Genomic DNA, 72,089 nt, shown 5'->3' with positions numbered 1-72,089 from the left:
CGAATGAGACCACGTCTCATGTATAAGTGAGGAGATGAATACACTTTTAATGGATGCATTAGCACGCTAAGGGATTCTTTGTGAAAACTTTCTTCGCACTATCACTGTGAGTTTGAAGAAAGCGGCAAACATGGAGGTGTCAGGACTCACTAAGTGAACTGACTTGACACTGTGCAGTATTGCAGTAGTTCCACTGCGGGAGTAGCTAATTGGATGGTAATTAATGGAATGGAGGCCGATAAATACCTTTGTGAGCAGGCTTGTCAAGGACGTGGAGGTGATGGGAGGGAGTTTGAGAGCCGGAGAGAGAGAGAGAGAGAAAGATAGAGAGAAAGCTACAGGACAGACATCTTTTCTTCATCGTGACAGCTAATCCTCATCCCTTCATCCCTCCCCTCAATTCCTAAATGAAACTACCCCTCCCTCATCACTCCTCCCCTTCCACTGCTCTTCCTCCCCTTATCAGGCCCCCTGCTTATTCTCCCCTGCCCCAACTTCACTTGTTTCCATGGAAACACAGGATAAAAAGAGTTACTTCTAGATTAAATCAAAGATTTTGAAGTGCCGAAAATATTACAAGCGCTTTTGAATCGTGTTCCTCGAGTTCAGGATGATACTCTATTTTCTCCTTCCAGATAGCGCATGTGTGTCCCTTTCTTCACTGTAAGAAAAAAGACAGAGCAGCACAGCTTATTCACTCACTGAAGCAAACTATAAGACCTGTCTGTCTCTATGGGACCAATGAATGGCTCGTGAGTTGACAGTTTTTCTTTCTTCCTGCTTTTTTCTTATTTTTTCAGGCTTTGTTGGTGTCCCACAAATCTGCTTAACCAATCTGTCAGCCGGCACCTTGGAGGTCCAGACGAGAATTTAGTGCAGAATTGAATATCTAGGGTAGAAAAGGAACAAAAACCTGAAAAGGATTTAGTCAGGAATCAAGGATTCGTGGATGCAGTCACCAGTCTGATAAGGTTACTGGTCTTCAAATATACTGCAGGTTACTGTAAACAGTGTTGTCTTTAGCCGCTGTCTCTTTGATCCTGATTACCACTTCAGCACACTACAATGCGTAGCTGGAAGCATCAGCTCACTTATCTTAAATAAACAGTGGCTTTCTGCTTTGGTGCTGAGCTTATAGGCAAGAGAGAAAAGCAAGTGACTTAACTTGCTACTTGCCACTAACACCAATGTCTGAGATGTTGCAATGCCATGCACAAATCAGGTACAGTAACATAATCATACACTAAATGCAAAAGTTGTACACTGCAAAAAAGTTCAAGCCACTAAATCTGAGGGAAATTATCTTGCTGCACAGATAATTTCACTTGGCAAGTTAAGATTGTTAAATCTAGAAATAAGCATGTTGAACGCTTAAAATAAGAAATTAACTCTTAAAACAAGATAAATTATCTAACACTTCTAAATCTAAAGTTTTTTTTTATCTTGGTAAGAAACAAATAATTTGCAGTGCACTCTGCATCGCTGCTGGCAGCTTTAATTCATCCGAAAATTCCAGCAGGGGGCACTAAGTTTGGCTGCAAGAAAAATCTGTCCATTCATTTCAGTGCAAAATGAGAAAACTTCTCACTTGATTTATTACCTCAGAATGTTTTTTAGGACAACACTATAGTCTCAATCGCACGTAAAAAATCTTGTTAATAGTTGAAATAATGGCCCCATTTAGAAGAAAATAGAAGATAAAGAATCGTATTATTTGGGGTGTGGCTACCTTTGATTGACAGGTCACTAACAAGGCGAGCCATCATCAGGAGAGAAGCAGAGCAATGCGTATCCGTGGCAACGTGTCAATAAAGGTATATATAATGTTATATAGATATAAAAAAAGGACGTTTAGCGGTGTGTTTCACAGTATTTTCACTTAATGACCTTAAAAATGTAAAAATGTCTTGTTCAGCGTTTGGTTGGACTAACAGACACTCCAAGGAGTCGCTGCTCAGTTTTCTGAGGTCGGTAACAAACAGTTTTTGTTTTTTGCCAAAACTAACATCCCAGTTAATGCTAACATGAGTCAGTCAGGTTGAGGTGTAGAGAGGCTGTAGTCAGTGATCAGATCCCTCTCACTCCTCCACAGTCCAGATATGGTCTGCTCCCTGTATCGGAAACAAGATGGCGACACAAGATGGCGACGAGTGTAAAGATTAACTCGATGCTTCCAACGGGCCACAAACCAATTGGTGACATCACGGACACTACGTCTATAATTTATATCCAGTCTATGGTTTCCACAAAGCTTGAAGATTTGCCATCAAGCTCTGGTTAGTGGACATATAATGCTGGTATAATGGAGGTATGATAAGAACTGGATACCGGACCCAAAGATGGGGTCTATCCAATCCAATGCAAAAAGCTTGCCTGGTGCATACACTTTGAAGTTTCTAGCTTCTAGCTTTCCTTCTGACACATAAATAATGATTTATAAGAAAAAGACTTCAACAGTCAGAAACTTTATTTCAATTAATTGTATATTCCTTGATGTAGAGATGAACACACAACCAGCTGTTGTTTCCAGGACCTGGCCTCCATTATAGCTGTGACAGAGCGCTTTAGAACGTCACCTCAAACCGTCTCCATGGAAACGGTGGTCAGTTGTCTCTTTTGCTCAGTGCATATGAGTGACAAGAGATCCATAGTGACACTGGTAGCACGTAAAGCTTTTACCAGCAGCAGACTGAGTGTATCCCTCCTTCACACATGGCCGGGTCCTGAAGGAGATGACAGTGCGAGTTATACCTGACTGCGGGCAGGCATGTACACATGTACAAGGGCACACGTGTGCACACATACACTCACAAACACACAAGAAAGTGGTGGCTTAATCCCGGGAGAGAAGTTGGAGTATGGACGTCAGTCTTTACAACAGGAGGCACGCTCCATCAGTCCACAAGGGGACCATATGAGTCGGAGCAGTCTACCTTACTCTCCATCAAACTTGTCAGACTGCTCTGCTGGAATTTTTCTTCCTTGAACTATAAGTTTAATGGATGTTCAATTTTTTTCTCCGGACTATATCCCCTCCAAGTGCAGAAATCAAAGCTGTGTGAAAAATCTTCAATAAGGGCGCGATTAAATGCTGCAGGACTTATACATTTTTTAATGCATACATTTTTTATGCATGTTAACAGGGTTGTATAAGTTACGTCCTCCTTCTTTGTGGCTCTATTGTACTCCGGTTGCTGAGAGCAATAGCACGCTTCAGGGAGAACGAATTCTGCAGATTGGGTTACATTATTCTGCCGATGCCACCCCATACTGTACAGTGGTGCAGTGCGACCACCCAACAGAGTATGATTTATGAGGTACACACTCACCAAATTGCACCTAATGAATTGTATTGCTACTGACTGAATTTAACACCCCCTTCATTTTACTGCCTTTGTTAAACATGGGTTAACTGCCACAGGAATACCAATCAATGCTGAAATGGTTAATGAGTAAACGGTGTGAAATGGAGAATATGAAGGATTGATTTGCTCTTGCCCTAACAGGGATTTATAGTGTGTGTTCTCACGCTGGGGCTAAAGATTAACCCCATATTCTGTACACTGCAAAAAACATGAAGCTGACCAAGTATTTTCTTCTTCTATCTAGCAATAGTATCTTAATTATCTTGTTTTGAGGATAATTTACCTTCTGACCATAGCTTTATGTGCTTATTTTAAGGACATGTGTCTTTTTGTAACAGAATGAGTGAATAACCTCTTCACAGGGATTTCAGTCTTGTGTAAAGACTTCTTTTTAGGATTGACATTGTGAGCTTTTTCATGCTTTTCAATCTATTCAACTGTTGAATATAATGAGTTGTTTCCTAAAATATTGGTTCCAGTTGAGAGTTTTAGTTGCATGTAGTTTAAATGTTATTTCAAAAGCATTTTATACCACCAGTATCTACCCACAGATACTGAAATGAGGGAAAAATGTGCTAGTTTCAAGTATTTCTGGCTTATTTTAATGTTACTACAGTACAATTGCTCGAAATAAGTATTTTTGACTTCTTTTAAGACATTGTTTTTCCAGTGCCTAGATATTTTTACTTACTAAAATAATTCTTACAAAGAAACATTTACTTTCTGCACTGGCAGATAATTTGACTTGTTTCGAGCATGTTTTTGCTTACTTCTAGTTATTTATTTCTTTTTTTTTGTCAGTTGGTTTTTGCAGTGTACTAGCATGTTTGTGGAGGTCTTCATGTTACTGTATCCATATGTTCAGTCTGTGACCCAGGAGGACGGCATATAAACAGAGCCCACACATCTGTCTGCATGTCTCAGATCTGCCTCAACCTCCTCCCCGTGACTGATTGAGGGGAATAAATTTTAGTTTAGCACACACCTGCATCAAACCGACGAATTCGGAGGTCAGCGTTCCATAAATACCCTCTCGCTCTTGTTAACGTGTCACGGCTTTTAAATGGATCGACAAACAGCCCACCTGGGACTCATGGGAAAGAGAAAGGGAGTGGGTGGAAGCGGGTGGGAGGGGAGTAAAAAACGGAACACGGCCCATCCGCGCCCGTCGTTATTTTTACAAGTCTTTACGACTCAATTTAGCGGATGGGAAATAAAACAAGCAGGGTGTCGGAGCTCCAGGGGCTGAGATGAGTTAGTGGGGCTCCCTGAGCTGTCAGAGAGATCGGCGTGGCGGCATGGGGGTTGGGATCAGAAGGAGGAAAGATAGGGATGAGGGGGGAGGCAGAGCAGCCCTAATCAAGCAAGTTTATTCAGATCAACGTCAGTCTTTAACTTCACATCTCAGCAACACCAACAAGTCTGAGCGGTTCGCTGAGGAAATGAGGGACTTCTCTGGCTTTTTCAGTCTAATTTAGCATTGGTTCTGCATGTAAATCTCACATATTTAATGTTTTCCATCATATTCTCAATGCTTCAAATTCTCCTGTAGTACGACAGGCCTTTAAAGGAGGCCTAATATACTTTTCCTTTTTATCTGTCAATTATATAAAGTTACAACATGAAATAAACATGGCCAGTTTCTATATGAAGTAATCACTGTGAGATACAGGTTTCCTGCTGTTTTAAACATTTCTTTATACGTTCACGACAAGATAATGTAAGCTTGGGAGAGAATTGTTAATATAGTCACCTGCAGGTGTTTACAATACATACACTGCTACATGTAGCTACATGCTAACATCAAGGAAACCTTGCTCTTGGTTGGAGCCGTTCATTTCTCCCTGATTTTGGGTAGTGTAGAATGTAGAAAGTGTAGAAAGTACAATGATGATTCAGAGATGCCAAGAGGCATGAAAACAACAATCAAAGCAGATTAAGCTTTTTGTGGAGGGGAGTTTTAAGAGACAGAAACTACTAGGGGCCCGAGAGGATCCTTACCAGATGCCCAAACCACTTCTGCTGGTTCCTTTCGACGTGAAGGAGCAGCGGCTCTACTCCGAGCTCCCTCCGGATGTGACATGCTGGTAAACTCCAATATCAACACACAATATTAGCAACATGGGGAGGAATTCAGTCAGCAGAATGCAATAACAAAATATAGTTTATCTTAAAGGCCCATTATGCTAATTTTCAGGTTTGTCTGGATTTTAGCCTTAGAGGTCTCTAACCTGACCTCAGCCTTAGAGGTCTCTAAGGCTGAGCCCAGCCACCCTACGGAGGAGACTCATTTCAGCCGCTTGTATCCCGGATCTCGTTCTTTCGGTCACTACCCAAAGCTCATGACCATCGGTGAGGGTTGGAACATAGAGACAGAAACTATAACAGACAAATAAAATCCAGACAAACCTGAAAATTAGCATAATGGGCCTTTAAGATAAACTCTATTTTCTTATTGCATTCTGCTGACTGAATTCCTCCCCATGTTGCTAATATTGTGTGTTGATATTGGAGTTTACCAGCATGCTCTGATAGTACCAAGTTAATAGCACCGTCTAGTCCTCAGAAAGGCCTCCTCTTTTTTCATTTGCTTCTTCTTTTTTTTCACTGTTATTTCAGACCAATTGGGAGAGCACACGCGTAGCAGGGAGGAGTGAGTCGGTAATTAAAATTCTGTTCAGCATGACAACGCTGTTTCATGCCTCATTTTTTGTCACACGTGGGATGAATACGGGATAAGCGCAGAGACTTTAATAGGTAAGTAGACACTGCTGGTGTTTAAAGTGCTCTACCTCGAGCACACAGGTAGCAAACGCAAACACACCCTGTAAAGCTTATCAGCAACACCAGTGCATATGTTATGTTCTGTAATAGCAGAGGCTTTAATGTTTAATGTGCGCTTAAAAAAGGCAGGAGCTTTGTGTCCCTCACTGACAACTGAAAACTTTGTGTGTGAGAAGATTTTTTTCAGGATTTGTGTGCATGCTTGAAGTGCACACTTGCACAGCATGCTCGCACACTGCAAAAAACTGAAATCTAAGTAAGATGAAATATCTTAGATCAAGGGGCTATGCTTATTTTTTTGTCTGATAAGATTGTTCTTCTTAGTAAGCAGTTTTTATTTTAGACTGTTTCACTTGTTTGATATAAAGATTCCACGGCTTTTGCCTTATTTCAAGAATTTTAAGAAAAATATTCTACATACAGATAAAAAATCTTTGTAGCTGTCTCAAGAAAAGTACACTAGTTTTTAGTCTGACTTTGATGGTTTCAAGAAATAAATAAAAAATCAAGATATGCGTATGCATATCATGTCAAGATGATGGCTCAAGCATTTACTTATTATTAATTCAAGAATATTTTTTAACATATTGAGAAAAATAGGTCACGTGTATTTCATTAAAATCAAGAAAAATGCACTTGTTATTAGTTAGAATACACTAATTCTAAGGTATTTGTGGGTTAATTGAGATGAGATATTTTTACTTGTTTTGGAAAGTCTTGACAAGCCAAATTTTCTTGTTCCATTGGCAGATAATTTTGCTATTTTTAAGCAAAATACACCTCATTTTTGTACTTTTTTTCTTGTTTTTAAGAGCTGGCTTTTTGCATTGCATGTGCTGATTTTGTGATGTGTTTACTCATTGAAGGAAGGGTGGAGAGGGGGGCAACACAGAGCCTCCTGGGATGGCGTCCACGGGGCTTGTCAACTACTGTCACTCAGTCATCAACCGCCCCCTCACCATCCCCGTATCCCATACTCCCCTGCTCCGATCCCCCTGCAAAACAAAGACAGCGGCAGCCACAGCAGCTGCATCCGAAGGGACCATCATTCCACCAGTATTTAACCTCTGCTACAGCTTCTTTCTGTCTCACTCGCTTTCCTTTGCTCTGCTATGTCTCTCTCTCTCTCCATCGTCCCTCCCTCCTGCTCCTCTCCTGCTCTCCTTCATCAAAGCATTTCTGGCTATTTTGTTTCCCAGCTCTACAGAGAGTTATTGCTCATGACAACGATCACGGTCGTTTATTTTCTCTCCGCAGCCCGGCCTCTGTATGCATGCCGGGCTAGTATTACCCTATGATATTCAAGCGCTCTCTATTAAATATGCATGAACCCTGGAGATGAAAATTAATTTTGGGAATGTTCTCTCCCTCTTTCTCCCCTCGCTCCCTCTTTGAATGTTCAAATATGCCTTCATCTGCCTTTGTGTCAAGCCATGAATTCATTATTTCATTTACCGGTTGATGGTGTAACACAACACAATATGCGGGGTACGCCGATGTTGCGATATAGATCTTGTTAAAGCAAAAGGGCAATGAAAACAACTCCGGCCAAAACACACGTCGCAGGAAGCAAGTTTCCACACATTCGCCAAGTTTTGAACAAGTTTGCCCTGAGCTCTTATCATTCATGAATATTTAGGCCCATAAAATGGGAAAATATTAAATTGAATTATGCATGTATGAAGCGATGGAATCTGCAGTAGGACACTGCAGTGTTTCTTCTGTCTTTTTCTGCAACATGATCTTCTTCCATGTTTCTTCTCAAGATACAAGCCCCGGCGACCCAGACTTGAGCGTGTATGTGGGTGCGGTTGCACTGCTGTCCGTCCCGCTGCGCAGTAAATTGCAGAATTCCTCGGTAAAGAGTTTGTAGAAGAGTGAAAACATCAAACACATGGCAGACACAAACGGGCTGGTTGAGCAGGTTGTGTAGGAGGTGAATCCAACACGAGTTGAAGGATAAAACAAGAACTGCTTTAAGAAATAAAACACAGCAGAGAAAAGATATTCTCCAAGTTTCCTTTCCAAGATCATTTACAGATGTACTGCCATAGTGACACCAGCCAACAAGATGTAATAGCACACTGTTAGTTCTAATTTTGCCAGTTTTAGATTCAGTGCGAATCAACTTTAATTTCATTTTTATGAAGAAACACATGTTTTAGTCTTGTTTTAGTATCAATAGATAAGCTGACAAAAACCTTTTGAACATTTTAACACAAGTGTTTAAGCCATCATCAAGAAAAAGCATTTTAGTCAAACTCCACTGGACTGAGGCTAAAATGTGGCCACAAAATGACTGTTGATGAAAGAATGCAGCTTTGCAAAGAGGGTGCCTCATCTGATGTTAAAGGAAATGTTCAAGAGTAAGATGAAGAGAAGATTAATTCCAATCAAAGGTTACAACATGAGCCGTGTTTCGACTAGGGGGAAAGTGGCCACCAGGAAAGTCTAAGACCACACCCTCTCAAAAGTCTGCTCATGTCTGCGTGTCTCCACTACAAGTTAAACCCCAGAGGGATTTAGAGACTCTGGAGGTGACGTATGGTTTTCACCGTCGCTGAAAGCAGCATGGCTAATTATGCACAGAGTCTCTGCTGATCATAAACATAGTGATTGTGAATTAATGACATCTCTAGATATCTAGCGACGAGTGTCTGCGGTGCTTGTTGTTAACAAACAGAGATCGCTAAGTGAACACCTCCTGTAGCACCAGCACATACACACTGTACTGCTACAGAGCTAACTGTAGCTAACTGCCGTTATAAGTGTAAGAAGGAGTCGCTGGATTTGTCTCCAGTTGCAGCTGGGAGAGACTGCTGCAGGAGGACTGGGCCGCTTCGACTCAATCTTAATCTCTCGTTAAGAAGAGTAAGAAGGAGTCTCCAAAAACACCAGAAAACGTCGATGGATTTGTCGCAAGTCGCTTTAAAAAAAAAAATAGTCGCACAGGGGGTCTGAAAAGTCGCTAAATTTAGCAACAAAGTTGCTAAGTTGGGAACATTGCCTCACCGGCTTTTACAAATGGTGTGTGTTGTTGTCGTGTAGAGTACTATGTCACATCCTGCTTAGCAATCTATCCAATCAGTAACCAGGCTGTTTTCAGGGGAGAAAAAAGACCCTGCTCTTCGACAGGGCTTTAAAGCTGGCTCCGGACGGCTCGTATTCAAATTAGGGGCGTTTCGGCGAGTGAGACCCGCCTCATTCCGGGTATTGTCCAGCTATTAGTGGAAACAGCCCTATACCAGCAGCTCTAAAGATCGCTAATTAGCACATTTAATCTGGTTATTTTAATCTATATTAAAACTGAGGCAAGAAAACATAGTACACTGTAGGCAGTTGGTAGCGCTCACGCCTCACAGCTAGAAGCTCCTGTGTTCGATCCCCGCCAGGGATGCTGTCGGCTTTGGAGGAGTGTCCCCACCTTCATGTCTCCAGCGCCTGCGGGGCTGGTTGGGGTCGGCAAAAGGGCCTTTCTGTGTGGAGTTTGCATGTTCTCCCCTTGTCCCCCGAGGTTCCCCTTACCGGGACCTCTCACAAAAACATGCAGTGATCCCTATAGTGCCTCCCTCTGGTTGGTCGGGGCACCTGATGGGAGGGAGAGGAACCGGTGGGAATAACGTGATCCTCCCACGGGCTACGTCCTACTGGGGAAACTCCCCCTGTCAGGTGAAGCAGTCTGCTAACTGTCATGTCTCAGAGGAAGCAGTCTAGTTCCGGGCTCTCCCCAGGCTGACAGAGACAAGGTAGCGCCCAGGATCATGATATAGGCAATTGGGTGAAAAATAAATGGGCTACAAAAATCGTGGGATAAAAATAAAATAAAATAACAATTCTTAGTTTCCGATATGTATACACGACTGAAGCTCTAAATGCTACACACTGGACCTTTAATTTGTATTTTCAACTCATTTTTTGTTCACAAAATAAAATGATCTATTGGTAAATAAGTGATTAAAGTGGTAAGTGATTGAATCAGTTTCATCTTCTGCTCATGGAGGGAAAAAAAGGCTGTTTCTGAAAACTTGTTGCTTACAAAATGAACACTATGCTTACATAATGAACACTATGCACTATTGTACTATTGTATTGTAGTGATTCAGTGTGACACCAGAAGGTTTCTGTCGCCTATAAGAGCTGACCATTCAGCAGAGGGGGAAGCTCTGGGCTGCTCCGCACCAGCCCCCTATGGCCTGCATTCAGTCACGCTGACTCAATCTGCATAACTGCATCTTTCATGAGGTCTGGTCAATGCCCAATCCATACTGTATAGGCCTGTGTGTGTGTGTGTGTGTGTGTGTGCGCGCGCACTGCAAAAAGAGTTGTCTAAAAACCAGATAAAAACACTAAATCTGAGGGAAATTATTTTGCTGCATGGACAGATAATTTCACGTGACAAGATTTCTTAAATTAAGATTGTTAAATCTAGAAATAAGCATGTTGAATGCTTAAAATAGGAAATTAACTCTTAAAACAAGATCAATTATTGAACACTTCTAAATCTAAAGTTTTTTTTATCTTGGTAAGAAACAAATAATTGTCAGTGCACTCTGCTCTGGCCAGTTCATCGCTGCTTACTGCTTTAATTTTTCTTGTTTTAAGAGTTCATTTCTTATTTTAAGCGTTCAACATGCTTATTTCTAGATTTAATAATCTTAATTCAAGAAGTCTTGTCAAGTGAAATTATCTGTCCATGCAGCAAGATAATTTACCTCAGATTTAGTGTTTTTATCTTGTTTTTAGACACACCTTTTTTGCAGTGTGTGTATAACCCTGCATGTTTTTTCCTGTTCTGTCCCGGTTTCTGTCTCCCTGTGTCAACCCATGTGGGTGCATGTTTTATATATGTGTGTTGTAATTGCGTTCTTTCCTGTTTTAGACACAGTCTGTCACCGACTAAAATCCGGGTCAGCAATTGAGTGGCTCTCTACGAATTAGCACTCTCACCCGAATCTCTTCATCACCTTCATGGTCCCTACCAGTGGCACCTTGTTTAAGCCCGGTCAATATTAGCAAAGAGGGATGTGGGTGACTGTAGCTGGTAGACGGCCACTGCAGTTCTTATCAGGTAAAGTGGTTTTTGATTAGTGTTAATGGCTGCGACTAAATAGCCTTCAGCTTTTCCACTGGCTACACCAGTTATATGTGTGTGTGTGTGTGTGTGTGTGTGTGTGCTCAAGGGCATGCAAGCAATTCATCAAGTTGAAAAAGCTATGTCTGCTGTGCAGTGCACTGCAAAAACTGAAATCTAAGTAAGATGAAATATCTTAGATCAAGGGGATATATGCTTATTTTTTTTCTGATAAGATAGTTCTTCTTAGTAAGCAGTTTTATTTTAGACTGTTTTACTTGTTTGATATAAAGAGCCCACAGCTTTTTTCAAGAATTTGAAGAAAAATATTCTACATCCAGATGAAAATCTTTGTAGCTGTATCAAGAAAAGTACACTAGTTTCTAGTCTGACTTTGCTGGTTTCAAGAAATATAATGCCTATGTCATTATGTCAAGATGATGGCTGCAGCATTTACTTAATTCAAGGATATTTTTCAACATATTGAGAAAATAGGTCACGTGTATTTCATTAGAATCAAGAAAAATGCACTTGTTATAAGTTAGAATACACTAATTCTAAGGTATTTGTGGGTTCATTAAGATTAGATATTTTTACTTGTTTTGGAAAGTCTTGACAAGCCAAATTTACTTGTTCCATTGGCAGATAATTTTGCTATTTGCAAAAAAAACCTAAATTTTTGTACTTTTCTTTCTTGTTTTTGAGAGCTGGCTTTTTGCACTGTGACAAACTGGTTTTATGTCTAAACCACCTCCTTAAACTATATCTTTACCACGTCTGGTTGCCTTTAGCTATTTCCAGAATGCTGCTATGTGTCCCTGCAGAGGAGTTTCAGCACCACTACGACGTACAGACAGTAAGAATGAGGCTTTTCTTGTTGTGCATACTAGAGCCACGATCCACACTCGTGGCCCAGAAAGACAGGCTGCAGCACCCGCTCTGAGGAAACGCTCGGCATCTGGTGCAACAGACAGCCTTGCATGTTAATGCCGAGTTAATATTATTATTATGAACTGCGAGTGACTTCGCATGTTAGTGAGCGCTCTGTCAAATTAATGTCAGCTCCATTAATGCCGCCGTCTATTTCGTGTCACAAGTACGCTCGCTTCAGACTCCCGCTTGCTCAGGCACACTGAGGCTGAATCTGGAGACACACAAAGGAATGCACGCACACACACACACACACACACACACACACACACACACAACCCACCTCATGAAAAGATTCACACCCCTGCATCTCAACAGTAGATACATATTTACACATGCACACACGCACACACATCTTTTCTCTGCAGAAGCGAGAGACGAGGGGAGGAAAATGAATGTCCTGACTCATTTATCACACAGCCCCAAAAGTACAGATGAATCCAGTGATGAAAATCTGTCCTGAGAAATGTCAGGAAGATATTAACTCCAATACATCAAAGTGGAGCTGCAGTCTGTGAGCTGAGTGCCAGCCGACGCTCCCAGCCTTTAGTTAAATAGGGAGAGCACACCAGCACCAATGTAATTTTAGCCAACCCTGACCATTTGTCACACATAAACGAGTAAATAAAGACACAAGTTGCTTCCGTCCGAAGAATAACATCTGAAATGATGCAGAGTGAATTTCATTAGTGCGCAAATGCCATTCTTTACATCTGTCTGATGTCAATGAAGTGTGAGAGTGAAGGGAAAGAAAAGACGAGGGAAATTGCCTTTTCATGTAGATTCCACTAATCGCTTCCCAAACAAAATACGGCAGACTTGTACTAATAAGTAAGTTAAGGCTCAGTGGACAGATAGAGTGAAACAGCACAGAGGCTAATGGAATTGAGAGCTTTCCATGCCTCCATGGGTGTCTTAATTGTCAAAGGGAGCATATGAGCATTTCGCCACTCGCCTGCTGCATTGTGGGAAATTGGAGTCACCGACTCACCGGGCTTGTTTTAAGCCAGAGCTATACTTGTGTGTGTGAGGTGGATCAAATCCCTTATTCAAAGTCTGGAAGCAGGTCATGTAGAGCAAGACCGATATATTATAATAATATAATATATATATTATATTTGCTGATATGGGTCTGTCCAACGTATTCACATCCCAGCTCAGCATGTGATACATAAGGTTTGGTTTTGGACAAGGACAATGTGTCAGTTTCCTCTAGTTACACTGTGATGACCCTAGGTCACAGGGAGACCAGTTTGGCCTGTTTCTTTTGCAGTCTTCAGCGATTGGCTGTGAGTTTGACATCACCTGCTGGTTGGATGGATGGTTGGTTCTCTATTTCCTTTCAGACACCCAACTTTAGGTTGTTTTTTGCTCAGTTATTCTTTCTATTAGGGCTGCACAATTAATCAAATTTTAATCGTGATCATGATTTTGGCCGCCATGATTAAATTAACCTGATCGTCGGCAATATTTCCATTTTAAAATGCGGCTCTCCTGCATATCTAATCAAGCACTTTCTACACCAGTAGTCCACCAACCACCAGGGGGCAAACGCATAGTTAAGGTTTCATGTAGCTGCCTATATAAATAAGAAGCCAGCGCACCTTGCAGCGGAACCTTCAAGTCACTCCGTGGACTGTAGCATAAAGGCTGTTTCCACTACAGCCCAATACCCGGAATGAGGTTCTCACTCGCCGGAGTCCGGAGCCGGCTTTTGTCTGGACATTTTACATCCCTGTGGTAGAGCAGGGTCTTTTTTCTCCCCTGAAAAAAGCCTGGTTGATGATTTGATAGAACGCTAAGCAGGATGTGACGTAGTACTCGATGCCACAACAACACAATTGTAAAATCCGGCGAAGCAGTGTTGTCAACTTAGTGACTTTGCAGCTATATTTAGCGACTTTTCAGACCCCCTTAGTGACTATTTTTCAAGAAAGTGACGTGCGACAAATCCAGCAAATTTTTCTGGTGTTACTGGAGACTTTTGGAGACGAGCCAGGGCCAGGGGCTCGTTAAGAAGAGTAAGAACGAGTCGAATCGGCCCAGTCCTCCTGCAGCAGTCTCTCCCAGCTGCAGAGCCGGAGGGGATGTTAACCCCTTAGCGTCCAGTCTGCAAATTGCTAACAGGCTAACAGTTAGCTCTATAGCAGTACAGTGTGTATGTGCTGCTGCTGCAGGAGGTGTTCACTGAGCGATCTCTGTTTGTTTACAACAAACACACACACTAAAAACTGTTCCTATTGTTTGTTTGTTTTTAAGTAGTGCAATAAAAATACAGATGTTTTCCCTAACATGATGAATAATCGTGATTAATAATCGTGATTACAATATTGATCAAAATAATCGTGAATCTTAATGTTGATAATTCTGGTAAAGTAAAAGGCAAATAGGAATCTGATCTGGGTACATTAGAGTCTGGGGATGGGCTGCTCTGTGCAGCCAGCCCTCCAGGGTTTTGGTGTCTTACTCTGCATGGGAGAGGCAATTTTAAGATTTTGTATCGGCTTTTTATCACTCCTGTAGACGGACACAGATTTAATCCTAACCTGTCGGAGCTCTGTAATAAATGTCAATCTGATGTTGGTTCATTTATTCATTGTTTATGGAGCTGTTCTCATATCCAACAGTTTTGGAGTATAACTGTTCAACAGTTGAATCTGATATTCAAGCGCCATCTACATCTGAGTGCAAGGACTTGTCTGTTAGGACTAGAGGATGAACTGCCTGTTGATTTTCGCCACAGAGACCTTTTACACATTCTACTGCACTGTGCCCGGAAATGTATCTTGGCCTTATGGATCACTGACAAAAACCCCACTCTCAATCAGTGGAAACAAACTGTGACTGGTATCATTCCGTTTGATGCTTTCTCTACAGCATTGAAGGACAAACCCTTTGTATTCTACCGGACCTGGGATCCATTTCTTGACTACCTAGGTGCCACCACGTCTCGTAGGATGAGGTCAGGACTTGTGGACCTGGCCTTGGAAAAAGATGCAGAGTTATAATAAGCACACTTGAGTATGTATTATATTGTCTTCTTTGGTCTCCCTGATTGCCCCCATTTTCTTTCTTTCTTTCTTTCTTTTGTTCCTTTTACTATGCTAGGCTTAAATGTCTGTATTTTGTGCACTATTATTAGTGATATGTTTTCTGTTCTCTCTGTCACTTCTGCTTTGCAAGAAAAAGTTTAATAAAAACATGTTTGAAAAAAATAAATAATCGTGATTATCATTTTGGCCATAATCGTGCAGCCCTGCTCTCTATGTATTGTCATGTTAGCGTTTACTTTGTCATAGCACCCAACACCCTTAACAGACCACTGGCTGCTGACTTTACCTTTTAGTTTGCTTCAGTTGAGTTTAACTGAACAAACACCCGTCTCCTCGATTAAAGTCCAGAGTTTGTTTGAGCCGTGCATCTTGTCGGTATCTGATAAAGATGGAAGTGAGAGTGGGCTGGCCTATCATAAACATGTTGTCCAAAACCTTTTTCTGCATATAATGCAGAAAATGATGCTTGAGGTGATTTATAAATATTGGCATTATCACATAGTTTGTCCAGCAGAGCACTGGACAAATCAAATGTTCCTTCCTTGATCACCTAAAGACAGCTGAAAGGCAACAGGCAGTAAAGTGTGGCACTAAAAAGGTGGTGATGTAGTTGGCAATGCAATGCATTCTATGTACAATGTATAATAATATTAAAAAATTCTTTAATGAAGTTGGTTTAAGAAAGCAGCCTTCTGAGCATCTTTGCAGAGTCATATTGGTGCAAAAATAATTTAATTTTACATACAACTACATCTTGTTATCTAATGAAAAATACAGATTGAATGATTAAGAACACAGCTCTGCAGTTGTGCTCAAAGGTGACACACTGTTCAGTCACACCCAGCTGGGACCTGCTCAATGAAACCACTTTACCACATTGCAAAAACCACCTGACAAAACTGAGAAATAAATAACAAGAATTAAGCAAATACATGCTTGAAACAAGTAAAATTATCTGCCAGTGCAGTAAGTAAACATTTTTGGGTAAAAATTCTTTAATTAAGTAAAAATATCTCGGTACTGGAAAAACCAATGATGTCTTGAAATAAGTCCAAAAATACTTATTTCAAGCAATTGTGGCTTGAAAAATCTGACTGTAGTAACATTAAAATAAGCCAGCAATATTTGAAACTAGCTGTTTTTTTTTCATTTTAGTATCTGTGGGTGGTAGAAAATGCTTTTGAAATGGCATTTAAACTACATGCAACTAAAACTCTCAACTGGAACCAATATTTTAGGAAACAACTCACCATATTCAACAGTTGAATAGATTGAAAAGCATGAAAAAGCTCACAATGTCAGTCAAAAAAATAAGTCTTTACACAAGACTGAAATCCCTATGAAGAGGTTATTCACTCATTTTGTTACAAAAAGACACATAAAGCTGTGGTCAGTAGGTAAATTATCCTCAAAACGAGATAATTAAGATAGTATTGCTAGATATAAGAAGAAAATACTTGGTAAGCTTCATGTTTTTTGCAGTGCAAAGAGGCTTTTTTTGGTCAGTCTGACTCAGGTTCTGTATCATAAAGTAAATTCACTACAGTTGAAGCTTAGTTTCTACGGATATTTTAGCTGGGAAACGAGTTGAATTTGTTTTATAGAGCAGGATCAATGAAAACTACACGGGCTGCCATTTTGGTCATCGTGAATATTTCCCCTCTAAAATCAGTATCGGCCTCAAAAAATCCGATATCAGTCGTGCCCCAAGGTCATGTGATTCACTCTTGTTTATTTGGGAAACAGCTCCTGCAAAGTATATGTTTCCAACGCCGCCAGTAGAGACTGCAGTATCTAAAATCTATAACTTCTGTGCTTTTTCATCTTGCATCTCTCCTGGAATGTATTATGTGCTCATTTATTTTTGCATGGATTTATTTAGTCATAAATATTAATTCTGAATGTCATATATGTGATTCATTTGAAAGAAATATTTATATATTGCTTTTTCAATCCCAGCCAGCCAGGATGTATTGGCTCTCATGCTATTGTTATCACAATACCTTTATAGTAATCTTATTTTAGCATTGTTGCTCTTCACTACAGCACTAGAAATTCCACCCACTGTGATTCATTAGGGGGGAAATTGGACTGTATGGACTCCATGAGAGAAAGAGAACGTGCTTTTAATCTACAAAGGTCAATGTGCACCAGCTATTTTGGAGATTCAGTGCAAGCTTATAATTGGGGGCCTTGTCTGAAGACAATGTAGAATTAAATGAAGACAAAGTTACTGAGCGGGTGGCTGGCCTTTGATGAGAATCGGGGAGTGAGGACCCTTCATTTGCAACCTTTAATCAGTCCAATGAGATCAGATTCGCATGTGATTCTAGGAGAAAAATAAGTGGGGGGAGAAATGAAATGGTAATTAGTATTGATTACCTATGGGCATATGACCCCGCGGTCTCCCCTTGCATTCTTAAATCAACCTAAATTATTTGATTTACTAATTTCATGCTCAGAGAGAAGTAGCCGGCAACATGAAAATGCCTCCACAATGAGCTGTGTGCCCAGTGGGGTCCAAGGAAATTATAGCGATGGGAGGCATCTTTTTGTGCTGAGGCGTGGGTGTGACGCTGAATTAACCACACTGCTTTAAGTTAAGGATGATAATTATTCCAGGAGAGTCTGTGGGGAGTAAAGGTGATTCAGGTAGCTTTTTCTTCAAATTACATTTCACATCACCGCGCTGTCGCTAAGCAATGTCCTCAGCCCGGCCATATATGCATGTAATTACTCGCAGTTAAGACAGAAAAAAATGTCCATTTAGGCAGGAAAAAGCAGCCCAATTACATGTATACACAATTAATACACCCATGGGAAATTGAAATTTTCTTTTAAATGATAAGATTAATTCCTAATTATGGTTGCAGACACACACACATTCACACAAGGCCTCACACGCATAATCTGCTTTAGTAATAAGCCACCATATCGTGAAAGTGCGAAGAGAACAAGTGGACAGCCACTGATGGAGGGATTCCATGTCATAATGCACCCGATGAACCCGGGTAGCGCCCATGTGGCAGTGCTCTGCCGCCATCTGCTGGCCAATACATGAACATGAACATGAAGACACCAGCACCAGTGCAGCCTGGGAGACTTTTCCAGACTGGTTTTAAATGATTAGTCAACTCTTTGTTGTTTTGTTTAATTTATCAGACAATGCTTCTGTATATTCTGTTTACATATTTTCATCCCCTCCAGGATCTGAAGCTGATTTTCTGTTTGAAAACACCCTGTTTTGCATAACAGCAAATTCAGCAGTTTGGAGCGCTGAAGAAAGATGCCACATTTGTTCAGATTGGTCTAAAGTCTTGGAATTAAGTACAGACATACTTTGGACAAGTATCTAACAGTACCAAGGTTATAATAGTTTTGTTTTTTTCATTAGTTTTAGTTTTAATTTCATTGTCAATTTTGTTATCAAATTCAGTTAGTTTTAATTAGTTTTTAGAGTGGGTTTGCTAGATTTAACCCTTTATCGGGCGAAGAACTATATTTGGTAACTTCAGTGGATATCAAAATGGGGTCCCCATGTCTCTCTGTTTGGTCGTAGAACCACATGGATTTCTTCCAGCCAATCAGCAAAGATCAGGCTACGTCACAGACAGTGACACCATGACATCTGACCAATCACCATGATAATAATATAATAATATTAACTTTATTTTTGTTCTTTTGTTTGTTTGTCTGTTTTCGCCATGTGGCTTTGTACTGGTGTATCGTTGTTTTAATTTTTGTTGTTGTGGTTGTCCTTTATATTATTCTTTGTATGTTATTTGTGTGTACATTATGTCTAATTTGTAAATATGTTTCTGAGTCTTTGTTGTCTAGAATTGTGTTTTAGTGTTTTGTTTTCATATTGTGGCTCCTAATAAGTAATCCACTGTTCTTTTCTTTGTACATTTGTTAATAAAAATGATATTAAAAATAAATAAATAAATACATTTAGAAAAAAAAACAACTTTATTGACCTTGACCTCCAATGTAAAAATGAAAAATTTAGAAAAAAATCTGCAAGAAACAGTCGTACAAACAGAGTTATTCTTCAGTGACTTGTACCAGGAGGACTTGACTATGACGGCATATTAGGGCCAAGTATGAATAAAAATACAAACCTGGGGGAGGTAATATTTCGAGAAAAACTTTGCAAATTTACTAGATTAAAGTGGGCAAATCTACAAGAAAAAAGTTGCAGATTGAAGAGATTTAAAGTGGCAAATCTGCTTGAAAAAAGTTGCAGATTTACGAGAAAAAAGTGAAAAAAGCAACTGATTTCTCGCATTTTGACCTCTATAAATCTCATAAATCTGCGCATTTTTTCTCCTAGATTTGCCACTTTAATCTCGTAAACTTTTTTCTCAAAATATTACCACTCTCCCCCGGGTCCTTATCTTTTTTTTACACATGTGTAATATCCTCCAATATTCTCTAGGGTTGAAATTTGGAATTTGAAAGTATTTCAATGAGTGCCCTATTAAGGGTTAATCAGTTTTTATCTTTTTGAAAATGCTTAGTTTTAGTTTAGTTTTTTTGTAATGGGGTATTTGTTGGGTGCGAGATTCAATAAGGTCACAATAAATGTTGCCTTTATTTCCTTTGTCTGATCCATCTCAGCCCCAATAAGTTGGCAAAGACGAAAACGAAGGACATTTTCACTATAATTTTAGTTAGTTTTAGTTAGTTTCGTAACCACACAATACAGTTTTAGTTGATTGTGGGTTTTTTTTTTTTAAACTCTCATTTTTATTTTTATTTCAGTTAACGAAAATGTTTTTTCAATTCTAGTTTTTGTTATTTCGTTAGTTTTCTTTAACAATAATAACCTTGAACAGTACATGTTGGAAGCGTTTAGATCACATGGAAAATCCCACTTATGATACTCATAGTATTTTTTTATTTCAAAGGAAGGGAAAAAAACATTGTTTTGCTAGAATGTTTACATGATTTTTTTCACTTTATATATGTTTATATCTTTCATATTCAACTTGTTTTGAGTTCATGGAAAACAGCTCGTTTTTCAGCCAAACGGGTTGACAGATTTTTCAAACTTGATGATTTATCATCAAACCCACACTATTATTATAAATGCAAATGCGAAAAAAAACTAAAAAAATATTATTTACATTGACAAATTTCTACATATTTACAATTTTAAAAAAGTTCAGTGTTAAAAGACTCTCATTCACTTTCCTTTACAATTTTTGGGGGGTCTGTTGTGAGACTCCAGGAGACAACTGAAATGATGATGATTTGTTTGAATATTAAAATATTTTTGGTTACGTGACTGGTTATATCCAGGTTATGTTGCAAATCAAGCATTTTTAAGGAGAAGGAGGCCTTGATAGCACAAACATTAGTTAAGCCTTTTTTCCAAAATGTCAAGACTACCCTGTTATTTATTTTAAATATCTATTATAATATATGTTCATAGATGAATATTCATTTGCTTTGTCTTAACCCTCTAGAGTCCATCTATTTATTGAAAATACATGTTTTATTTACAGTAATAACTTAATTTATATATGATATGTAGACAAGCTGAGAAAGCCAAATGAAAGTGCAATCATAGGAGCTTTCACAGTGTGCCATTTTTGTTTCTAGACCATTTTTAAATTGTGAATTTTCTTTCTACAATGAAAACTATTTGCATGTAAATTAAAAATAGTAATAGACTGTTTTGTAGTTTTATCATTTATTATTTTTTCTGCTGTTTTTGTGTGTATAAATGGTAAAAAAAATGTTTTTAAAAATGGTACATTTCCATGGACACCTTTGTCTTTTGGTTCCTGGCAGCTTTATACTTTGTTAATAAAATAAAATGAAAAATCTGACTGATAGCAAAGTTTGTGTGGAGAAAAACGAGCCATGCATGTGATGCAAGGACAGACTGAAAGATGCTAAACAGAGACAGAAATAAATGCAGAGGAAGTTGACAAATTTGAACCAAAATCTCCTGGACTTTAGAGGTTTAAGGTATTTCTCTACTGTGTTTGAATTGAATGCCAACAGACCATCAAGGACCTTTTGTTTTGTTTTGTTTTGTTTAAACCCACTTAGTGGATGGATTATGAGACAAGTGGTCCCTGGGCACAGACATGCAAAATGACTCCTGCCCCTCTTACAGCAGGAAATCTAAACACTGAAAGAGACACAAAATCACCACAAACACTGCTGTCCTTTTGAGTCTCTTTGTGATCATTTGGTCTCTGAAGCTGGCTGGTTGACTTTCATACTACGAATGTCACTTTAAACAGCAGCTCCTGTCCAGCGACCCCCTGACCCCTAGAGGCCCCCTAGGCCTGTTCAGTAATCCTTCCATGACCTCTACACTGCAAAAACTGAAATCTAAGTAAGATTAATATCTTAGATCAAGGGGATAAATGCTTATTTTTTGTCTGATAAGATAGTTCTACTTAGTCAGCATCTTTTATGTTAGATTGTCACTGAGATTTTATGACCTACCAGTGGCGGTTCTAGACCAATTTTACTGTGGGGGCCAAGGAGGGGCCAGTGTTTTATCAGAGGGGCATTTTTAAAAACTGCAAAGATGATATTTAAGCATTCAAAACCTTTATTTTACCTTATTTAAAAATCTAATTTAAGTATATTTGGAAGATACAAATACATTGATTGAAACAATGAGACTTAGCAACAAGAACAGTTATTTTTGTGCGACAATGATATTTCTCATCTTTGTGAACAATTACTTTTTTTTTTTAAAGTGCAGTACAGTCAGAATGATCTTTTTTTAAATATACATACGCTTTTGTTGCTTTTATTAAACTACACAATGTACACATTTTGGGTTCCTTTTGTGTACAATGCAATATTGTTTGAAGAAAAAATATGTAAGAATTGTTCCATCATTCATCGTTTTAAATTGATCATTTCATTATTAATTTGACACAGGGGCCACAGCAGGGGCCAAGGGCTTCTTCACAGGGGCAGTGGCCCCTGTAGGCCCCTGTGTAGAACTGCCACTGTGACCTACAGTAGTGTTCAAAATAGTAGTAGTCCAATGATTAATCCAGGTTTTTAATACATTTTTTATTGCTTCATGGCAAACAAGGTACCGGTAGTTGCAGTAGATTCTCAGAAAACCAACAATGATCATCCTGGAGCTGATCATTGGCTGAGCCTTTGCCATTCTGCTTATTCTTCCATCCATTTTGATGGTTGTCTTCCCTTTTCTGCCACGTGTCTCTGGTTTTGCTCTCCATTTTAGAGCATTGGAGATCATTTCAGCTGAACAGCCTATAATTGTTTGCACCTATTTATTAGTTTTCCCCTCTCCAATCAACTTTTTAATCAAAGTACGCTGTTCTTCTGAACAATGTCTTGAACGACCCATTTTCCTCAGGCTTTGAAAGAGAAATGCATGTTCAACAAGTACTGGCTTCATCATTAAATAGAGGCCACCTGATTCACACCAGTTTTTTCACTAAATTGATGACCTCACTGATTGAATGCCACACTGCTATTTTTTGAACACACCCCTTTCAACTAATGCCCATTTGCACAGCCTTAAGAGCGTGCATATCACAAATGCTGGTTCTTGTTGGTTTTTTTGAGAATCTACTGCATCTACTGGTACCTTGTTTGGCATGTAGCAATAAAAAATATACTGAAAACCTGGATTAATCTGGTTAGTCACATAGGACGGCTATTATTTTGAACACTACTGAATACTGAGTAAGTACATGCTTGAAACTAGAACATAAAAAGTTACAAAGCTGTTTTATCAACACTTACAAGTATAAAGCTGCTATTTCAAAGTAATACTTTCTTATTTCAAGCATAACAAAGAAATCATAACTTTGACATAATTTTACCTCTTCACATACTTAAAACAAGCAGCCAGATGTAAATATTTGTTTGACTTTGCTGGTTTCAAGAAATATAATGCCTATGCATATCATTATGTCAAGATGATGCCTTTAGCATTTACTTATTAATTCAAGAATATTTTTCAACATATTGAGAAAATAGGTCACGTGTATTTCATTAGAATCAAGAAATGCACTTATTAGTTAGAATACACTAATTTAAAGTATTTGTGGGTTCATTGAGATTAGATATTTTACTTGTTTTGGAAAGTCTTGACAAGCCAAATTTTCTTGTTCCATTGGCAGATAATTTTGCTATTTTTAAGCAAATTATATATATATTATATATTTTTTTCTTGTTTTTATTAGGTGGCTTTTTGCAGTTTAACCTGCTGGTGAGTCATTACAAACAGATTAAGAGTTTGCACAAATGTCTTCTTTTTACACTCAAAGCTTGTATTGGTAAATAAAAGCAGAAAACCAGACACAAAGGTGCTAAATAAATAAATCCCGTGACACTAATTGATAGGTTACACTTCTCAAGTCTGATTTTTATTCTGTGGGAAACATTGGTCTCTTACACATCTAACTTGTTGGTGCAATATGACAGACAGCTACTCGGTACAGCAGTGCCTACTGTTAATAATATATCCATGTTTACGAGCAAAATAATAAACAATGTTAAAAAGATAAATATTAGTTTCAGTGTAAAGCACAGCACGCAGTTCTCTTGACTTGCAGCAGTAGAACTGTATTGCATCAGTCTCACATAAATATGCTGAACCCCACACTGGCTCTAGGCAGATACACACACTGTTATTTTGTTTTGTTTGTGAACAGCAGATACAGTGTCTATTCTGTCCTCGTGCAGCTCTGGGCTCAGAGCCGATCTAAGCAACTGGAGACAGAGAAAGTGCAATTTTTAAACAGCGGTGACATTAAACATCCAGGGCAACAAGGATACAGGACAGCTGTGTGTTTGTGTGCGAGAGCATGTGTGTGTGTGTGTGTGTGTGTGTGTGTGTGTGTGTGATATTAGGAGCACTGCTGAGGCTAGGTTACAGTTCATGGGGTTGTCAAGACAAAACAAGAGTGGAGTGACATTGAAGGACATGACACAGACAGGGAATGTGGCCAAACAGAGACGGCTGTTGACGTTGTTGACTGGAGCTCTTTCACAACACAAGCGATGACGTTCACTCTGGATTTTGCAGGCCACCGTAGGTACTGGCCTTCACATGGCTACTGAGGCGTCCAGCTCTTTAGGCCGGTTGCGGACCACGTGCTCCAGCTGTCCAGAGTCTGACACATCGTAGCTCGTCTTGTACTTGGCCAGGATCTTCATCAGAGGACGCAGCTTCAACCACCACTGCTCCTTCGGGATCCTGTGACTGCAGACACAGGAGCAGATCACTGTGGTTAGGACTATTTAACACTGATTCTGATGAGACAACAGTCTCTCTGTTTGAACAAACATCACTATGAAGTGTAGTGGTAGCAAATCATCTGATGTCAAAATCATGTCAGAGAAGAGATGAGAAGTTTTGTTTTGAAACAAAATTTTGAACTGAGCCATGTTGGTTTTGAAAAAGCTGACTCTTCAGAATGAAACAGATCACTAATGGTCACAAATCTAATATCTTCTTGCCCAGGGGTAGACAACCTGCGGCTCCGGACCCACATGTGGCTCTTTAGGCCATCTAAAATCAGGAGTGTTAATTCAACTCACAGGGAGTTAAATTTAACACTTTCTGAGTTTATATAGTTCTCACGGATTCTGAGTCAAAATTACACTTTGAATTGTGTTAATATTTTAACTCTTTAATAGTGTTAAATATTTGACACCCTTGGTGTTGTTTTAGTGCACTTTTAACTTGAAATTGTGTTATTCCTTTTCACTTTGAGTGTTAACTTTTAACATACATCATGTTTTTTTATGACACATTAAAGTGTAATTTTCAACACTAAAATCGGTAATTCCTTTTCACTGAGTGTTTTAACATACATCGTGTTACTTTGACACAAAGTGTATTTTTAACCCTAAAACCATGTTATTTCCTTTCACTAATGTGATAATTAACATTCATTGTTTTGTTTTACGATACATTTAAAGTGCATTCTGTCTTTAGCCGAACATACAAGTCACCAAATCTGAAAATCAACTCCAACTGAAGTGAATCTAACTCAGGTGTCAGGTGGTAACATGTAACAATTGTGGCAGAGCTTCTTGATCACTACAAGTGTTAAAACAACTCCAAAATCAACACCCACCGATCAAATGATCAACACTGAAAAAACAACACTACAGATTTTGCTGTATGCAGTGGCTCCCTGTGGCTGTGACAAATAAATCCATTTCCAAATCCAATTCATGCAACATGAACAATTATTTCTGTTTTCCCTATAAACGGTTTCAAAACGTCTACAGCCCGGCACCTTAACATCTACATTTTGTCAACTTCAAGTCTTGTTTTGAGTTTCTCTAGCTAGACTAGCTTTCCATTCCAGATCTCCTGAGATATTTCTTTGGTGTCTAGCCTCTCATTTGCACTTCAATCCTTGCTGCATTCTGGCAAAATCATATAAATAAGTGCTTATTATTACTTATTAATAATATTTGGTAGGCGAATTTTGACTTAGTAGGCTGTTAAATCTTGATTGTGAGGCTCAAAATAAGGTTTGTGGCTCGGTTCCGACATTATTTCTCCTTTTTTGTCCAACAATGGCTCTTTTTTAGTACAGGTTGCAGACCCCTGTTCTAACGAATAAGAAGCAGTGAAAAGATCAATTTCCATCTGGACCACATGGACATGTAATACAAGAATGACTTTAAATGCTCAAACTGGTATTTTGGATAATTCACGAATCAGCTCTAACATAAATAGAACTATATTTTGCATCATTCATTTTTATCTTCGTTTTGGCACCACAGCAGGATGGGTGAGCAGGTGTTAACCCTTTGAATCCCAAACCCTACCGGCAGGTTTTAAAAGCATGTCTTCTTTCAAAGAAATCGCCACAATTACACCATTTATCACAAACAGAAACTGGAAAAACAGATATTATTGAAGGATTTTAACTCTACAGCCCATGTGTGATTTAGTACAAGTAACCAAATCTAAGCTTAAAACTGTGATATTTAAATCAAAATCAGTTTTTTCTAAAGTTCTTATTTAAAATATTGCAAATATGATAACAATTGCACTAACCAGTTACTGTAACAAAATATTTAAAGTTCTGTGTTCCTGGCTCAACTGGCATGCTATGAATGACTCAGCTGAGATTAACAGTCACGTTAGAAAAATAAGAAGTAATATATTATTTTTAAAGCACGAAAGTTTAACCTTTTTTGCTTTGTGCACCACTGAGCAACTTTCATAGAAATGAATGGGGCACTGCCTCCAAAATTGTGTCCAGTTCTCTTTATACATCCATGATCTGCTCTCTCCCAATTTCACCATGCTGATACTTGCCATCTATATATAGTACAGTTGTGACTAGGGATGTCACAATTGCTCGTTTTCATGATTAATCACGGTATTAAGCGTAACGATTAGATAATCTTAACGTTTTGTAAATACCGCCCTGAAAAGATTATGCTGGAACCATGTTGGTACATCAGCGCAACTCACCCGGAACCAAAATAAAGTTACACAACAACCGCGTGGCACCACTTGTGTTGCTTTGTTATTGGTCCGTGCAGCTGCAGACGGAGGTGACAGGAGGTAAAGCATGAAGGGGAAGAGCTATTCCCTCCGAAAAAACGTGTCATATCATCCTCATCAAAGGTCCTCAGTCACTGAACATTTATCATTACCGCCTTTTGTTTCTGTATTGAGCAAAAAGCAGTATTCATTTAAAAATAAAATTAAAGGACCAAAACAATAGATACACATTTTTATCTGGCCACATAACATTAGACAAACAAATTATTAAAATTATTTTAATAGTTTAAACATTTAGTATGTATGACATTCCCCCTGGGATTAATATAATTTTTCTTGTAATTTTTGGTAACTTTACATTGTTGCTTTATGATTTTGTTATGAGAGCATCCAAAGAGGGAAATAAATAATAAGACCTATAAGGAGCGTTCATATGATTTAACTTTTTCACTAGTGTGAAATTAATTAATGCAAAAATAATTGTGATAATCGCAATATTGTGATTATTTCTCTGACAATAATCGTACCAAGAAAATCTGTAATCGCGACATCCCTAGTTGTGACGTCACAACCTTACAGTTGCCCTCAGACTCATTTAATGGCACAGTCTCTGAATGCAGGCAAGGGCATTTTCAACATGGATTGAGCATGTTACACTACAGTATTTATATAGCACCCAGAACCTGCTTTATAATCACAAAAGACATTGAATTAGGGGTGTGCCATATCATATCGTTCACGATAATAATTTTTATGAGTAAAAATATTGCATATCATGATATTGGCAACATTTCTACTTCTTGACGTAGTGGCGTAAGGGTTTCCATTAATGACCTAGACTGTGGCGGCTCCAGAGTCTCATGTGCTGCGCTAACGTCACATTTCAAGCTACTGAAAATTTATCTACACTATTCATAATGTGAAGATATTTTGCGTCGTGTTGCCGTTGCTCAGCAGACTGTCAAATAAGATGCCTTAAATAAAACATACTAGAACCCTTATTCCCCTTTACAATAATGAATTTAAATAGGCAGTGATTAAGATCATATGATGGAATAGTGGCATTAGAATGTGAGAGGCCACCAAATTTGGACTTTTATGAAAACAAATTCTGCAGGGGGCATGCCCCCAGACCCCGTAGATGGTTATTTCTAATTATTTGCTAATACTCAAGAGACAAAAGTAATTTTTTTCTATTTGACCACATTTTAGATGATTTACATTTTTTCTTTATTTATACAGACTAAAAAAAATCATATTTTCTATATATTTTTCAGTATTTTGTAATATCGTCAAGAATATCATTATCGCAAAAATACCCTGAAATATTGTGATATTGTTTTAGGGCCATATCGCCCACCCCTACATTGAATCACACTTTTTACAACGTGGGACCTTCAGCACATATCACAACCAAAATAAAATATGTGAAAATGCCAGCGAGTGTCCCCTTAAGTTCAAGTGGTAAATTACGTACACAAAGTCGGTCTCGTCCTTGAGTTGTACAACAGGCTGAAACACCAGAGCCCTACGGCGCATCCCCAGCAAACAGCAGGAGTCCTCAGTGTTAGCAAACACTCGGCCTGCAGGGAAACATGGCAGCAGTCAGAGGAGGAGACACGGGGAACGTACTTTAGCTGGCTGCAAACGTACAGGAGCATGGAGTAGACGTTTGGCAGTGGCTGTGACAGATTGTATAGTGGTGATGATGACTTGTGTTCTAGCTACTAGCTGTTCTTAAGAAAACGGTAACTAAAACAGATCTGTGTGGATCAACAGGAGGACTAGAACAGGGTGCAACTAAAAGTCTAAGCACAAAAGCAACTGAGGCAACATAAAGCATCATAGACAGACAAGAACATGGGGTCAAAGCAGGAAGATGTGTCCATTATTCTTTCAGCCCAGTCTTACAATTTCAGATGACTTGTGAACTGGTCATTGGGAAATTTGTGAGACTAAGGTATAGAAACAGACTGGTAGCAGCTCCAACCAGTCACAGCCGTGGCCCACATGTGCCTGTGTGGCTCTATAAATTGCAGAATAATGGAAAAGACAGACAGGGACATGGTGCTAAATATAAAGATGGAGATGGTCATGGAGCCAGCAAAAAAACAGATTTACCTTCATCTTATGTCATCCATATGTATGGGAAATAGACATAAAACACAAAAAGGAGTTTTAACTTGCAGTGTGCTTTTTAAACACACAAACTATTGTTCAGAAGTTTCACACATCACTGTTAGTGCTATCCATCTGTTAGTACATTCAAGTCAATTTCGCATTAATGCTGACGGATGTAAATGATTGATAAATAATTTCCTTTAAGAGGAGAAAAATACATCAACATGTCAGACAGTGACTCCATGACAGATCTGGGTAAAGGTCTGCTTGCTTCACAACTCTCACGCCTCTGTAGGGAGGGAGGATCTACCACCAGGGTCCTTCACTAACACTCAAGTGGAACCTTACCCTGTCTGAAGGTCTCCACCAGCTTCTTGGTGACCCACTGCATCGCCTTGGCTGAGATCTTGGTCCCAAAGTTCCGGTCAAACGGAGACGGTGCTCCTCCCTTGAAAAGAAACATTTAACACAATTTAATACACATATAACCATCTATACAATTTGCTTTGATGAGCCTAGCATATAACATAAGTGTAAACAGTGGAAAAATTGACCAAGGTCCTGCTGGGTACCAGGCTTCTGTTGCACTGCACAGAATGAAAGGGGCGGCATTTAGGATGGGTTAATGACAGTTTTGTCTGGTTTTCAACACTGTTGAAACATTTGGGATAATGTGAGTACACAACAAAATCTAAAACATAAGTCTAGCCATTTTTAATGCAGTTTAATGTTACATATTATGCTGTTAACAGTTTTTAATTGTGCCATGTTAAAATCCAATTTAAATTTCCTTTCTGCAGCCACAACCAAATTCCCCGATGTGGACCATCAGAGTTTTGTTTGATCCAGTTTTATCTTTCCTAATCTCAAAACACAAGTCAAAACCAACTCTCACCATTGGAAAAGATAGTCACTGCTGGCAAAAAAAAGGTATTCTGGGTCTTGGATATCAGGCACTCACTAAATATGACAAGGGCGAACCTGCTTTCACGGGCAGAGATTGGACTAATGTCTAAATATGGATGTTGAAGTAGTATGGCAGTATGGGAATGGATATGGGTATCCACAAACAACATCTCTGTCTGTAACAGGGTAAGAGAAACCCAATTTAGACTTCACTGTTTACAGATAACCCCCCAGTTTAGACACAAACTGGGTAACAGTAAGTCAGAACTGTGCACTAAGTGTAATGTCCAGGTGGGGAGTGTTATTCATTGTGTCTGGACTTGTAGATATATTGATAAATACTGGCAAGATGTAGAAAACCGACTACAACTAATTTATGACATTAAACCCAAAAAAACCCTGTTGTGTCTACTGTTCGGACTGGCAGACACACAACTTACACATTCCAAAAGACTTTTTCTCTATTCTTACTTTTTGTGCAAGGAAGAACATATTGCTGAAGTGGATAGACTGTAAACCCCCACAATAGCTGGATGGCATAAGTTATTTTGATATGTTACTCATGGAATACTTAGCATATAGGTCCAGATGTATGACTGATGCTTTCTATAGAATCTGGTCCCCATTCCTGACCTATATTGGTACCAGACTAACTGCCATTATGTTGAAGAGCCTGCTGGACCATAAGTGAGTTATCTCTATGTATCATAGTATATGATTTCTCTTTTTTTATTTATGTATGATATGGCCCACCCCTTGTGGTTCTTGTTGTTATGGTTGTTTTTGTCTAAGACAGCTGTTTGTTTGTTTTTGTGCCTGTCTATGCTGGTTTGTATAATGTATATTTGGCTACTCATAATGACATGCTGTGAAGGAGCAGAAACTGTATGGCTTTATTTTTTCAAACACATGACATAACCTTCCATTCATGTTTGTCCAGCCGATTGCTTAATATTTTTATTTATCTTTATTTTATTTTTGTTGTTGTTTTTGTTATATGAAAAAGTCAATAAAGATATTGAACACAAATAAATAAATAAAACAAATCCATGTAAAGTGGGGTTATGGATAATCGTAACACAGATATAGAAACTCTATAATCTCCATTAGCCTGGATGAAGTGCTACATTATAAAGGACTCCCCTCATTTAGTCAGTATGAAGTTGGAGCCAGTGTAATGTGCCCACTGTACCTGCTGCATGTGTCCCAGCACATTCTTCCTGGAGTCAAACACTCCCTTCCCTTCTTCAGAGTACAGCTGGTAAATAAAGTCTGTGGTGTAGTTTTCATTACTGTTCTCATTCCTACACACACACACACAACACACACACAAAACACACAACACACACACAAAACACACACACACACAAAACACAACCACACACACACACACAGTAAAAGAAAACAGTTTTATGTCAGTCTATATGTATTCATTATAACTTGCGTCTTCTGCTGCATCATCCATTTTTTCCCTCACTGAGTTTGTGTTATTGTGACATCAAGATGAGATCTGCACTTCAAAATGTCGGCTGTGAAACTGATGACATCAACACTGGATCTGTTTACTATACAAAGCAGCTTAAAATCAAATACTGAGGGCTGGATATACTGGATTATAAGCACTCAAAAAATTGCAGCAGCAGTACTACTATTATGTAACTGAATTTGTACTTATTTTGCCTATTACAGAATCATTGTGGGATGTCGCCTTGACTGTGAGTGTCTGGGCTGATGTCCTTCATGCAGTCATTACGTTACCTGAGGACCAGTCCTCTTTGAATGCTGGTCTTCATTTTCTCTGTCAAGTGCTCAACATTAGCCTGTTGGAATAAATAGTGAATGTGAGTGATGTTGACCAGCCGGTGGCCCTGTTCTGCAGAATTAAGCCTGAATGCTCTTGAGTGGATGAAGTGAGTAGAGACGGAATGCCTTGATGATGAGTTGAGGAATCAAAGAGGAGACACAAGCTGTATCCCAAAGTCAAGGAAGGTTCCTCAAACAGCTGACCCCCAATTTAACATGCATGTTGTCCGCAACCCCCGCTCACTGAACAGAATTTCACACGCACAGTTCAGATCATACAAACTCAGTTGATACAACAAATTTTGGACAAATAATGAAGCACAAAATGACCAGAAAAGACAAAATGACCAAAAAAGACACAAAATGACCAAAGAAAGACACAAAATGACCAAAAAAAGACACAAAATGACAAAAAGGACTAAAACACATTAACACATGAACACTTTAACACAGTGGAGACAGAGCTGACTTCCAAAATGATTTGGCGACCCCCAGAAATCATCTCGAGACCGCAATTGGGGTCGGGACCCCAAGGTTGAGAATAACTGCTCCAGAGGACAGAGTCCTCTGAGTCTTCTGCCCAAATTCCAAGGATGCATGTGTGTATCCTCCGTGCGCTCCGACTACCCATAATGCCTTGCGCACACCGGTCTATCGGGAGATTCAAAAGTGGCGAGTGAAGAAACAGCGACGCTGGCGGCGCAATATGCATTTAAATATTTTCAATTTACACTGAATGTTATCACATAACTTACAAAACTTGAGTTCAAAGTCAAGCAAATACGTATGCATATACAAATGCCTGAATATTTAGCTAAAAGATAATAAATGTGATCCCGATACATTGCCAGTTAAGTTAATTGATGCCGTCTCAGTCGCTAAAGTTATTGTTAATTAATTTGTATGCGTCAGATGATGATGTACTATGTGCAAAAAATATAATAAAACCTGATAATGTAATAACTTCCCGATAATGTAATAAAGTGCATTTCCCAATAATGTAATACACTTTTTTACCAATAATGTAATAAAGTATAAGATTAATGGGAGGTTATTACATAATCAGGTTCACCTTCATTTTGCAAGTCCTGATAATGTAATAATTCCACAATATTGTAATAATTTAACAGCAGACCACCCATTACTTGGGTTCAAGTGGTGATACTGTGTAGGCAACTCTAGCTCAAGAGCTCTAGCGCCACCAACAGGTCAAAGTTGAATGTTTATTAACCTTTGACCATTTGATTCATCCGTTTTTCACAAAAGAGGTATCCATGACACACGAATGCATTAAACAGCTTCTTGAAATCTAAAGGTGCTTGGTGTTATACTTTATTACATTATTGGTAAAAAGTGTATTACATTATTGGGAAATGCACTTTATTACATTATCAGGAAGTTATTACATTATCAGGTTTTATTACATTTTCAATGGACTCAAGTGCAGATTTTTATTACATTATCGGGGTTATTACATTATCAGGAATTTATTACATTATCAGGTTCTACAGGGACCGACAGTCCGCTATAATCCTTTATTGTTATTTATAAATAACTGTTTTTAAACTGCAGCGCTGAATTTAAGCAAGACGTCCAATTACGCAAAGGCGCACAGCTGCACACTCTGAAGGCTGTTCCATTTTTGCGTTACACCAGTGAAAGGAAGGACTCTGGCCTCGTCTCTGGAGGACCCGACTCTGAAGGAAGGAGCCTACCAAGGAAGGATCCTTGACTCTGGGATACAGCCGCAGACAATAGAAGAGTCAATGTGGAGGTGCATGGGTGACTAATAAACGATGAGTTACCTGCAGGTCTCTGATGTCAAATGGTTCCTCAAAGATGTAAGCAGCATCAGCTCCAGCAGCCAGGCCTCCTACACTGGCCAGGTAGCCACAGTATCCTCCCATTGTCTCAATGATGAACACACGTCTCTTGGTCCCGCTGGCCGACTGCTTGATGCGGTCACAAGTCTGACACATGCATACAAGCTTACAATTTTAGTATATATTCGGTGATTATTACAAGCCAAGCATTATGATACTGTATATGCCTGATACCTCCAGTTAAATGTCATTTTTATCACATCAAAGTGTCAGAGAATCAAACCAACAAGGTTAGAAGTGTGATGATTAGAGGTCATGTACTGTTAAAGTAAGACATTCCACATAGAAAAACAACAGCAAGACAGTAGTTTCAAGGCCAGCATGCTCATTTTTCAATCTGAGTCAACTTGCTAGGTTTAAACAACACAGGCAGATTCAGGCTAACATGTTGCTGTCACCAGTTACACTGCATAAGGATGAGAGAGCGCATGACATGGTAAACTTCAGATTTACAATTCAAATGTTAAAATGACTTAGTAAGAATAAGATTTAGAGAGGTAAGTATGACAGTAAAAAATTATTTTGATAGTCCAGTGCTGATAATCAGTTTGATGTCAGGTGGACAGTAAAATGTCCACAGAGTTTCAGATGCTGCAACAGTGTTAAAGGGGCATTCCACCGATTTCAGTATTACACGTCCATACAGTTGGGGGACTCACATGAGACAAATTAATAAGGGAATGGTCAAATTCAAGGCAGCAGAGGCCTGATAATTTGTAGTCTCTAGTATGGTTTAAGCTCCTGGAACATTACCTGCATTTCCTATTATGCAACTTTTCAGCTTATTGCTTATTGCCTTTAAATGCTGGAGTGCCCTTTAACATTTTACAGATATTGAGTGTTTAGGTTTAAGTTAATCTTATACCTGAGGTTAATGTAACAACTACAGTTTAGATTATATTAACCCTCTGAACCCCACAAGCTGTAAAAACAGAAATTATCATCGGATTTTCAAATTTCCAACAGTCCTTGAATTATTCATGTGGGACAAACAGTGAACAAAACTAATTTAATCTAAGCTTAAAACACTGATGTTTCATCAAAAACACTGTATTCTACAAAAAGTAAACCTCTGCTCCAACCAGATCCTGTTAAAAACACTCCATTATGTGCTCTTCAGTGGAGCTGAGAAGCCATGAAAGACTTGGCCGAGACCAGCAGTCATGTGGCAAAAATTCATTGAAACTTCACCTGACCTGCAGGCTGTTTACTTGGAGCGGGGGGAACAAGAGAGGTTGTAAGTGGTTAAACTGGAAATAGTTCAATATGTAAAGCAGGTGGAGTCCTCTTTGTTTTTCCAATATTGGTCACTTTTAAAAATGTGTATACAGATTACATATTTTTCCAAGTTTTAGAAAATCACTTATCAAATAAATCTAACTTGGATTTTCTCCTTTTTAATGATTTATGGCATTATAACTGTGTTACAGTGCACAAAAGCCATTTTCAATTCTCTTTATTTCTAGCCCTGATTGTGCTGTTTCTAAGAGGTCATATGGACTAAAGGACTTTTGGGATATATGTTGCAGTGAAAACAAGACCACAGTGTGTAAAATGTGACAGGAGCAAAAAAAGAAGCCCTATACTGCTTGGGTTTGAGAGGGTTAATGGATAAAGAAATCTATACACTTTACTGCACTTTATCTGCTTTTGGAGCCTGACAGTTTGAGTATAAGCACTGGACCGTTAACCATTAACTATTAATACATAATATTATGTGTCATTTTCATCCTCTCTGCATTAGCATCTTGAACAAAGCGGTCAATGTTATGGTGGCGGCGGTTCGACTGCCTTACCTCCACAATGGCATTGAGGGCCGTGTCTGCCCCGATACTTAGATCTGTGCCCGGTACATTGTTACTTATGGTGGCAGGCAGCATACACATCGGGATGCAAAACTCCTCAAAGGTAGCGCGAGCCTCATACAGCTGCAGCAGACTCTCAAAGGCCTGAAGCGGCAGTATATGAAAATGCGTTAGAGCCACAGAGGGACGGCCGCTGAGAGAGAGAGGTGAATCTCTCTCAGTTTTGCTGGAGTGTTTCCTGCCATTCCGGCTCTTTCCGTGTGATAGGGGCAATGGCTTCCCTTTGGCAGAAAGGACGGGAGGAGACAAGTGTGAATAAAGAGATGGAGAAGGAAGTGAAGAAGGGAAAATAAAGAGAATGGAAGGAGAAAAGGACACTGAAAGAGTGGCAGAGTAGAGCCACAAAAGACAGGAGAACACAAAATATAGAAGGAAGGTGATGGACAGAAAGAACAGAGGGAGTAAAAAAAAGGAGAGAAACGAAAAGATGGGACAGAGGTCTGTGTGTTTGTGAGCCTCAGCAGCTCAATGCAGTGACACTGCATAGGACAACCATAAGACGGCCGTATCTGCTGTGGAAGGTTATATACAGGCAAGACAAGCACCGATCGAGTCTGCATACACGGGAGGAGTACGGAGAAGATGGTGGTAAAGATGCAGGCACTGAAATGTTATTCTGTTTAGATTTAGTCTAGTTCTTTAGTCCTACACAGGACTTAGTTAATGTTCATTTGAGTTTAATGATGCTTAAAACTAAACAAGAATGACGTATTGTTTTGTTTTTTTATATTCTTTACATGAAGAATGTTAAATGTATGTTCCGTTACTGAATAAAGTTACTGTAGGAGCTTTATTATCAATTTTAAGCAGACTCATACAATATAGTGCATGTTAAATGTTAATTACAAGGTGGAGATGTCACAAAAACCGATAATGGGATTTCACTGGAATTGTTTTCGACTACTATATCTTTGGTAGGGCTGCACATTTAACATCAAATTTTAATCGTGATCGCGTTTTTGCCACCACGATTAAATTAACCTGATCATCTTTGATATTTCCATTTTAAAATGCGTCTCTCCTACATATCTAATCAATCACTTTCTACATCAGTAGTCCACCAACCACCAGGGGGCAGGGCCGTTTTTCTCCCCTGAAAAAAGCCTGGTTGCTGATTGGATAGAACGCTCAGCAGGATGTGACATAGAAGCAGTGTTGCCAACTTAGCAACTTTGTTCGATTTTTCAGACCCCCTTAGCGACTATTTTTCAAAAAAGCGACAAATCCAACTTTTTCTGGTGTTATTGGAGACTTCTTATTCTTGTGCAGAGTTAAGAAGAGTAAGAACGAGTTGAAGCGGCCCAGTCCTCCTGCAGCAGTCTCTCCCAGCTGCAGAGCCGGAAGGGAAGTTAACCCCTTAGCGTCCAGTCTGCAAATTGCTAATAGGCTAACAGTTAGCTCTGTAGCAGTACAGTGTGTATGTGCTGCTGCTGCAGGAGGTGTTCACTTAGCGATCTCTATTTGTTTACAACAAGCACCAGACACTCTGTACACACACTAAAAACTGTTCCTATTGTTTGTTTAAAAGTAGTGCAATAAAAATATGGATGTTTTCCCTAACATGATGAATAATCGTGATTAATTATCGTGACTACATTATTGATAAAAATAATCGTGATTATCATTTTGGCCATAATCGTGCAGCCCTAATATTTGGCATTGTGACATCCCTACTTCAAGGAGTTAGTCTCTAGACTATGTATGTGTGAGATAAACTAGACAACATCAGTCCTGCATGCTGTTAACCACTCATCTTGATGTTAGTGATGTGGGAGGACTCAAACACACAGACAGGGAGGAGGGCAGGCAGAGCAAACATGGCAGTCACGGCACTCGTGCACCTCACAGCATGCCTCCATGTTTTCACTCTCTTACTCACCTGGTAGGGAAGGCATTTACCTTTACCAGCCCTGCTCAATTTGTCTCCCTTGCTAATGTTTTAGTCACATTTTATTCCAGATGTGGCAAACAGATGCCATGTACATAAAATTTCCTCCAAATGACAGGCTGGAAAATTCATTGAGTGACTGGTAGAATGACTGAGTGAGCCATTTGTCCCTTCTTCAAACATGATTTGCAAGTTACTGCCTAAGTGTGTTGGTGAGATCAACTATTCTGCTTGGCAGCCCCATCACTTACAGTAGTGATGGCGTTCAGAGCCGTGTCAGCGCCAATGCTGAGGTCTGAGCCCGGCACATTGTTGGAGACAGTGGCTGGGACCATGACCATGGGCACACAGAACTCGTCATATTTCCCACGCGCCGTTAACAATTCCAGCAGTGACAGGAAGGCCTGCAGGGCAGAGCCAAGGGCTTTAGTGTCTGTTAGGGTGGAGCTTTGGTAGGTTGCTTTGGGTGAGAGGTGTTACTTGCCACAAGGAAGGAAGAGACAAAAAGTGTAGTGGTGCCAAGGGGAGGAGCCAGGTCTATCACAACGGACAGCAGCGAAACAGACAGATACCACTCCACACACATCATCCCTGTCACAAACACTCCATCACATCCATACGTACACATAAAACTCATTTACTTGCATTTATCACAGGAAAATGAAGCTGGTGAGCATCTATACAGGAGTGCGTGAAATGGCTGGAATAAAAGCAGGAGCTCTCTGTTTCCAATTAAAACCAAATCATATTATTATTATATTTCAGTTACAGTGTTGCTTTACTTCTCATTTTTAATAGTTCTCACATCAAGAGAGAATTAAATTCTCAAATGATGGCTCAAATTAAGAACCCTACTTTCTCTGTAGTAGTAAGGGCTGTACCAGATGAATGAACCTTTGTTGTCACCCTTAAACAAAAACCTGAAAAATCCTCAATTTGAATAAAAATGTATCAGATTACATAAGTTAGACCCATTAAAACATTGTATGTTTTCCTGTGAAAATGTTTTTAAAAGGCTAATAAATATGGGTTGAAGTACAGCCCTACCAATAATATACTTAATCAAGGTACTGAAAATCAGCAATGAACTAACTCAATGCTAGAATCCATGCTGTTCTTGGTTTTGACAGAGAAATTACTTGCATGGTAATGTAAGGAGCCATATGGTGTTGTGCCGACATAAAATGGGAAAGAGACTGATGGAAATGATCCACATTGCAGTGTTCACTGTCACATATAAACATCTGACAATATAATTAGCAATGCTTCAACAGCCAGTTTGTCGATTTTAACGTACGAGCATTGTCATAATGTTGTTGAATATGCAACATAGCACTAGCACTACTGTCGTGAATTTTCAAACGAGCTAAATAGCTTGTGATAAGTAGAAATGGGAATGTAGCTTCATTAGGAAAATTAGCTAGCAGGGACAAAAAAAGCTTGAAATGTACCTCAAATCCACCGACAATTAGCAGTGCATTAATGTTGTGCTTTCGCATCTGCTCAGCAATTTTGTCAACGTGCTTTGCAGGAAGTGTTCTGAAGGAAGGGAAAGAACAAATATGTTATTTATTTTTGAAATATATTGTGACAGTTTGAATGCATGTAAAACATTGTGATCATTGTGAATGTGATCCCTAGTGTGTTTTTACAATACTCTTCAAAAAGTATAACTATATTATTACTATTATTTATTTATTATTATTATTATTAACCTTATTATTACTACTGTCATTAATAATGATGTTGATTATATATATATATTCATTCTTTTTTTCTCTCTCTCTCTCTTTCCTTTTTTGCATCGGCAATGGTGAGAGTTTGGTGGGTAGGGGTTTTTAGGGAAAAATACCACCTTTTTGCATTGTATTTGTATGTGTCATAATATTTTAATTTGAAGGAGCATACCGAATAAAAAAATAAAATACATCATAATATGTATTTTTTAAACTTTATGTATCTTAATTTTAATGCTGAACTGTTGCCGTCCAATCACAGTTAACAGATCAAGACTTTACCTTTTGGTTCCCAACAGAGATCCACCTTGTCCTGTCCATCCTCCGACATCAGCCCATTTAATCTCCTTAATCTGAGAGGAAGACAACAGCAACACATGATTTCTTACTCCATCATGCTTCAAATGAATCCTTCCTTAAGAATTTAAATGCATGAGTTTTGGAGATTATGTGGAGCTTTTAAAGCTGATCAGTTTCATGTGTTCTGGAGTTGTCCCTCCAATCGCAGCTACTGGCAGGAGCTTAACAAATGTATGGATAAAATACTGAGGATAGACCTTCCACCTACTTTTGAGGTTTTATATTTGGGGAAATCAGACATAGATTTTACAAGATTGGGAGATAAACACATGTATAAAATAATGTTGATTGCAAGCAAAAAAACAATTACCAGAAAGTGGATGAAGAAGGAGGAACCTAAGATTGAGGACTGGGTTGAGGTTAAACATAATATTTATGTGATGGAAAAGTTAACTTTCTCCATGAGACTGGAAGAGGACAGATTTAAAAGAATATGAAAAAATTGGGTAGTGTACATAAAACCAATTAGGTCATCATTAGAAGGAAAAGTACCTTGGTTCATAGCTACAGAAGTTAAAAAGTTCAGTTTTTTTAAATTATTATTTTTTTATTATAATTATTTCTAATTTGATTTATTGTTTTTTGTTTTGTTTTTTTCTATTATGAATATTATTTTTGATTTCTCTATTTTTGCTACACTGGAACAAATTGCTGTTTAATTAGTAATTTAAATGTATTTTTTTGGGCTTTTTCATGCCATAGGATAGCTGAAGATAGACAGGAAGCAGGGGGCAGAGAGAGGGGAATGACATGCAGTAAACGGCCGTCCGATGCGGGACTCGAACCGGGGCCAGCTGCAGTGAGGACTGTAGCCTCTACACATGGGGCGCCTGCGTAACCCACTACGCTACCGACCACCCCCGAAATGTAAAGTAATTTTATATCTGATCCGAGATGAAAGATATAGGAAAGATGTCAAGTGTAATCTGAAGATGCATTGTTGGAGGGGTTCGATTTATGTATACCAGATGTATGCAAAATGTTTGTTAAAAAGTAAAAAAAATAATAATAATAATTTCACCCATTTATGCCGGGAAAGCATTATCGCATTTCTACCATTAAAATTGGGAGCGCTGTTGCGTTATTCTACCATTAAAACCAGGAAAGCGGATACGTCGTTTTGTAGTATTTGTATTTTTTTTCCACCTATTTTCGGTCTCTTGGCCAATGAAATGCATCAGAAGACATGCGGGAGTGTCGCAATGTAACATTGGAATTTTCCAGAACAGCACCTGCAATTTTATTGCTGATCCGGACTTTGAACCCTCGGAACCAATCGACCGGGATTTATGGATGAGGAATATGTTTTTAGACAACATATTTTCACCGAAGAACAGACAGATTTGTGGCCATCTGGAGATAAAAACAATAATTAGAAAATGTCCTCTGGGGAAATTTTGAAAGGGCCACGGGGGCTACTGCCGGTGTGTGTACACTATGATGAGATTCTTCAGAGATTTCAAACTATGCCCTTTAACCTCAAAATGTGTGTGTGTGTGTAATTAAAATCACATAAAGTTACTGTGTGTATGTCTATGTGTGAGGAGTGTGCATGCTTAGGCGCATGTGTGTGTGTGTGTGTATATCTGTAACTGTAATCAGATCAAAGATCAAAGGCAATCAGATCAAAGCAATCAACAGAATTAACTGACACCTGCTAATGTCCCGGAACATTGACAGGTGGAATTTCTGGCCTCGAACAGAAAGCATTTTTTTTTTTTTTTTTTACGATTTTTTTTGGGCATTTTGTAGCTTTATTGATAGGAGAGATATTGAGAGTGAAAGGGGGAGACAGAGGGGAAGACATGCGGGAAAGGGCTCCGAGCCGGATTCGAACCCGGGCCGCCCGCTTACGAGGACTGGGCCTCTGTGGTATGCGCTCTACCAGGTGTGCCACCGGGAACACAATTTGACAATTCATTCTCTCCCTCTACACTCTGGCGATGATGTCACACACTGTGACACAAACATTCCGTGCAATACACATCCATTATAATCTCAGAATTTCTCCAAAAATAATCATGGTCATTGAACAGGGATTGATAAAAAACTATATGACCTATCGAAACGTGGATTAATACACCAATACACAAGACTTGTGTCTACTGTTTAAAGTTTAAATGGAGTCTCTAGGTGAAATTAGAAGTAGACGTTTAAAAATCTCCAATCATTGTTCTTTTTCGCTCATTTTTTGTCAGCCGTCCCATTCATTTCAATGCAAAATTTTGGGCAGATTTTTCAAAATTCGTATTCTGTAGAGAAAAGTAATAGCCCACCGATCCCGATCAAACCGCACGTTTTGATATATGATTTGTCCTGCAACTCTTCAAGTTGTTCAACAGTAGTGCTAGGTGCGATTGCCCCAAGGCCAATTGATTGTGATGATGATATAAGAAATCATGACTGTTTATGTCTTATATTACTTCATGCGTCATTGAGTACCCTGAGAAGTGCAATATAGATAAAATGTATTATTTTTATTTATTATTATTATTATTATTATTATTATTATTATTATTATTATGATTATTATGATTATTATTATTAATTTTATTATTATTTTTATTTTCTTCTTCTTCCAATGGTCATATCATGTTTGCATCTTGCTGATGGGCATGTATTAGTATTATGCATAGGATTTTTATTCAGTCAAATGTAACATTTGCTGAGTTGACTTTTTTAAAAACTTTATTAAAGGGTTTGGACAAATAAACTCAACTTCCCATGAAAGCCACGGGTATAAGCTCTCAAATACTTTTTGAATATCATTTCTATCTGCTACAGAGGCTGACAAATCTTCTGTTGAATTTCAAGAAAAACTTCAGGTTTTAGGGGGTTCTTTCAAAATCGCCCAGAGGTTTTCCAGGCATTTTTTCCAGCCGTTTTAGGCCTAAATGGGTTAAATGCATGAAACCCAAGCCAAGATTGTTTCTGTATTGCTGTTGGTCCATTCACCACACCTTATGACACCCATGACCTCCTGTGTAAGCTGTTAGCTACAGCTCTCTATTATCTGACACATGCTCCTGTGGTCTAACTGCAGATTGTTAGAAGACTTAGAAGGAGCTACATTCTCTTAAATATAACAGAGTAACTGGAGCAGTGAAAACACAGAGGTGTGTAGCAGAGAGTTCCAGTGCACTGAAGTATAGAAATCCATTACTCCCGCTGGTCTAATCCTTTTAGGGTCAGTTGGCGCAGCCTGACATCAGCTGGCCAGGGCACACACGGGATGTTTAACTAACCGGTGATATTGGGAGACATTTTGATGAAGATAAATGATCAGATCTTTTGTTAAGTGTTCTCTGAATTAGCCAAATATGGACTGTGGGATTTAACGTTTTTCAATGGGAATAGGTCAAAGGAGTGTAAATAAGGAGTGTAAAACCAGTTCGACAAGTCATGGAGCAGGAAATATGAGGGTCTGGAATTACAGCACAGTAGTTTTCACACAGAACAGGTTTCCCTTAGAGACTTAGATATCTACTGCCTGCTTTTAGCTTTCATTGAAAGCTTTTTTCCATGGTTAGATAAGGTGAGAATCATTCCACTCTGCAGTTGCAGTCTTTATGTTGCCCTCTATTGGTTTTTATTATGTTAGTGCATCAGCGTTGACATGAAAACATGAAAGTGGTACACATGATATTTTATTAAACTGTTAGGATATTTAATGAAATTAATTCATAAAATAATCTACCCCTAAGTGTAATTACTTTCCGAGAAGATTTTCAATTTGTGAGTGAGACTGCAATAGTACAGGACATGCATCAGTGATATATTACCCACCTGTCCTTTGTAGAATCCCTCGAACCCATCACTAACAGCAAACATCTTGTGCCCCTCGGAGATGCCCACCCTAACGGCTGAACGGACGGCAGCATTCATGCCCGCTGCAGGAGCACCAACATTCAACACTGCCACGTTGAAGTTGCTCTGAGGGCAAAAACACATTGAAAAAAGACGTCTGATGTGACTGTTAAATCATCATGGTAAATATATATAATCTGGCTGCTCCTCCGTTAAAGGAGTTTATATCACTACGCCCAGATAACAGGAGAACAACTAGGACGACCAGTAGAGGTCACTGTGCAGTACAGCGCAGATGCACTGAATTTGGCAGATCAGCTTTTTCTATAAGAGCCACTAATTATTGGAACTCAGTACCAAATGAGATCAGAGACATCAGCACATTCGTTGGTTTTAAATCTAAAATAAAATCATGGCTTAAATCCACTCACCAACTATAAACTAAAACATTACCTCACTATTTTGCAATCTCTTAAGTGTTGTATTTTAACATTGTTTTGTGCTGTGTCTTAATACTGTGACTTTACTTTACTTTTATTATTGCTGTTGTCCTGCGTTGTATTGTGTTTTAAGAGTGTGAAACTTTGTTGTTGCTGTTTGAAAGGCTTGTTTGTTTGTGTTAGATTTATGTTACTTGTTCCTGCCCAGGGACTACAGATGACATTTAGCTAGTAGCTAATTCTGGTACGGCTGAGAGTCATGCACTGTTAAATAAACGAATAAATAAATAAATAAATATAGAGAGTATGTTGTTGGACAGTTGATCTAGCTTTGCAGAGGGAATCAATAAATGGTAGTTACACGCTGGGCCTACAGGGGTCATTATCACAGATTCTACACTTCACTGATATTCAGTCTGAGATGCCTCCTTTGGAGGTGCAGCAGCAGGCTGCCGCTGCTCCTGGCAGGGTTGAGCAAGTCATCTCTTAGCGGGGAGCCAGGTGTCATCTGATATCCCTCCCTGACAGACCAACACTGAGCCACCTGGGCCTCATGTCATGCATTTCACTACAACTACACTGCAAAAACTGAAATCTACGTAAGATGAAATATCTTAGATCAAGGGGATATATGTTTATTTTTTGTCTGATAAGATTGTTCTTCTTAGTAAGCAGTTTTTATTTTAGACTGTTTCACTTGTTGGATATAAAGATTCCACGGCTTTTGAAAAATGCACTTGTTATTACTTAGAATACACTAATTCTTAATTAAGTCTTGACAAGCCAAATTTTCTTGTTCCATTGGCAGATAATTTTACTATTTTTAAGCAAAATACAACAAATTGTTGTACTTTTTTCTTGTTTTTAAAGAGGTAACTTTTTGCATTGTATAGGCCACACAGCAAGTGGGCAAAGACAATTTATCATGAACTGGTCGCCAAAATTACAAGTCACCTTATTTTCCACTTAACAGCAGGAAGCAAGTGACATCATACCTGATGGATGTCAGCATAACTGGCATGCTTTCATGCGCCTGATTTCAAAGAAATAGTCACATTACTATATTTGGCGTGAACCACACATTTACAGGAATACTTTACTCTGCCTTGTTTTGCCAAGAATGACACTGGAAATAGCAGCAGTACAGTACATCATAACTGCAAGAGCTGTGTCATTTGTAGGCAGATCTTTGGACAGTGTTATAAAAAATTAAGTGGCTCAGGGAGGCCGATACAACTGTCTAAAAACAACCTGCACTCCAGCATGGCTGGTAATTATATTGTATGTGTGGGAAAAGCTACTCATTCTTAGTGTGTCTCTGCAGTGTTTCCCAATACAGACACTTCTGTAGTCCATCTGTGTTCTCCACATAATACAGCCTACCCCAGAGAACCAACTCTTTACCACAATTTAGTTTGATTTATTCTGAATCCGCTCTCTTGTTTTCAGAAGAATTAAATGCACAGATAAAATAATTCTAACCCCTTCAATGTAATACTGTTCTCTGTATATGTCTGCCTTGTGTTGATTGTCACTGTCAATAGTCTCAGAGGAAACGTCACAATGTCGTGAGGTGACTTACAATTGGCAGTTCGGATTCTGGTTTACGATGAGCCAGCAGTTTGTACGTCCTCAGGTTGTTTTCAAAACTCCTGCAGTAAAACATGACACGCAACACTGCTAAACAAATAGTGTGAGACATTTTCAGCAGTTCATAAACATGCACAAGATATGGTTAAAACGAAGGGTTGTAATTTGAATGATGTGGATTGTTATTATTTCCAACTGGTCCCTGACTGTATCCTGTGTATAAACAACAGACTGGTGGTGTTGTAAATAGCACCATGATCCACTTTCCGTACTCCACCTGTCTACAGTAAGCAACATCAAACTGATGTCTTGATCTTGAGTGAGGTGATGGCTTTTGTATATCGGATTGGTCCCAGCGGGCTGTCAGTCATACCTGCCACGAAGCTTAACAGCCTCCTCAAACCGCTTCCCGTCCATGGCCCTCTGGACCTCTTGAGTCTAAGAAAAAAAAGAGGAGTATTTTCACTCTTTGAACACAGTATTATATCATACACCGTACTTCCTGTGTGGACAGAAGCAGAGGCACTTTGTTTAATTAATATCAGCTAAGATTAAATATCTGGCATTCATACTGTGATCTTTGAAGTGGCTATTATGAGGGGAACAATCTCTGCATGTAGAAATATCCGCCTTTCTATTCTAAAGAGACAGAACAATACAGAACTAATATGTAACTTTGGTTTGACCTGCAATAAAATTGCAATCCAAAATTTGAAAGAAAAAAAAACAAAAGGAAAAATGTGGAGCGATTTTCCTGTTAAAATTCAAACACGATGTGCAAGTGAAACAATAAAGCCTCTATGTGCGTTACTATGGAGATGGTTGAATATTACATCATCAGCAGGCATTCATCGCCAACCATGCCAAATGCTTGAGATAATCATTAAACACACACAACTGCTTCTCGAACAATATAACTATCTTGTGAACATTAGTCCCACTTCAGGCCCAATGGGCCGTGCTGTGCGTCATCTTTACTTAATGCTCCTCCAACTCGTCCCCACTGACTCTTCCTCTGATTCCAGCTGAGTAATTTCCATATGTTTGTGTCTGCTGCAGTTTTCTTCTCTCCATACTTTTGTAAATACATGTTTGTTAGGGGTGTGACGATACTCTCAGCTCACGAAACAAGGCGAGACGAGATTTTAAGAAAAGTACAATGACAAAATATATGACTGGACCAACAGACTTTTATTTAAGAGAGTTGCATATGCATTTTGAAATATTTCATTATAACTCTTTACATGCATGATGTAAGCATGAGCTTTTAATAAACTTCTTCTTCCACGAATTGAAACTAAAACTAAAATTTATAAAAGTTAAAATATGATAAATAAAAAAATAAAATCCCCCAGAGGGATTAATGAGACTCTGGAGGTGACGTATGGTTTTCGATCGTCGCGTAAACAGTTTCGACCGTGATCCGTGATCACATACACATACACATTAAACACAGGAGAAGCAACTGTGGCCGTCGTCGCTAACTGCACAACATCAGCAGCTGATCAAAACATAGCAGCATGGTCAATTATCATAAACATAGCGATCTTGAATTAATCAGCATCACTAACTGTGCACAGTATCCGGTGCTTGTTGTAAACAAACAGAGATTGCTAAGTGAACACCTCCTGCAGCAGCAGCACATACACACTGTACTGCTACAGAGCTAACTGTTAGCCTGTTAGCAATTTGCAGACTCAGGCTCTGCAGCTGTAAGAGACTGCTGCAGGAGGACTGTGCCGCTTCTATTCGTTCTTAATCTTCTTAACGAGCCGTCGGCCCCTGCAACGTCATTCTGGCTGCTTGCTGATTCCCCTCCTTCTCCTCCTCTTCTTCTTTTCATTTTACTGCCCCCACAGGCCACAAATAGAAGTTTGGATAACTCACAAATCTGGCGAGAAAGATTTTGAACACAACGAGAAATATCGTTGAGTTTAATCTCGCGAGATCTCGTGGCACAACATCTCGTCACACCCTTAATGTTGGTTTGTTTGTATTGAATGTTTCATGCCCAGTCCAGTGCCTACCATCTGTACACACTCCATCAGTGGCAGGCGCACCGATTGGTTCCCACACAGAGACACCACACAGGCTGGCGTGTTGGCTGTGGTCTCCAGAAGGGCAAGAACAGCCTCCACACCCATACGACTGGCCTGTGTGAGCAAAAACACACAGATAAGTGCATCGTCTTCACTATCAAGACCTTTGTTTCTTCTGTACACACATGACATGTTTTCTTTACCAACACATTCTTCCATTCTTCTACAAATTAATTTACTCTTTACACTTGAAACCAAAGAGAAATTATCCACTTGTCATTTTCTCTGCCTCAAATTTTTAGTTGTTTGTGGTAAACATGAAGAGATTTGTCACTTGCTGTTCGGGATGCAGAGCTTCACGTGTTGAGCCATAAATCTGTTAATGTGCTTAACCTAAAACCTAGCGCCATTTCTCCTCAGACACACACAGGATTACACAGGAAATGCTCTGGATAACTGGAATTTTCCTACCAATATACCTCAAATTGAACACACAGCAAATGTATAAGATAGGTTAAATGTGTGCAAGCTTAAATAGAGAACTTCTTATATAAATGCTACAACCTGTAAAACTTACGTCTTAGTCCTGTGTCAAACGCCCTTGATCTTTAGTCAAAGAAAGGTTTTTACTCATCATACTATAGAACTTTTCCGTCGATCTAGTCCAGCAAAAACCAAAAACACATTCCACATAAGATTTTATAGTATTATGTGATGAGAAACTCAGGTTGAATTATAAAAGTTTCCTTTCCAAAAATGTGTTTTTCCTATGTTTATGTCCCCCTAAAATGTCATTAGAGAGTGGTTTTCACATACCTCTCCTGAAGGGGGAGATGACTGTGCACTAACATCTGAGATTTAAAATGTCCATCAGGCAGATTAGCTATGTCACTACTTTAAAAAGGCAGTCAATAGCCATGGGGAGACGTTAAAACTCCAGCAGAGAGGATTTGTCAGTTAACAGAGTGAAACAACCAGCACTTTTGGTATTTTGCTTTAAACATGACTAAAATAATTACTTAATAATAAAATGAAGTGGTGGACCTACCAGGATACGGTCAAAAGCAGAAGGGGTCCCTCCTCTCTGCACGTGCCCCAGGATTGTCACTCGCGTGTCAAAACCCAAGCATTTGACAACAAGCTAGGAGGATAAAATGTGCAGGTCTTAGCAAATATTTTTTTTTTCTTGTAATGGGAAATTAGGGCTACACCATTATGGCCAAAATGATAATGACAAATTTTTTGATCAAGATTGTAATCACGATTATTAATCACGATTATTAATCATGTTAGGGAAAACATCTGTATTTTTATTGCACTACTTTTAAACAAACAATAGGAACAGTTTTTAGTGTCCGGTGCTTGTTGTAAACAAACAGAGATCGCTAAGTGAACACCTCCTGCAGCAGCAGCACATATACACTGTACTGCTACAGAGCTAACTGCCTATAAGCAATTTGCAGACTGGACGCTAAGGGATTAACATCCCTTCCGGCTCTGCAGCTGGGAGAGACTGCTGCAGGAGGACTGGGCCGCTTCGACTCAATCTTACTCTCTCGTTAAGAAGAGTAAGAAGGAGTCTCCAAAAACACCGGAAAACGTCTATGGATTTGTCGCAAGTCGCTTTAAAAAAAAAAAAAACAGTCGCTAAGGGGGTCTGAAAAGTTGCTAAATATAGCAACAAAGTCGCTAAGTTGGCAACACTGCTTCGCCAGCATTTACAAATGGTGCGCGTTGTTGTGGCGTCGAGTACTATGTCACTTCCTGCTTAGCGTTCTATTCAACCAGCAACCAGGCTTTTTTCAGGGGAGAAAAACGACGCTGCCCCCTGGTGGTTGGTGGACTACTGGTGTAGAAAGTGCTCGATTAGATATGCAGGAGAGCCGCATTTTAAAATGGAAATATAGCCGATGATCAGGTTAATTTAATTGTGGTGGCCAAAATCGTGATCACGATTAAAATTCGATTAATTGTGCAGCCCTATGGGAAATATTACTCTGCATTTAACTAACTGATCCTTCATTTAAATTATACAAATTTATCTCATGCATGTTAGTAATACAGCTAAATTCTGTCTGCAGTAGAACTATACTGTAAAACAAATGTGTACATACATGAACAGGCACATCACACACTGACACACAGAAAAGCTGAAGAAAAGGGGAAACAGCAAAGCACAAGCAAGCCATTCTAATTTTTCAGTCATGTTAGCTTGGAGCTCTTAGCTTATACTGAACACCACATTCCCCAAACAGGAAATCAAATAGTGATACTTGGGTACTGTACAAGAAAACCAATGCTGGAAATGTTTGCCTTCAAATGAAAAACAGTTAGTGTGAGGTCAGGCATATGGTGATACTCTTTACGAGCAACATTTACAGTGTAGAAACATACCCATATTAAATAAAAAAGACATTCAACTACGTGTGAGGCAGTTAGAAATAAATGTCTGGGTGTGAAGTTTAGTGAGGGTGTCTGCTCGGGGTTTTACAGCAGTAGTAGTCATGTGACAGCCATCTTACCAAACTAGAGAGTGTGTCTGATAGAGCACTCCAGAAACACAGCAACAGAGTCAAAGCCACACCAGGGCAGCAGTACAGTAGTAGAGGTCATACAGGAGGCAGTCGAAGTTGGCACTGGTGCCACACTTTTACACAAAGCTCTGTACTTACATCCTTGATATAGTCAGTGGTAATGTGCCTGTTGCTACGATCAATCGCCCCTTCTGCTACAATTATGATATTCAGCCTTTTCATCCCTGCTCGGTTCTACAAGGAGGGGGGTAGTGGAGAGACAACATGACAGAAAAACTGAGACTGTGGCTGCGACACGGGCTTTCAGAAGCATGGGGGCCAGACGATGCTTACAGTCAGGGAGGACGTCATTGCAGCTTGTGTTTACACTTTGGAATCAGCAATATCCTGCCAACCTTATTGCCGGAATCTTTTTCACACTCCCATTAGCATCCTGTTAGATATTCTGACGACATAATCATGGCAGATTCAGAACATTTAGGCCATTTGTGGCTCAGAGGACTGATTTCCATCAGTCGGGTCTCCATGCTTCTGGCTTCCCCTTTCTTTGCACTCAGGTACTCACATCCTTGACTATACCAGAGGTTATAGGCTTCCCATGTCTGTCAATGGCTCCCTCTGCAACTATGATTATGTTCAGCCTTGTGCCCCTGGAACGGGTCTGAATCGTAAAACAATTACAATGTTTCCAAAGCGGAAAAAAACACAACTGAGACTAAACACTGCATCAGTTTTCTCTTTTAAAAAAAGTCAGGATTCATAACAGCATTGTCATGTTAAACAAGATGGCTCTGGAGTATTATATAGCTTCAAAATTGGTACAATATGCGTCACTGTGTTCGCTGTAGGGAACAAATAAGATTATGTTACCGCAGACAGTTTTTGACACATCTTGTCCTCCCAGCCGTCCTCTGGGGGCATCTCAGGGATCAACACCCAGTCTGCTCCACAAGCCAGGGCGCTCACCAAGGCCAGGTAGCTGGGATAAACACAGACAGAGCACTGTGTATAAACACAGATAGTGGTCTCTGTGTCTGCCTGAGGAATTATGCGGTTTTTTTTAATATGCCATTATCAAATGCATTCTTACCCACAATGTCTGCCCATGACCTCTAACACAAATGTTCTCTGGTGACTGAAAGATCAGAACAGAAAATAGGACTTAGCAGTGCATTTTAATACAGCCCTTAACCCTCTGAAGTCTCCAAAAGCTCCAAAGCATGACTTCTTCATCACATCCAGACTAGAAAATAAAGCAGCGTGGAGCCCTACTGTAAATTTACCTCTAAAGTTCTGGTTGTAAACTACATGAGGCCAGTTTCAGTTTGATGATGATATACCAAGTAAAACTGGAGACAAGCTCAAATATATTTTGTATAAAATTATAGAACTGGATGTAACCCTCTTATATGTTATATTTGCAACCTTTGTTCACATTTGCAACATTTCAAATTCTTTATTGAGCATGATAGTGTTTTGAAAGTAAAAAAAGATTCAAAATCACATTTGATGTTGGTTTTTCTTTGGGTTTTTTTTGGTTCAAAATGTTGATCCAGTAAGTCAGAATAAAAAATCAATTATTATTAGGTCATATATGTGAGGAAAAAAATATACCAACATGGCATTTAAACATTTTTTAAGTGGTGTATACAGGCAGGATGAAAAGGATTAAAAAATGGACAAAATAGCCCATTGAGTTAACTGATGTATTTAAAAACACACATCTGATGATGCTACAGTGCCTTGCAAAAGTATTCATACCCCTTGGAATTTTCACCCTTTTGTTGCTTTTACACATGAAATCAAGGTCGATATAATTTGGCCTTTTTTAAAAAAGAATTTGCAAAAAAACCCTCTTTAATATCAAAGTGAAAAAAGATTTTTACAAAATAGTATCAATTAATTATAAATCTATAAGGTAAAATAAATGATTGCATAAGTATGCATACCCTTTAAAGTAACTGACCTAATTCAACAAAGTTCCAGCTAGTTGATGCAGCAGTGTCTCAGTTAGTGAAATGGAGATCACCTGAGTACAGTTGATGTGTGTCAAGTGATCGTAGTAAAAGAAATATATAAAAAAAACATGTGTCTGGGAGGTCACTCAGATTGTGAGGAAGGCCATCTCTAGGCAGATTTAAACAAGTGCCATACTGCTTCCATTTCTTAATGATGGTTTAACTGAACTCTGTGGGATGTCCAGTCAGCTCAGCTGGATATTTTTTTGTAGCCATCTCCTGACTTATACTTTTCAGTGATCTTTTCTCTGAGTTACAAGAAGTGTTCTTTTGTCTTCATGGTACAATTGTAGCAGGAATAGTGATGGACCAGAGACTGGACCTCCCAGACACATGTTTTTTTATACTACAATCACTTGACACACATCAACTGTACTCAGGTGATCTCCATTTCACTAACTGAGACACTGCTGCATTAACCAGATGGAATTAGTTCTGGAAGTATGAGCTGGAATTAGTTATTTTAAAGGGTATGAATACTTATGCAATCATTTATTTTAACTTATATATTTTTAATTAATTTATAATATTTTGTAAAAATCTGTTTTCACTTTGATATTAAAGAAGGTTTTTTTGCAAATTCTTTTTAAAAAATTATATTGACCATGATTTCATGTGTAAAAGCAACAAAAGGGTGAAACATCCAAGGGATATGAATACTTTTGCAGGGCACTGTAAATGGAGCAGAAATTAGCTGAAACATGGTAATGTTTGTATTTTCAGTACTGCATTTACCATAAATTTGTTTAAAACCAAGTGGGGAAAGTATTTAAACACACACTTTTTCATAGATGGATAAAGCTGCTCTATAAGCCCTCACCTCTGTGCAGTTGTCATAATAGCGTCCACCACTTCAATGATTCTGTGCAGAGCAGAGTCAGTGCCGATTGTCATATCAGTTCCGCAGAAGTCATTATCAATGGAGCCGACCATCCCCACAATATGAAGGGCCGAATACTTCTGAACGGCATCAGCCTCAATTAACCCTGGCGGGACCAGCAAGTTAGTGTGCAACACAATAATTGTGACACGTTACTCTTAGGACTTGTTGTCACAAAATACAATAGCATAAGCAGCAATGGAAACTTTTGAGCTCAGGGAAAACCTAAACAGTTATTTAGTGTAAGAAACATCTCTGATTTACAACACCGAAGCTCCTTTATATTATAACTTTAAGTTTTGAGCAACTACACGGTCGCCAAATAAATTTGAAAAATTTTGTTTTCAGACATGAATCAATTGTGGTTTCATTTTCATTGTGATATGTTTGGAAGAGATTGATTTTTGTATTAGACTACATCCTGTTTTGCATGCTGGAGATTCTTTCCGCTGTCGAGATTATAAAATGGCAAAAGAAGGTTGTATTTAGGAACCTCTGTTTAAGCAAATGTGAGTCTCTTTTATTCTAAAATAAATACACACACACACACACACACACACACACACACACACACAGGTAAATTAGCAATTGGCTAACCCTAGGAAAGATTTAATAAAGGAAATGGACAGTTTGTGGCAAAAAAAAAAATCGGACTGTGTGGCTTCCAAAACATTGGCAAGATTTTCTGTGGAGTGAATGCAGCCTAAATGAAGAAAAAACTCTGAAGGGAAAGCAAGTACCTTGCTCCACCAGCTCCCCTAGCAGCCCACTCCATTCCTCCCTGAAGAGGTTGGCTCCCGTCAGACTGCCATCTCCACCAATCACACACAGATTGGTGATGCCCTGTTGCACCAGGTTGTGAGCTGCCTTCAAGCGTCCTTCATGGCTGCGAAACTCTTTACAGCGAGCACTACCGATAACCGTCCCACCCTGATGGAGAAAAGTATGTACATTTCTTCAGCCTAATACACACTCTTTTTCCTGTTACTTTAAAAGCCACTCAGGCTTTTTACAACTTAGTTCTTGTGTACTTGCATGGTGTTTGGTGTCTTGCTTGAGGACACTTTGACAAGAGTAAACACTGCTGATGAACACACAGTGACTACTAGGATGTGGGTGGATAGATAGATAGATAGATAGATAGATAGATAGATAGATAGATAGATAGATAGATAGATAGATAGATAGATAGATAGATAGATAGATAGATAGATAGATAGAGAGAGAGAGAGATAGAGAGATAGAGAGATAGAGAGATAGATACCTTTATTCATCCCCGAAGGGAAATTAGGTTGTCACAGCAGTCCGGTGTTTCAGTACAATAAAATACAATAGAATAAAATACTGAGGTAGAATACATAAAAACAACAATAGAAAAACACAGAATAGAACAAGGACACTTAAGAAGATCAGTTGGTAGGTAAGGTACAGTGGCAAGATGATGGTAGTTATACTGATGATATGATGGTCATAATGTTATTGTGACTAGACAGTATATAATAAAGGTACAGTATATAATATATAATAATCATAGTAATAATAATAATATGATAAAATGAAATAATATATAATAACTAGAAAATTTCCTCTGGGGAAATTCTGAAAGGGCCACGGGGGCTACTGCCGTGTGTGTGTGTGTGTGTGTGTGTGTGTGTGTGTGTGTGTGTGTGTGTGTGTGTGTGCGCGCGCGTGTGTGTTTGAAGCATGTGTATGCATGTGTGAGGAGTGTGTGCGCTTACGCGCATGTGTGTGTTTTTAATATGGGAGCCAATGAGGCTGCTGGTGTGTGTTGGTGGCGCATCTGTGTGTCCTACGCCCAAACTATAACTCTGACAGCTTTACCAGAGGATTGTGAGTGAGAAGACAAATTTTCCTACGTTTCTATGTATAAATTATTTCTCTAGAGTGGAATTTGCGGCCTGGAGCGCAGTTTTCAAATTAATTTTTTGACAGTTCTTTCTCTCCCTCTACACGCGATGATGTCACACACTGTGACACGAACATTCCGTGCAATACACACCCATTATAATCTCAGAATTTCTCCAAAAATGATCATGGTCATTGAACAGGGATTGATAAAAAACAATATGACCTATCGAAACGTGGATTAATACACCGATACACAAGACTTGTGTCTACTGTTTAAAGTTTAAATGGAGTCTCTAGGTGAAATTATGCCGGAGAAGTAGACCTTTAAAAATCTCCAATTATTGTTCTTTTTCGCTCATTTTTTTAATCGGCCGTCCCATTCATTTCAATGCAAAATTTTGGGCAGTTTTTCGCGACTTACGTTGCGAAAAATTCATATTCTGTAGAGAAAAGTAATAGCACACCGATCCCGATCAAACTGCCCATTTTGATATATAATTTGTCCTGCAACTCTTCAAGTTGTAGGACTAGTAGCGGGAGGAAATTGCGTCCGGAAGAGGAAGAAGAAAAAATCCTCAGTATAACAGTAGTGCTTGGTGCGATTGCCCCGTGGCCCTAATAATAATGATAATAATAGTAGTAATAATAATAATAATAATAACAACAACATAGCAATGTGTCATAAATTTAGCCTGTGCAGGGTGTGCATACCTACAAAACATAATATATAACATGTAATATGTAAACAGGGATGACCTTTCAAACCACAAAACAGCCTTCTCTTCCAGCTACATGACTTGCATGTTCCTCTTGACGGCCCTATTACATTAATTGTGTGATAATTACCACTTGTAGCATGCTGGAGACACTTTCCCATGTGGCTTCCTTTATGTTCTCTCCACCGTCCACCATACCCTGATATCCCTATTAAAAAAAGAAGCTTCTTAGTAATAAATAAACGACAGATACTCCCAACAACATTAAGCAAACAGCTGGAGTGATGCGGCATCATTAGGCCTTCATGATTTAGAATTAAAAACATTTCAACCTAATGCAATATCATTAAAAAAAAGTGCAAATGGACAATTCTAATGAAGTCAGTCTAAGCTATGTCTGTAAAGATTATAAAGACATACTTTATTAAACTAAATATATTGCACTTTTATATGAATTATATGTATTATGAAAATCTCAATGAAAATTGATGAGAACAAATGGTTAAATGTTACGGTAATGATAAAATTGTTTGCATTAAAATATGTGTATATTTTAATAAAATACATTTTGGTGCTACCAGCTACCCTTGAGCATATTTTAGCGCTTGCCAAAGAAAAAACCCAAAAACAAACCTTTAGTTGTTTTTTTCTTATTTAAAAATGTGTTACAGTAATGAATTTTGCTCACAGTGTCTCTAAAATGTCAGAAAATACCTTAACATTTTTCAAATAGATTAAAATTTCATATTAAACAGTGACTTTGGATTGTATATGTTATAAAGGGTCAAAGAAAATATGTATTCACTGCTCTTGGATTTTTGCTATGAGCTGTACCATGTTCATGAGAATCACCCAAGTTATTGTGAAACTCAAGAATTTAATGGTTTAAAGTTTGTCCATCACCATACAGTTTTCTGCAGATTTATGCTAGAGAACACCCAGTACCCTTTGGTACCTGAGTGGGAGGACAGTTTCACACAAGGCATCTGTTAAGTCAGTTATGTAACAACACACTGGGCGAGGATGTGTATGCCCATTATATACACAGATGTGAAGGGATCACAGGATGAGCAAGCATGGGCCCTCATTAAAGCTCCTCAAGCATCTGTTGTGTGTGAATAAACATCCCTGTGTTCTTAGACGTAGATCCTAATGTTGTCAATGTGAAACTGAAGTGCAGCAGTGTCATGAAATACATTCATCTGAAACACTTGTCACTGCTTCTCATACATAATAGTATGAGCTTTTAGCTCATAACTTTTTTTTAAGTTGAATAATTACACATGTTACCTAATGTATTGTGCATAAAAGGGATGCTAAAGTGTGATAGGCATTCAACTAAATACAATACAAAGTCAAGATATCTAATGTTCACACTGGTAAGCTTTGGGATGTTTTTGTAAATATATACACTCATGCAGAATTTGATGCATTAATTTGGACGTGTTGACCTCCTGCAACCTGTAAGGACACTAATTCAGTAAATGCTCCTGTTGGTTGTATTTGAAGGTAAGAACAAACAACCTGTGTAGTTGTATGAGTTGGAGGACTTGTTGAAAATAAACTATGAGCAGTGGCAAAAAGGCCTTTTCAAAGATCATAACAAAGTATGGGCTCACCTCATGAATGAAATAAACTTTTGCTCCCACATATAACCCCATTCGAACCACGGCACGTACAGCAGCATTCATCCCTGGGGGGAAAAAAAAAACACAAAAAAGTGTGCAATGATGCAGTGATTAGCAGGGTACATAGTTAGCCATCAAAGAGGGAAAAACGCCTTTCAACTGTAGCAAATGGTTGTAAAATCCTGACTTGCATGGCTTTTCCACAGCTGCTGCATGGTCATTTATTTCATCTGTGTCACAAAGAACTGCAGCAGTAAAACTAATTCTCTCTCTCTAAGTATCTATGTCTTAAATGCGAGCAAATGTGTGTGTGTGTGTGTGTGTGTGTGTGTGTGTGTGTGTGTGTGTGTGTGTGTGTGTGTGTGTGTGTGTGTGTGCGCGCGCGCACAGTGGCAGACTCAGGGAAGTCAGGAGGGGCGACTGCGATGCCTCCATGGTTGAAAAAGCGCACTTAAGTTCCCTCTAGAGTGGAGAAAACGATAGGAAGTGCCTTATTGGCTGCTCTTTACATCTGCAAAAAATGATTGGGTGCCCTCTAGGGTGCCCCTTCATATAATAAATTATGATGATGTGCTCTCTGGAGCAAAAAAAAAAATCGATAATGTGCCTTAATGAGAGCCCTTCCAGTGCCCTTCTGGTGCCATGGTGCCTCTCTTTGGTAGCCGATGAACGGGGAATGTGAAAGAGGCGTTGCTTTCATGTGGCGTTGCTATGACGAACAGCTACATCAAGTGGTACTAAAATCCGCAATGGATAATTAAGCAAAAAGCGGATTAATAGTCTGCCTGTACTCGTAGTAGAAAAGCGCAATTAGATGCTAAGTTAGAAAACAGGATAAAGTGCACTCGCAATAGAGAGAAAAAGAATCCCAGTGAAGAAAATGATCTGCAGTGATACAAAAATATCACAGTAGGATTTCAATAAAGATTCTATAATACAGTACCACCCAACTGAGAAAAATGTTATGTGAGGTGTTTGCTCTCATTTAGCTCTCAAAGTGAACAAGATTGATGCATTTAACTTAAAAATGTACAAATTTTATCCCGGGGGACCCGGGCCCCCCTATATGTTTCGGTTCAATGGTTTTATTGTCAGTACCATATCATTAATTACTTTGATCTGGATCTCCTTTTAACTTAATGCTAATCGTAATCAAGAATGAGGGCTATTTCATCATAGATGATCATCAGAGCTTTGCTGAGTTGGTGGGGCCCCATGTTGTGCAGAATGTGCCCTTTTTATTTTTTTTGCCCCTGCACTTCAAACAGTCTGAGTCCGCCACTGTGTGTGTGTGTGTGTGTGTGTGTGTGTGTGTGTGTGTGTGTGTGTGTGCTATTGCAGTTCTGTTTGTGCAGTTATCCTAGCCACATTTCTTTCTCAGTACAGCACACTGCCATTTTTGGTCAGAAAGTTTCCCAGCACCTCCTACAGCCTCTCATTTATTCTGTGGTTAGTGCAAGTGAATTCAGTAACCAATGAAGCACTGCTCTGTGACTTGAATGTCAATGACAGGTTAGATTAAACACTGACAGTGGGAATGGTGGATAATACTTTACTCGCAGCAGGCAGGCAGGAACTTGGCTGACTTGCCGAGGTATAAACAACTGAAGAAAGGGCTGAGTTTCCATTCTCTGCAAAAACCGGTGAACACTGCAGATCTAATTGCAGCCAAGCAGTGCTGTTACTAAGCAACACAAAGGATCAGGCTAGTGGGGCAGTGGAGAAGACAGCAATGCAAGTGAAAAGATAGTCAAAAGTGTGGGAAGTAAAAAAGCTTCAGAAGTTTGTGTTTTTTTTTCCCTACATTCCTACATAGGAAAGCAGCCATACCAGTTAGAAAGGGAGCAAACTATTCAGCATACTGTCCAGTGTAACAGTCCATGACCTAATGTCTCATTACATAACTTACATAACTCAAATGAACAGCCCCGTTTAATCACAGTCAGAGAGGACAGAAAAAGCATAGACGCTGACAAACAGACAAAGAAAGGATGCCAGGTAGAAGATTTAGATAACATTTAAAGATTAAGTATCTTTGACGTTTCTTATAAAAGCTGAGAGTCATAAAGTTTGGCCCTCCCATTCTGCATAACTAACACTTTCTCATGCAGAGTGAGTGAAAAGACCTGAGCCAAGGCTACACAATGCCCTCTGACAGAGACATTCAATTCCTGTCATGCATGCCACTGCCCCATTGGTTTGCTCTGGGGCCAACTCCATGTGTTTTTTTTTGTGTTCATGTGTGTGCTGCTAACAGTGAATTCTAAAACCATCCGCCAAGGATTGATTAATTCCTCACGAGCCAATGTCAGCTATAATATCCATATAGCCAGGTGGCTTAGGACCAGATTTAAGAAGAATGGGGATATGTTGGACAAAAGCACCACATTTTTTCCACATGCTCTCAATCACCATAAGTTTCAATTTTTGGTAGGAGCTTCATCAAGATTGCGGATCGGAGATGGCAGACATATAAAGTCTATGAGAACCAATATATCTTCCAAGCCACTCAGAAAGTCATTCTTGTTGTCAAAATCTACATTTTCTGTTGGGAAAAATGTATATACAAGATCTTACATGAGATGAAAGCGTTCCCTTGATTTTTTTGTGCAGTGTACATGGCAGCTAATCCGCACTCTCACGTGAACATAGATTTCAAACATTTTTAACTCAGGATTGCCTGATGCAGCACTTGAAGACCCACTAGTCTGGGTAAAAATGAACATATCTATTTGATCAAATAATCATCTAGTGATATTCTCAATAGCTTTAAATGATTCCTTGACCCAGAAAATACAGCTTTTGACACCCAGATTGACTTTCCACACACGGTGGTCACTCCTCATTACCCATCGTTCCGTCATAACTCCAGGCCCCCCCTAGGGGGCGCACCCCCCAGTTTGAAAACCACTGCTTGATATAATCAATACATTGTTTTGGGGGAAATTCTGCATAGTATATCTTTAATCCCATTACATAATCATCATAAAAACGTATCACTGCTTCGAACTGTCAGCATTAAATTTCAGCAGCAATTCTGTGTATAATAATCGACAGTTTAATGCTTAACTACTGGCACTTAATACAGAAATGTAGTGCATTACATTACAGCAGTAGGCGTGTTTAACTGGTGTTTTAGTCCAATGAGGAGACGAGCCGGTACACTCGTGACCAGGGTTTCCTCTGAGAGATGTATATGCAGCTCATCACGTACACAGGATACAGGCACCGAGCACTGGCCTCACTATGACTACTAACTAACCACAGCTCTCGTTTTCTCAATGACAACTTGCATGTTGAGAATGCTACTGCAGTTCCCACCAGCTCCCACCTCAATGCAGCGGCCTGACGTCTATGGCGGTCACTGCTTCAACCAAACTAATTAGAGTTAATTCAATTGTAGCACCAAGTCGTTAGTAATAATACACTAATAAATGGCCTGCGAGTAGGAGAAGACGACACCTTGCCAGCTCTTTATAGTGTTGTCACCGTGCTGTTCGACATTCATGCCACCAAACCAGTGACAGAGGATGCTGTTAGCCGGATCTGTCCTGTTAGCAGCTAACTGGCGGGGTTCCTGAATGGACGCTAACTCACTAGTCCTCTCTGATACATATCGCTGCTGTTCAATGCTTTTTACTGTGTACTTAGTGAAGCTAATGGTTAGCCGCTTAACAAGCAACACAGCATCACACAGTTGAAGACGTGCATTCTCGCCCCCTACGGGCCTGTTGACTCACACATAAACACATATTAGTTTACCTTGAGCATCTCCTCCGCTCGTCAGCACCGCGATGGCTTTCCCCGCTCCCGACAGGTTCTCAAAGAAGATCTTCTTGCTGTCTGGCTGCGCCATTTTCACAGCGGTTCAGTGTATATCCGTGTCCAATTCAATTAAATAATAGAAAGGGAGCGCACCAGTACAAAATAGTGCTAAATGATGAAGGGCAACACTCGTCCGCCCCTCTATCTATTTCTGCCCGCTATGCTCTCCTTCTCTCTCTTCCGCATCTATTCGCTGATTTGCATAGACTGACCGTGGAAGAATGATTGACGTAACTTTGAGCCAATCAGATCTCGGTTTAAGCCTAAACTAAGTCTAAGCCTTCTTTTGATTTTAAACCAATGGGAAGAAACGCAGACAATATGTGGGCGGAGCAGACAGGAGGAGGATGTGTGACGACCAGTTCTTCTCAGCAGGGCCAGATTAACACTTTGCTGTACCCTGGGCAACAATATCCAAGGGCCCCATCATCACGACCCCAGAATCACCATAATCTGGCAAAATACAGAATCACTTACAGTAATATACAGTTAATATACTCAATACATCAATAACTAACTGTCATCAAGTGCATTTTTTTATGTACAGATGTGCAAATTCTCATAGAACTACAAATGCACCACTATGTCCTCTTGTCAAGGCCACTCACTCACATATGATGTTATGAAAACATAACACATCAGCATCAGTATAATCTGGCAAAACTGACCTACTACATAGATAATAATAATAATAATAATAATAATAATAATAATAATAATTATAATAATTATAATAATAATAATAACGATAATACATTTTATTTAAGAGGCGCCTTTCTTGGCACTCATGGGTGCCGAACAAAAAAGATAGAAAAAGATAGGGAAGGAAGGGTCCTCAATTTTCACAAAAAAAATAAGTAAGCATTCAAATAACCATTCCCAGCACAAATGCATTGAATTGATAGAGCCATCACGGAGGAAGACAAGACACAAACAAATATCAATAATCTAGAATCAAGTAGCATTTTGGTCCTCAGCTCATTTTAAACAGAATTCACCCAGTCACCTCAAAATGAATTTTTGAGCAACCACTCCGATGGACAGTTTAACATATAAGCAAGAGAAAACCAGATATTTTGCTTGCGCCCACACTGCCCTGGGCCCTTTAGAGGTTGTGGGCCCCTGGGCAATTGCCCACTTGCCCATATGGTTAATCTGGCTTTGCTTCTCAGGGATGTTGTTGAAGCATAAACCCACCTAAACTATGTTTATTTCACTAATTTCCTATTGGAAACAGCTGGAAGTCTGCCTAACATATTACAAGTTAAATGTAACAGTTCCACACAGAATCTTTGTTATAATGTAACCTCACGTAAGAGTCACATCATTTTAATGTCACAGTGTTAGAATGTAACGGATAAGTGGCAACAACATAAATAGTTAAGTAAGCTGATAGTTTCAGCTGATGTTTTATTTCCGATGGCCTTTTCACAGTTGAGTGGGCTAATTATATCAACCTGCTTCAACCTCTGTTCATTGATTCATGGAAAAGCTCTTTATAAAAAGATTATTATCATTGTACATTTGTTTGTTCATAGCCCATAAGTCATTTTGACAGTTTCTTGTGACTTCAACTATTTTCTCATTAAAATGCCAATTTTTCTTGTCATTTAGACTTTTTTCGTGATTTCGAGTTTTTTTTCTCTCATTTTGAATAATTTCTCGTGACTTTGACCTATTTCCTCATTTTTACCTTTTTTTCCATGATGTTGATTTTTTTTCTGTCATATCAAAACAACGAGAAAACAGTCAAAATAATGAGAAAAAATTGAAGTCACAAGAAATTGTGAAAATGAAAAGAAAAAAATTGAAGTCACATGAAAAAAGTCAAAATGACAAAAGAAATCTAAATCATGAAAAAAAGGCCATAATGAGAAAAAAGTTGAAGTCACGAGAAACAATTCAAAATGAGAAAAAAAGTTGAAATCATGAAAAAAGTCAAAATCATGAAAAAAGTCAAAATAACGAGAAAATCATCTAAATAATGAGAAACATTTCAGTCACAAGAAATTGTCAAAATGAAAAGAAAAAGTTAAAGTCACTTGAAAACAGTCAAAATTGCGTAAAAAGGTTGAAATCATGAAAAAGGTCAAATGACAAAAATGTTGAAATCACGAAAAAAGTTAAAACAACGAGAAAATAGTCACAATGATGAGGAAAAAATTGAAGTCACATGAAAACAAACATAAATATGATTCATCATCTTAGTATCAATGATTGGGTTCAATTGTTCTTCTCTCGCCGAGTTATCACGTTTTTGGACATAACCAGTTACGTCTTTAATGGATAGAGGTGGAAACTAATTTTTAAGCAGGAAACATGCAATTGGATTCATATTCAATCCCTGTAGTGATTTATTGATTTATCATCATGAATATCAATGATTGGGTTAAAGGATGGTTGTCTCGCCCAGTAAACGCTTTTTTTGACATAAGTAGTTATGTTTTAAATGGATACAGTTGGAAACTAATTTCTATGCAGGAAACATTAAATATTAAATATTCAATCCCTGGAGTCATTTTTTGATTCATCATTTTAGTTATTGTTGTTTAGATACAGCAATATATCTTTGCACTTTAGTTTCCAATACAATAAAAAATATGTATTCCTATCGGAGGCTAAGGCTAGAATGTGTAAATCATATGTAATTTAAAGTTATATTGTGAACATTTTCATTGAAGTTCCTCTTCCATGATTAGTTTCTATGATTAGGTCAAATTGTTGTTTTCTTGACGAGAGAAGCATGTTTGGGACATAACCAATTATAACTTTTGTGGAGAAATAGAGAGAAAATAATTTTTAAGCAGTAAACATGCAATTGCTCTCCTATGCAATTCCTTGTATGATGTATTGATTTATCATCAGTGATTTTTGATCTATTATTTTAGTATCAATGATTGGGTTAAATTGTTCTTCTCTCACCTAAATAACACTGTTTTGGACACAAGCGGTCATGTTTTAACACTGTAAAACCGAAATATAGTTATCACGTTTTTTTATAATTATTTTCTTTTTTCGTTATTCTGACTTCTCTCGTGACTTCAACTTTTTTCTTTTCATTTTGAATACTTTCTCATGACTTCAACTTCTTTTCTCATATTGGCCTTTTTTGCCTGATTTAAATTTTTTTGTCAATTTTACTTTTTTCACATGACTTCAACTTTTTTCTTTTCATTTTGACAATTTCTTGTGACTTCAACTATTTTTTCATTATTTTGACGATTTTCTTGTTCTTTTTACTTTTCTTTTCATGATTTCGACTTTTTTTTCATCATTTTAACCTTTTTTCCATGATTTCAACTTTTTTTTCATTTGACTGTTTTAATGTGACGTCAACTTTTTTTTTCATTTTGACAGTTTCCTGTCATTTACATTTTTTTCTCATTAAAATGACGATATTCTCGTAATTTTCACTTTTTTCGTGATTTCGACTTTTTTTCTCTCATTTTGAATAATTTCTCGTGACTTTGACCTATTTTCTCATTTTTACCCTTTTTCCATGATTTTGACTTTTTATTCTCTCATATCAAAACAATGAGAAGTCACAAGAAATTGTCAAAATGAAAAGAAAAAAGTTGAAGTCACATGAAAAATGTCAAAATGATAAAAAACAAGTCGAAATCATGAGAAAAAAAGTCAAAAGTACGAGAAAGTCGTCAAAATAATGAGAAAATAGTTGAAATCACAAGAAACTGCCAAAATGAAAAGAAAATAGTTTAAGTTACATGAAAAGAGTCAAAATGACAAAAAAATGTTGAAATCACGCAAAAAAGGCCAATATGAGAAAAGAAGTTGAAGTCATGAGAAAGTATTCAAAATGAAAAGAAAAAAGTTGAAGTCACGAGAAGAAGTCAAAATGATGAGAAAATAGTTAGTAAAAACACGTGATAACTATATTTGGGTTTTACAGTGTTAAAACATGATGTGTCCAAAACAGTGTATTTTGGCGAGAGAAGAACAATTTGACCCAATCATTGATACTAATGATGATGAATCAATAAATCACTACAGGGATTGAATATGACTCAAATTGCATGTTTACTGCTTAAAAAGAGTTGAAATCACAAGAAACTGCCAAAATGAAAAGAAAATAGTTAAAGTCACATGAAAAGAGTCAAAAAGACAAAAAAAATTTGAAATCACGCAAAAAGGCCAATATGACAGAAGAAGTTGAAGCCATAAGAAGAAGTCAAAATAACAAGAAAATAGTTATAAAAAAAACTGATAACTATATTTGGGTTTTACAGTGTTAAAACGTGACCGCTTGTGTCCAAAACAGTGTTATTTCGGTGAGAGAAGAACAATTTAAGCCAACGATTGATACTAATGATGATGAATCAATAAATCACTACAGGGATTGAATATAAGTCCAATAACATGTTTCCTGATTGAAAATAGTTGAAATCACAAGAAACTGCAAAAATGATAAGAAAAAATTTGAAGTCACATGAAAAGAGTCAAAATGATATTTGGTTTTTACAGTGTTAAAACATGACCGCTTGTGTCCAAAACAGTGTTATTTCGGCGAGAGAAGAACGATTTAAGCCAATCATTGATACGAATGATGATGAATCAATAAATCACTACAGGGATTGAATATCAGTCAAAATGCATTGTTTCCTGCTTAAAATGAGTTGAAATCACAAGAAAATGCCAAAATGAAAAGAAAAAAGTTGAAGTCACATGAAAAGAGTCAAAATGATATTTGGGTTTTACAGTGTTAAAACATGACCGCTTGTGTTCAAAACAGTGTTATTTCGGCTAGAGAAGAACAATTTAAGCCAATCATTGATACTAATGATGATGAATCAATAAATCACTACAGGGATTGAATATGAATCAAAATGCATGTTTCCTGCTTAAAATGAGTTGAAATCACAAGAAACTGCCAAAATGAAAAGGAAATAGTTGCAGTCACATGAAAAGAGTCAAAATGATATTTGGGTTTTACAGTGTTAAAACATGATCGCTTGTGTCCAAAACAGTGTTATTTCGGCGAGAGACGAACAATTTAAGCCAATCATTGATACTAATGATGATGAATCAATAAATCACTACAGGGATTGAATATGAGTCCAAATGCATGTTTCCTGCTTAAAATGAGTTGAAATCACAAGAAACTGCCAAAATGAAAAGGAAATAGTTGCAGTCACATGAAAAGAGTCAAAATGATATTTGGGTTTTACAGTGTTAAAACATGATCGCTTGTGTCCAAAACTGTGTTATTTTGGCGAGAGAAGAACAATTTAAGCAAATCATTGATACCAATGATGATGAATCAATAAATCACTACAGGGATTGAATATCAGTCAAAATGCATGTTTCCTTCTTAAAATGAGTTGAAATCACAAGAAACAGCCAAAATGAAAAGGAAATAGTTGCAGTCACATGAAAAGAGTCAAAATGATATTTGGGTTTTACAGTGTTAAAACATGATCGCTTGTGTCCAAAACAGTGTTATTTCGGCGAGAGAAGAACAATTTAAGCCAATCATTGATACTAATGATGATGAATCAATAAATCACTACAGGGATTGAATATGAGTCCAAATGCATGTTTCCTGCTTAAAATGAGTTGAAATCACAAGAAACTGCCAAAATGAAAAGGAAATAGTTGCAGTCACATGAAAAGAGTCAAAATGATATTTGGGTTTTACAGTGTTAAAACATGATCGCTTGTGTCCAAAACTGTGTTATTTTGGCGAGAGAAGAACAATTTAAGCAAATCATTGATACCAATGATGATGAATCAATAAATCACTACAGGGATTGAATATCAGTCAAAATGCATGTTTCCTTCTTAAAATGAGTTGAAATCACAAGAAACAGCCAAAATGAAAAGGAAATAGTTGCAGTCACATGAAAAGAGTCAAAATGATATTTGGGTTTTACAGTGTTAAAACATGATCGCTTGTGTCCAAAACAGTGTTATTTCGGCGAGAGAAGAACAATTTAAGCCAATCATTGATACTAATGATGATGAATCAATAAATCACTACAGGGATTGAATATCAGTCAAAATGCATGTTTCCTGCTTAAAATGAGTTGAAATCACAAGAAACTGGCAAAATGAACAGAAAATAGTTGAAGTCACATGAAAAGAGTCGAAATGATATTTGGGTTTTACAGTGTTGAAACATGATCGCTTGTGTCCAAAACAGTGTTATTTCGGCGAGAGAAGAACAATTTAAGCCAATCATTGATACTAATGATGATGAATCAATAAATCACTACAGGGATTGAATATGAGTCCAGATGCATGTTTCCTGCTTAAAATTAGTTGAAATCACAAGAAACTGCCAAATTGAAAAGGAAATAGTTGCAGTCACATGAAAAGAGTCAAAATGATATTTGGGTTTTACAGTGTTAAAACATGATCGCTTGTGTCCAAAACAGTGTTATTTCGGCGAGAGAAGAACAATTTAAGGCAATCATTGATACTCATGATGATGAATCAATAAATCACTACAGGGATTGAATATGAGTCAAAATGCATGTTTCCTTCTTAAAATGAGTTGAAATCACAAGAAACTGCCAAAATGAAAAGGAAATAGTTGCAGTCACATGAAAAGAGTCAAAATGATATTTGGGTTTTACAGTGTTAAAACATGATCGCTTGTGTCCAAAACAGTGTTATTTCGGCGAGAGAAGAACAATTTAAGCCAATCATTGATACTAATGATGATGAATCAATAAATCACTACAGGGATTGAATATCAGTCAAAATGCATGTTTCCTGCTTAAAATGAGTTGAAATCACAAGAAACTGCCAAAATGAACAGAAAATAGTTGAAGTCACATGAAAAGAGTCGAAATGATATTTGGGTTTTACAGTGTTGAAACATGATCGCTTGTGTCCAAAACAGTGTTATTTCGGCGAGAGAAGAACAATTTAAGCCAATCATTGATACTAATGATGATGAATCAATAAATCACTACAGGGATTGAATATGAGTCCAGATGCATGTTTCCTGCTTAAAATTAGTTGAAATCACAAGAAACTGCCAAAATGAAAAGGAAATAGTTGCAGTCACATGAAAAGAGTCAAAATGATATTTGGGTTTTACAGTGTTAAAACATGATCGCTTGTGTCCAAAACAGTGTTATTTCGGCGAGAGAAGAACAATTTAAGCCAATCATTGATACTAATGATGATGAATCAATAAATCACTACAGGGATTGAATATGAGTCAAAATGCATGTTTCCTGCTTAAAATGAGTTGAAATCACAAGAAACTGCCAAAATGAAAAGGAAATAGTTGCAGTCACATGAAAAGAGTCAAAATGATATTTGGGTTTTACAGTGTTAAAACATGATCGCTTGTGTCCAAAACAGTGTTATTTCGGCGAGAGAAGAACAATTTAAGGCAATCATTGATACTAATGATGATGAATCAATAAATCACAACAGGGATTGAATTTGAGTCAAAATGCATGTTTCCTGTAGCCTGGCTAACACCAGACCAAATCTCATTGGAGATTAGGTCTGGACACCTGCTGTTTATTTCTCCGTAGAGGAGGTGTGGTTTACGATCCTCTAGAGCTGTTTATTGGGAGTTTAGAATGTCTATCAAATCGTCTCTAGGTAGCTCTTAGCCAATCAGATCAGTTATACCAGATGACGTAGTAGAGCTACAGAAATGGATGTTTGTTGTGTGTGTGTCTGTGAGAGAGTGTTGTTTGCTGCTTTGCTTCTCCAGTTCTCGCTTTCTGCAAGATTATTTATTTTCACGCTTTATTCCCCCTCATGTCATTCTGCCACACACATCCACTGATTTTATGGGCAACAAACAAGCTGCTGCGGGTCTCTCGGCGGCTCCGCTGTCCCCCGATTCGGAGCGAGATCACCGGCGGTGACCGGCGGTCTCACCGCCTCGGCGCAACGAGCCGCTGAGACCGCCGGTGTGTCGCTAATAGCCCCACTATCGGTGATCTCGCTACCAGCCAGGGGACAGCGGAGCCGCCGAGAGACCTTTCGCCTTTCAACTTTGCTCTAAACTATTTAAAACACCGTCTTCAGCTAAAGAGAGTTTCGCGTCTGCAGCAGCCATGTTGGATCCGGAAAGCTTCCAAGTGCCGAGTAGTACGCGTCATCGTCTCACCGTCCCTCCCCGCTCTGTGATTGGATCCCTAAAACAGGGCTAAGAAACTCCCGTGGTGTCCAGACTGCCTGGAGGTTCGAAATTAAATTTGAGCGCGCAAGGCAGTCTGGGTATACCCAGGCTATGTTTCCTGCTGAAAATGAGTTGAAATCACAAGAAAAGAGTGAAAATGATATTTGGGTCTTACAGTGTTAAAACATGACTGCTTGTGGCCAAAACAGCCTTATTTCGGCGAGAGAAGAACAATTTAAGCCAATCATTGATACTTATGATCACTGGCGCAGCCAGAAAAAAGACATTGGGTGTGCACCAGCAATACTGGGTGTGCCAAATTTATTTTCAACACCTCCAGAAACATTCAAAAGAATGTGTCTCGGGAATACAACATTATTAACACAACAACAACATATCCACACATTCTCTTCAGTAATAGTCAACAGTTAGTTTAGAGCAGGTCTAAACATTCACTTGTGACCAACCTGGTCTCACAGAAATCCGTGAAATAGCCACGGATTTGCTTAACTCAAAATCCGTGGAATAGCCACGGAATCGCTAAAATTTCCGTGAAACTGACACGGATTTGGCTACAATGCAAGTTAATGAGAGTCATATCCCGTGGCTATTGGTTTGTTCCAAGTCACGTGACTTTCAAGGTCCCAGCGGTCAGAACAAAAAACATGGCGGACAGTTCTCTCATTTTTAGTGAAAAATCAATATTTTGACTTAGTTTCTGCATAAAAATGGATTTTGATCACATTTCTAGCGAGAAATATATGTTTTATTTTCTAAATCTTCACTCAGTGAATGTACATAATCACTTTGTATGTTGGAATAGCCACGGGATATGACATTGTCATTAACTTGCATTGTAGCGAAATCCGTGTCAATTTCACGGAAATTTGAGCGATTCTGTGGCTATTCCACCGATTTTGAGTTAAGCGAAATCCGTGGCTATTTCACGGATTTCTGTGAGACCATGTTGCTTGTGACGTGCTCTCAAATAAATCGATAATGCTACCTATACACCAGAAGACTTTGAAAAGATTTGGAAAAGACTCCTGGAAGACTATCAGCTCACACCTGCTCACATCTAAAGAAGAAGTGTTTAGAGTGTGTAGAGTTTTTAGTCACAGCCTAGTCTCACACTGGGATTCTACAAAACTCCTAGATTTACTAAAGACTTTCAGTTTTTAGTCTGGGACTGTGGAAATCGTTTGGTGTAAGCCCAGCATAACAAAATAATAGAAAAAGCACACCGCAAAAACACAACACACACACAGACATTGCGTGTCCAATGAGATGAACATAGTGAAATATAACATTCATGCACATACTCATGCACGTAGCCATAACGTATCCACATTACGTGTGATCAAAAACACTATTTAATCATCTGAACACATTGGGCTTAGCAGCAGAGTAAAGGACACAACGATATTGTGCTAACCTGTGCTCTGAATTTACAGGGCGAGACGGCGTGGCTTGGCCTTGAATGCATTTATTATTTCATCGGAGTCCAGTCTCTCCGCAAGCTCTTTTTCAAACATGAGCAACGAAATGCTGTTAAGTCTCTCTGTGAGCATTGTAGCTCTGCTGGTTGATTTAATCCTGTTCACAACCGAAAACAGGCGCTCCACAGAGCGACTTGTGACAGGCAGTGACAACAGAATATGCAGTAAACCGTTCATGTTGGGAAAAACAAGTTTGTCACATGAATCCATAAGAATCAATAAGGGACGAGAACTGATGTCCCCCGTCAACTTTACGCCTGATGAGTTGCTCAAACACAGTGGCCCTCATTTATCAAGCGAGTGTAGAAACCAGTGCAGATCTGAGTGTATATTTCGTCTTACGACAGGGTTCATGTGGGATTTATCAAAAGATCGTATCTCTACAATCACAGCGTAAAAAAATGATTGGCTGTTGATAAATGTGTCATTTAAATGTCACGCCCTAATATATAACCGATTCAGAAGACTCTCCTTCAGAGTTTACGACACCGAAGGACGCAATAAGGCCAAAAAGAAGAGCCCCCCCCCCAATCTTACTGCGTTTTTAATATGGGAGCTAATGAGGCTGTTGGTATGTGTTGGTGGCGCATCTGTGCGTCTTACGCCCAAACTACAACTCTGACAGCTTTAGCAGAGGATTGTGAGTGAGAAGACAAATTTTCCTACGTTTCTATGTATAAATTATTTCTGCGCAGTTTTCAAATTTATTTTTGGACAATTTTTTCTCTCCCCCTACACTCTTGCGATGATGTCACACACTGTGACACGAACATACTAGGAAAAACTACGAAACAAATTGAGAAAGAAGTCTAGAAATATGTACAAAAGCTTTAGAAAAATTTAGAGAAAGATCTAGAACAACCTAGGTGATATTGAAAAAAAATCTAGAGATCGAGAGCATTTCTAGATTTTTCTTGATTATTTTCTAGATTTTTCTTAATCTTTCTCTAGATTTTTCGAAAGCATTTCTAGATATTTCAAGATCTTTTTCTGGATTTTCTAGATATTTGTTTTCTAGATCATATTCTAGATTTAAAAAAAATCTTTTTCTGGATTTTTTCCCTAGTTTTTACAAGAGCATTTCTAGATCATTTTCTAGATTTTTCTAGATCCTTTTAATTTTTCGAAATCTTTTCTAGATTTTTCTTAATCCTTCTCTAGAGTTTTCGAAAGCATTTCTAGATATTTCTAGATCTTTTTATGGATTTTCTAGATATTTGTTTTCTAGATCATATTCTATATTTAAAAAAAATATATTTTTTTGGATTTTTTGGGTAGTTTTTACAAGAGCATTTCTAGATCATTTTCTAGATTTTTCTAGATCCTTTTAATTTTTCGAAATCTTTCTAGATATTTCTAGATTATTTTCTAGATTTTTCTTGATCTTTCTCTAGGAAAAACTAGGGAAAAATTGAAAAAAAGTCTAGAAATATCTACAAAAAGCTTTAGAAAAATTTAGAGAAGGATCTAGAACAACCTTGGTGATATTGAAAAAAAATCTAGAGATCTAGAGTTTTTCCAGATTTTTCTTGATTATTTTCTAGATTTTTCTTAATCTTTCTCTAGATTTTTCGAAAGCATTTCTAGATATTTCTAAATCTTTTTATGGATTTTCTAGATATTTGTTTTCTAGATCATATTCTAGATTTTTAAAAAATATTTTCCTGGATTTTTTTCCTAGTTTTTACAAGAGCATTTCTAGATCATTTTATAGATTTTTCTAGATCCTTTTAATTTTCGAAACCTTTCTAGATATTTCTAGATTATTTTCTAGATTTTTCTTGATCTTTCTCTAGGAAAAACTAGGGAAAAATTGAGAAAAAAGTCTAGAAATATCTACAAAAGCTTTAGAAACATTTAGAGAAGGAT

General features: G+C 38.4%; 1 protein-coding gene across 5 annotated transcripts; it reads right to left on the bottom strand.

The window, feature by feature from the left end:
- Window positions 1-23,561: 23,561 nt before the first annotated feature.
- pfkpa (phosphofructokinase, platelet a) lies at window positions 23,562-60,895 on the bottom strand. Of its 5 annotated transcripts, XM_059326887.1 has the most exons (23): window positions 60,546-60,895; window positions 56,775-56,848; window positions 55,286-55,363; window positions 53,311-53,500; window positions 52,511-52,676; window positions 50,763-50,807; window positions 50,543-50,651; window positions 49,811-49,906; window positions 48,187-48,279; window positions 47,127-47,252; window positions 45,473-45,537; window positions 45,092-45,161; window positions 43,049-43,195; window positions 39,185-39,255; window positions 38,618-38,705; window positions 37,418-37,570; window positions 35,210-35,362; window positions 33,336-33,500; window positions 31,486-31,547; window positions 30,920-31,031; window positions 29,170-29,269; window positions 28,178-28,283; window positions 23,562-24,426 (listed from the first exon to the last, which is right to left on the bottom strand). In XM_059326887.1, exons 1-23 carry the CDS (start codon window positions 60,637-60,639, stop codon window positions 24,270-24,272), a joined length of 2,520 nt encoding a protein of 839 aa, XP_059182870.1. In that variant the 5' UTR covers window positions 60,640-60,895; the 3' UTR covers window positions 23,562-24,269. The 5 variants fall into 5 exon arrangements, with proteins under 5 accessions (XP_059182870.1, XP_059182867.1, XP_059182866.1 ...); XM_059326884.1 differs by lacking the exons at window positions 35,210-35,362; window positions 49,811-49,906 and adding an exon at window positions 50,238-50,333 and having other exon boundaries at window positions 60,546-60,807; XM_059326883.1 differs by lacking the exons at window positions 37,418-37,570; window positions 49,811-49,906 and adding an exon at window positions 50,238-50,333 and having other exon boundaries at window positions 60,546-60,807.
- Between the last annotated feature and the right edge of the window lie 11,194 nt (window positions 60,896-72,089).

The sequence above is a fragment of the Centropristis striata genome, chromosome 23, assembly GCF_030273125.1.
Source record: "Centropristis striata isolate RG_2023a ecotype Rhode Island chromosome 23, C.striata_1.0, whole genome shotgun sequence".
Taxonomy (NCBI): Eukaryota; Metazoa; Chordata; class Actinopteri; order Perciformes; family Serranidae; genus Centropristis; species Centropristis striata.
Note: the sequence above shows the minus strand (reverse complement) of the source record. Positions and strands in the feature narration are given on the sequence as shown.

What these genes read in the sequence shown, in the direction of transcription:
- pfkpa (XM_059326887.1), bottom strand. Translation starts at nt 60,639, where the DNA reads ATGGCGCAGCCAGACAGCAAGAAGATCTTCTTTGAGAACCTGTCGGGA. An exon ending in TGTGTCAAAAACTGTCTGCG is followed by an intron (nt 49,907 to 50,542) that starts GTAACATAATCT and finishes CCCTCCTTGTAG; the next exon opens with AACCGAGCAGGGATGAAAAG. An exon ending in CTCTGAACGCCATCACTACT is followed by an intron (nt 35,363 to 37,417) that starts GTAAGTGATGGG and finishes CTGCCGCTTCAG; the next exon opens with GCCTTTGAGAGTCTGCTGCA.